Genomic DNA, 67,856 nt, shown 5'->3' with positions numbered 1-67,856 from the left:
GACCCAAATGTAACTTGGTAAAAGCAAACGTTGGCTAAAAATCACATGGCATATTAAAAACACTGTGCATTAAGTTGATTCCCCCCCCCCCCCCCCCTTTCACTACAGTTGTTATTACAAAGTACATTTCCATAATTATATATCTATGTGATGTATATTCTGGATATTGATCAAGCAAGAAATGTGATGATTACGAAAAATCACTAGTTTCCCGCACTGAAGGCTAATGATCATTGATTTGCATCTTGTGGTTTATCTGATGCAGTCTTCTCAGCGGATCTACCGCTAGAAGCACAAAACATTTTTACAATCATCTGTTTTTTTGGTGCATTGTAAGAAAGGAACAGAATTTGTGCAACTGTATAATACCTTTTTTTTTTTCTTCTTTTTTACTTTGTTTGATGATGAATTTGAGTTCCATCGAAGTTACGACAGGGTTTTCTTTTGTTTGTCACGACAAAATCATCAGTACACCTGCTATGTAGTAGGGATTATGCGAGTGATTATTGTAGAGCGCCAGCTTGGAGGTCACACTTGAGAAACATTTGGGAGCAGTCGACTAGTCGCCTTTCGTTTTCGTTTGCGGGATACCGCACGGGTGATTGGACAAATTCCTATCACATGACACAGCACCTTGCACGGGAACATGGCGGCGCCGTGAGGGGCTGAGTGATCGGAGGCTCTATCATCACCGGCGAACGAACGATTTTTGAATTTGATTTCTGACATATGCGTGATTAACTGGAATATACGCCATCAAGATGACAGGCTGGGTTCCGACTCAAGAAGCCAAATATGCTGTTGGTAAGGGGATTATGCTCTATTTGATATGGACGTCTGACGTTAAATCGCGGTACTCTTCACTAAACTTAGGGGGTCTGTAAAAATTATTACTGCTCCAGCTCTCCGCTGTACATGGATCTTTGTTGTTCCAGACAGCCGGGACTGTCGGCTGCCGCGCGCCTCAGTGCTTGTCGAAGTCAACATTCATTATTAGGAATAGGGCCTATTCGTACTGCTGCTGCGAGGTGCGATGGACGGTGACGACTTTTTGTCAAACTGTAAATTACAGTAATGTGAGACCTATAGCGAGCCGATGAGATTTCTCTTCCTTCCCCATGACTCTGATGCACGATTGGCTTCCGCACGATTTCTGGATACTAGATAGTGATACTGGGCTACTTGACGATGAATATTGAGAAACTTTCAGGGAACATCACACCTCCCACCCATAGACCCAGTGATTAATAATGCCATGTCAACTCGCCTCAATGCCCATTCAATATTTTCAATGCGCATTAGTTCACTTCCACTTGTACATTTACGGTAGACCTCTAACTGTTACAAGTTGTAGAATACTAACGTTTAACAACTAGCAATAAATGGCACTGTGTTGCTTGAAGGTTAGGTAGGACTTGCTAACAATGATTAGAATGGCAATGGCAATGCATAGAATTCTAGGGGTAAATTACAGAATACCGGCAGCCAATCACGGAGAGCGCAAATCGCTCTGAAAAGAGCGTAATTACGCTTGCCGATAGCAACCATCTGAAATATTAATCCGGTCTGCGATACGGTCCGTGATTCGGCTGTCGACGATTGCATTTGTTTGGAAACGTGTGTTTTCTTTGATCTGTGCGGTGAGAAGTGTGGTATCTTACGTTGTTCTCAGGGGTTTCGGGGGTGTCCCCCGAATAATGTAGTTCTAGATCCTGACGATGCTAGTCTAGACTAGCCGTTAAAATTTACCCGAATTTACGATGAATACTCACGTTTTTAGGAGTTGAGGATAGTCCGTATCCTAGAAATCGATAGCAATTTAGGTGAGACTAGAAAACAATCACTTATCTAATTGCTGGTGCTAGCTTACACAGTTACAGTAGAGCTTACGCACTGTGTGGGTGCTCTTGACAGCCCACCATGTTGACTCTATGCAGTCGTACAACAGTACCTACACACAACAGCTTATGATGCGTATGTGTGCAGTGGTAGCGCGTATTGAGTCTGCAGAACGCGCGCATGTTTACTAGTACAGTGTACAATACGTATAGCAGTTGAGTGCGCACATGTCTCTTGACAATACGCGTATACGCGCTGCCTTGCCAAACTAGTGTGTAGTGTGATTGATCGTGAATGACTTGTGCGATTGTGTCGAAGAGTGAAAGGAAGAAGAGCTGCTAGCTGTGATGACGTCATCACCTTTAAAATAGTTCCGTCAAAATCGGCTCGATTTTCGTTATCGACGATTTACTCGAGTTATCTTGATTTAGAGCAGTTTTCCTCTGAAACCACTCAATTTTCATAAAAATTGTGTGGTCAAACTACTTTTTGACGGCCGTTCCGTTCCCGGGCTTTTTGGGGGCCCAAGACGACGGGAAAGACGAATTTCTGCCCTCCGGGCTGAAATTCATCTCTAAGGGAGAGCCGCCGGAGGCGGGGCCGAAGGCCCCGCCTCTGGCGGCTCTTATACGCACCAATATGCTAATTTATATGACGCAAAACCGGTATTCTGTAATTTCCCCAATTCTAGAGTACTAGACCCTCAGGGATGCCAAGTTCAAAAAATTTTTATGAGTGAGATTTTCATGACTCGGCATCTCGGCGAGCGAATGTGCGCGCGAGCGAGGGTGTGGGAGGGGTTTTTCCCCCTGTGGCCTCCCACGGTAGGGAGCTTTTTCAATTCTTAGCTCTTAATGGTGCGATCAGGTGCATACTTAAGTGACTATTGTTTACTTATTTTGAAAGACAAAAGGAAAATATACCTTCAATTGCAACTATCACTCTAATCCTTTGAGATATGCTCCCTATTATAGGCCCAAGTTGCAGACTTCGCCCGATGCGTGAGAAAAATGGGTGCCATGCGTGAGATCGTGAGACGGCCCCTAAATGCTTGAGTCTCATGCAGAATGCGTGAGACTTGGTAGCTCTGGACCCTATGATTGTCACTACAGACACTTAGTATTATATCAGTGAGTCGAAATTGTATTGTGGTTGGTGCTGTATTATTCTTTGTCACACCTTCCTTACGATTCTTCACTTAATAGGTAGACGTCTATAAACGTTAATCTTAGAATCTTCTTTATTTAGTTTGTGCAGTATTGAAAGGCACACTACTCCCACTGTACCAGGAAGCTGCTATTGTGAGTATTTATTATTAATATCCCACCATACCAATTACCATAACGTGAAACACAATACCTCTTTCATATTGGCAAAAAACATGGCACGTCCTCCGGAGGACGTGCTGTGTTCATGCCAGACCACTGTCAATATGAAAGCTCGACTGGGCGTGAACACAGCATGAACAGTGGATGAACACGGCGTGAAGTTCGTGCTAGACTGTCTAGCACAAACACGGCACGTCCTCCAGAGGACGTGCCGTGTTTGTGCTAGATGCTGCCAAAATGAATGGACACGGCATACAACCGGAACCGGAAATCTCAGATTTAAACACAACTGCGAGCGCGCGCTAGGATTTATACAGTTACACGTGTGCTTTGTCAACATACAATGATCGTTTATTTATCGTATATTATATGCCATGGCAAATTGTTTGCTGACTTACAGAGATATCAAATTTGTAAGAACAACAAATGATTGAATAATGCCAAAAAAAATACAAAAAATAATATTACCAAAATAATACCATAATAATATCAAAAAACTACAAAATAATATATTTATGTTTTATTAAATGTCTAAACAATTTTTACACTCATTTCATGTGTAAAATTGCAAAGTGATTAGGTGCGCCTGCTTAGAATTGAGTCAGTCTGCGCTAGTAATTGACATGATTACTGACAACTGCCATCAATGGCTATACATACACTGTACTGATTGCTGTCAGCTGTAAAATGTGTATTCAATGCATTTGGAAAAATTTGTGGATTCGGCATTATAGTGGACTGCCAGACTGTCGCTTTCATGAAAAAAGGTGCGGGAAGCTGGCCGCAAGTAATCACGGAACCGTGTCCCCAGCAGGTTGCTATGGAAACGTGTGCCGAGTTCGTGCCGTGTTCGAGATCAATATGAAAGGGTACCACGGGCTGTACCTCGTGTTTACATAAGGATTTGGGAGGCCAGTCACGCCGTGTTCATCCCAGACTCAAGTCTGGCGTGACATCCGAGGATGCCAGTATGAAAAGGGTATTAGACTTGGATCGATACACCCTCCTTCAATGCCAAAAAGCACACTTCAATAGCTTTCTCCCAAGAACTATGAAAGACTGGAATGGCCTACCCCCAAAACCAAAAACATAACCACTTCTCTAGCTTTCAAAATACAACTAAAAAAAGACCGTAAGTTCAATGCATAATAGAATTGCATGTTGCACATCAATGCATAAACTCTGGATGATAAAAGACAAGTACTATGACCAGCGATGTCCGGATTTCATTCATTCAGAGATCCCTTCATTTCTTCAGAGAAGAAAGAGTTAGAATCTATATATCTACATGAATGTGACCATTGTACTGATGGCATCCATGCCCCCCCCCCCCCCCCCAAAAAAAAAAAGAACAAAGAACAAAAGAAAGGAAGAAAATAAGAATATAGATTATTTTCAGCACAAATCATGAGTAGTATGGACGATGGGAATTTTGAGTCAGATTACTCAAGCCAGGAATTCACTAGGGATTAAGTACTAGTAAGTTACCCTAGTGTCTAACTGTAGTAGAGTGTTCTATCTGTAAAACTTGTTTGGGACAAGTTTAGTGAAAAGGAATGGGACTGCTCCTGATAGTTGTGTTTGAATATTATTCTACATTGACGGTGCCATCATAAACTGCCAGAGATCTCGGCATTCAACGACTTGATGGGTTTGAGGGAGCACATTTGTAAGATGTGCAGGGCTGCTGCTTCTGGTGTATATAATTTAGATAAAAGGATGGGAAAATACGGAAATACCTTGACCAGAGCTCCACTGAACAACCTCTTAATCCTCTGGTAATGTCTCGGTGCGATTATTGCAATATTTTGATCATCACTTTGCTTGCATGTCATCTGGCTCTGCTTCAGCACATACAGAACCCTGATGCCTGTCTCATCACTTCTGTGATCACATCACTTCTGTCATCTGCACTCTACACTGGCTGTTAATCCCCCAAATGAATTAGATTTAAGATCCGTCTCCTCACCTACAGCTATAACTGTGTTATATCATACTTTAAAATTGGACTCTTTTTGGATACTGAAAGTATGACATATACTTATAGTGTAGAGAAAGAAGCCAGATTGTGCACCAAAATATTTCTTATGAAAACATATCATTTTAAGATTTTAGGTCTGCAAATACTGTATGTACTTTGCAATAGACATTAAATTAGAAATTAGTGACTATTCAGGCGTCCACAGGAATGCATGTTACAGCTGAATTCTTCATTATCAATTCAACCTTTAGTAGTTTTTACTGCATCCTGAAATTTAGCTTTTAAAATCAACTTATGAAGGCACAATGTACATTGTAGATCTATATCCAAAACATGCAGAGTAAGACATCAAAATTGAAATTCTGGAGATACTGCATGGCAACTTTTGGTTTGATGTCTAAACCCCAGGCTTTGTACAACAGACACATGTTTTATAGTGATGTAACAGACATTGAATGCATGCTGAATAAAGATTACTGTTTATTTTTAGTCTGAATTGTCCAAACCTTCAGAGGCAATCTCATCCGGCCATACAGAGCTTCCAAAAAGAGCTTGGAAATATTATTGTTTTCATAGCAAATTAATATTTCAGAAATATACAGTTCCATTCACCGTGACTGTAAAAGTACACATTTTGATGTTTAAAACATGATGCAGCACACAGCTCTGGAAATACACTTAAGCAGAGAGACAAAGGAAATTCATGGGCAGGAAAAACAGTTCAGCTAAATTCATGAAATTGTAATTCTATCGGATGTCTTCACTTAGAGAATTCATGTGAGAATTTCATGGCCATTCATTACCCCCAAATGTTCAATCCTCTACGTCTAGAAAAACTTTTAAAGTTTGATGTAACACATAATACATCAAATATCATTTCACAAACTGTAGACTGTCGTAAGTTATTGCCTTTATTTGCTTGCAGGTGTCAACTTGTTTGCACCTCGTGGTCTGCTTCCATGTAATACTATCCATGATGTAATGTCTGAGATACACATGAGTACTTTAGTATCGGGGAGGTGGGACTTCCCACCTCCCTGGTAGTATGCTGTGATATATACCAGTATTCAAGTCACCTACAATGTATGGTAGCACTGAACCCACAACACCCAAATTGAATATTATTTTTGGATATTGTTGTGCTATTGATAACTTAAATCTTGCTAATTTTTTAGAGAATACTGTATACACCATATATTTAGCGAGTCTAAATTTTCGCAAATCGGGACTTCCCGACGATTTCACAAGTGGTTAAATTCGCAATCGTGGAGTATACGGCACTGTCCAGAGAAATGCATATGTGTGCATCACATTCATATCGGGATCAGAGTCATTATTTTTGCGTGTCTTTAAAGGGGATGGCTAGTAACTGATCAGTGGGAATCAGTGGGAATGCCGGGGGATGATTGTTCCAATCCTTGTGGGATTCATTTAAGAGTACATTATATATCTATTGTTGTGTGAAAATTGTTTGCTTCAGAATGGTTTCATATTCAAGTAATATGAGACCATTCTGAAGCAAACAATTTTCACTCAACAATAGATATATAATGTACTCTTAAATGAATCTCACAAGGATTGGAACGATCATCCCCCAGCATTCCCCCTGATTCCCACTGATCAGTTACTAGCTATCCCCTTTAATGAGTTATTAAGAGGCTTGTTCAGGAACCCTAGTTTAAAGTCAACAAGATATCTTTTTCTAGGATAATGACTCTCTTCTATTACTGTGTGTCTTTGGTGTTGAGAAAATGACATGCCTCAGAGTGTATTGTTTTCATGCAAAAGAAGAATTGTTTTCAGAGGAAAATGTATTATATAAAACTTGACTGCCACTTTCAGTTTCTAGACAGTAGTGATGATACATCAGGTGTTAACGACTGATGCAGCTACATTGTATCCTAGATTAAAAGTATGATACGTGACATTTGAAAATGAAGATCTAGCCAACTATTCACTTCCAACCGCCAAAATATACTTGAAATGACACTTTGTTCTAACAATACATGACAAAATCTTACTTTGTTGAGTCAAAGCTGATTCAAATGTGCTGGTCTACTTCAAAGATGAGAAATTCCATCTCGGCTTCTCCCCATTTCCTTTAAAATTGCAAAGGAGGGAGAAGTACTGTTATGACAAATTTAGGATTACAAGCAGAAATATGAAGACAAACAAAGAAGAATTTTGTGATTTTGCCCACTGAGAGTAAAGCCAAAGCATCTGTCATCTGTCATACATTGTAGCTCCTTGGTACTATTAACACCTTTTGGAAATTGATAGCAGGAACCATTCATTAAGCACTCACTGAACTTTGGTAGGTGCGACAAATGCGCCATATCCGCTGTCTGTCAGCACGCTGGGCAGAGGGGGACTACTTGGCAAGAGTTCTGCTCAGAGTACTCTAGTAACCTTTTACCTTGATAGACGATTTGCTGAAGATGTTTATAATGTAGGAGAGTACCAGAGATTCAAAATAGCAGTGAGTGGTGATCGGCCAAGTTCCTGTGCTTGGATATTGTTTATGCCATGGTTGCCATAGCAACGGATGCTCTGTTCCTGATCGTTCCCTAGATTTGGGGATGATTCATATCTACACGGCAGATGCTCTGCCCTGCCCTGGAGCCAGTCAAGCAGAGAAGCAATGTAATTGGCAAAATTGACATCATTAATGATCTTAATCTTGAATAGTGTCATTTCTTTTCATGCGAAGAAACCCCCCCCCCCTTTTTTTTTCTTCCTTTTTACCATGTACACATCACATGGAGTACAGTGTGGAATAGAGTATTACAAATGTACAATGAATAAGCAGAAATTAACATGAAGGGAAATTGAATATATTGGTGTTACACATCATTGCTAGATTTTCTTGCATTCTTTGTGAATAGCAGTATATGTCACTGGTTGCAAAATTGATCATGGTGCATTTCAGTATGTACACTGTAATGTATAAACCACATCAAAAGATGTAGACACCATTTCCCTACATGTAGTTATGGTACAAAACTGCCATTCTTAAAGGGAACACAAACCCAAAGAGCAATATGGATTGAGTGAAAGCAGCAACATTAGTAGAACACATCAGTAAAAGTTTGAGGAAAATCGGACAAACGATGCAAAAGTTATGCATTTTTTAAAGGACAAGTTCGCCTTCATAGACATGCGGTTTGAGTGAATATGCCACAGCAATATTAGTAGAGCACATTATTGAGAGTTTGAGGAAAATTGGACAATCCGATCAAAAGTTATAATTTTTGAAGTTTCTGCTCACTCCAGGCTGGATGAGAAGACTACTATAGCTTGTGATGTCACATAAGTACAACAATATAAAGAAAGAATAAAGAAAATTCAACATATTTTCACTTTTCTCGCATAACAAAAGAACACTTGACTTCTCTCTTTCAGAAGGCAGGGGGAATAATATTACCCTTAACATATGTCAGTAACAAGTCGAAGAAATATGCACTTTATTCAAAAAGTAAAGTTTTGTAAAATTCTCTTATTATTTTCTTTATATGGTTGTACGCATACATGTAGGACATCATACACTGTAGTAATCTTCTCATCCAGCAGTGACTACACAGATACTTTAAAAATTCATAACTTTTGAACGGATTGTCCGATTTCCCCCAAACTTTCACTGATGTGTTCTACTAATATTGCTGCATTCACTCAATCCACATGTATAAAAAAAGGTGGACTTGTCCTTTAAAGGGTGTGTACAGTTCTGGTCGAGGTGAGGATTTAGATTTTAACGTTTTGTGAGAATATTCAGAAACCACTCTATGAGATGCCAAAGAGCATGCGATTCCAAGGGGTATCAAAAGTTTATTCAATGAAAATCGGTTTTGAAATGGCTGAGATATCAAAAACAATGTGAAACAAAGAGATCCTAATAAAGTTGTGGCATGTCGCCTTTTATTATACCCCCGCCAAATGAAGTTTGAAGGGGGTATATAGGAATCAGCGGACGGTCGGGCGGTCGGTCGGGCGGGCGGTCGGTCGGGCGGTCGGTCGGGCGGGCGGTCGGGCGGTCGGTCCGTTGCAAATCTTGCGTCGCGAACTACTTCCTCAGTTTTCAACCGATTCCCATAAAACTTGGCACAGATGTGTGCCTTGGGTTGTAGATGTGCAAGACATATTTTTTGACAGTACCCAAAAGTACGTTGCCATGGTAACGGCATATTATGGGCAAAAATGGGTACAAATCTTGCGTCGCGAACTCCTCCCACAGTTTTTGATCAATTTTTATGAAATTAGGTACAGATGTTCATCTGAATATGTTAATGTGCAAGACACATATTTCCACAGTGGCAAAAAGTGCGTTGCCATGGTAACGGCATGTTATTGGTAAAATATAGGGCACAATGCTTCATGGCAAAACTGCTTCATCAGTGTTCTTCCAATTCTCATGGAATTCATATTGAATGTTTGTCTTAGGATATAGGTCAGCATGACACATTTCTTGACAGTGACAAAAAGTATGTTGCCATGGTATCAGCTCACATATTATGAGCCAAAATGATGGAAAATTTTGTGTTGCAAACTACTTCCTCAGTTTTTGCCCAATTTCCATGAAACCTGGTACAGATGTGTGCCTTTGGTTGTAGATGTGCAAGACGCATTTTTTGACAGTACCCGAAAGTACGTTGCCATGGTAACGGCATATTAATGGCAGAAGATCAAGGAAAGATCTTGCGGATTTAACTACTTCCTCAGTTTTTTGACCAAAGCTTATGAAATGTGGCACACACCTTGATCTTGGTGGGAAGATGTGGAAGACATATTTTTCGGACGTGTCGGAAGCTGCGTTGCCATGGTAACGGCATATAAATGGCAGAAGATCAAGGAAAGATCTTGCGGATTGAACTACTTCCTCTGTATTCGACTAAAGCTCATGAAATGTGGCACATAACATTGGTCTTGGTGGGAAGATGTGCAAGACATATTTTTTGGACGTGTCGGAAGCTGCGTTGCCATGGTAACGGCATATTAATGGCGGAAGATCAAGGAAAGATCATGTGGATTGAACTACCTCCTCAGTTTTTGACAAAAGCTTATGAAATGTGGCACACACAATAGTCTTGGTGGGAAGATGTGCAAGACATATTTTTCGGACGTGTCGGAAGCTGCGTTGCCATGGTAACGGCATTTAAATGGCAGAAGATCAAGGAAAGATCATTCCTTGGGTAAGACTGTCGTCACGGGGCGGGGGTATTAATCACCTTAAGTGATATTTCTAGTTATTATCACTTTTTTGGATATCTCAGCCATTTGAAAACCAATTTTCATCACATAAACGTTGAATCCTTCTTAAAATTACATGCTCTTTCATATTTCATAAGAGGTTTCTCATTATATCACTTCAGAATGTTCAAAACATGAATCCCCACCTCAACCAGTACTGTACAGTCCCTTTAAGTTTTGGTGTTGGAACCGCTGGATGAGGAGACTACTAGTGGTTATGATGAATGAGTGGACAACAATACAAAGAAAATATAAAGAAAATTCAACAAAAAATCACTTTTCTGGCATTATGAAAGAGCACTTGACTAACTGCTTTCAGAAAGCAGGGGGAATAATTGCTACCTTTCATGTCAGTATCAAGTTGATGGAATTTGTAATTTTCATGAAAAATGAATTTTTGTGGAATTTTCTTTATATTTTCTTTATATTGTTGTCCACTCATAGGTCATAACCTCAAGTGGTCTCCTCATCCAGTGGTTCCAACACCAAAACTTTAAAAATTCATAACTTTTGCATCGTTTGTCCGGTTTTCTTCAAACTTTCACTGATGTGTTCTACTAATGTTGCTTCTTTCACTCAATCCACATTCCTCTTTTGATTTGCATTCCCTTGTTTAGAGTATTACACCACTAGGCCAAGTAGAAAAAGAAAGTAGTTTCTCATCTTCACAAGCATCCAATCTGGGCTCTGCATCAATTTTGTTTACTAATTAATATTTGTCAAAAGGGCAATGAAAAAAAAAAACAAACTTGTGTTCCCTGTCCTTGTCCACATTGTATCATCCAGCATTGGGGTGAAGCAGCAGATAACAGAGTGAGCCACTCTGGACAGGTTTCCTGTAATATTTGCTGCCATGATGTTGTATTCCATAAAAGGCCTGTTTGTTTGTTTGTTTGTTTTTTCCTGAATTGTATTTTAATCAGTGCGATAGGACCTACAATTGTACAAAGTAGTAATGAGCACCTTCACTTGATTACAGTGTATGCACTGGAGTCCTTGGAATCAGTTTTTATGCATTAGCTGTGATGAGATCAGGCAAATCTGAGGCAAGTTTCTGGTTGATAAGATCAGTTTAAAGGTACACTTATATGCACAAAGTTTGACACGTTTTGTATAAGGTCAGCCTGCTGAGAGGCAAATTCAGCTCTTCAACACAAAAGCTTTGGCTGCAGAATGTGCTCAGGAATGTGCTGATACAATACTATGAATGAATAGGCCCTAGTTTTTTGTTTGTTACATTCCATAGTGAATCTGAACAGAATAAGCTTGCACACTCTATGCTTTGCATAGTGATAAAATGTCTTTCAGGATTCATTTATAACCCCCCCCCCCCCACCCCGTGACCTGTTTAGTGTGTATTGTAAGGTTGCAAGAGCATGAGTCATAGCGCTGACTGCAAAGAGATGACTAACTACAATAGTAATTTATGAGCATTGTAACCGGGGAAGGCAGCAAACAGAATTCACAACATTTTTCAAGCTCTGCCTGGGATGCATCTCTTTTGCAACCCACTCACTCCCAAGAGAACAAAAATAAAAGGGAAGAGAGAAAAAGGACAACATAACACCAAAAGTCTTCCTATTCTATAGACCAAATATAGAGAGTAGTGGCAAGAATTTGTGTTATGCTGCATGGTGATATGTACAGTAGCAAACTGGAAGGTCGGCATTAAAAGTCACAGCTATTATTCATATTCATTCAGATTCATCTTTATTGATCTATGATAGGAGTGAAGGACATAAAAGTTTTGCTTCCATGGACATTTGTACAATGATACAAACACGATTCACATCACAGTTACTCGTTTCCATGACGGTTACAGTGAACATTAAATGAATCAACTTAAGATGTCCCTACATGTATGACTGATATGCCTCCTGTGCATTGCATTATTCTCCTAACAAATTTACAGTACATGTACATCCTAACAACAACAACAATAACAGCAACAAACAAAACAAACGTATCTCTTCAATAAGGATTATATTTTCTTCATACTTGTGTAAGTCTATTGTGTAGCAAATGGCAGTACAATGTATATTGTGTATTTTGAAGTACAAGGTGAAACATGTACATGCACTTTCATGAATGGCTTCTAAAACCTTGTATTTATTAGTGCTCAGTCGAGTCAGGGAGGTGGGAAGAGAGTCTGGGTATACTAAACAGGATGGCATTTGTTTACACTGGATAGCTGAGATTGCTGGAGAAATGATTAGCATGTCAACACTTGATACCTTAGAGAATGTTCTTAGCCCAAGACCTACATGTACATGTACAATGTATGCCTTGCAGCTAGTGTGGTGCCTTGGGTAAGATTCTGCATACTTTTCACACTTTGATGCAAAAAAAAAGAAGAAAATTGATAATAATGATAATGATAATAATAACAATAATAATAATAATAATAATAAGAAGAAGACGAAGACGACGATGATGACGACGACTACTACTACTACTACTACTACTACTACTACTACTACTTATAATAATAATAATAATTTAATAATAGTAAGAAGAAGAAGAAGAATACAAAATTTGCCGTCTGACTTCATATTGGTATGCTCTGTGAATTGATGCATTATGGAATGTGTTTTAAAATGCAATTCATTGTTATTGTATTAAACACAGAGCTCTCAGAATGAATCTGTGACTCTCATCTCCTGAGGGATGTCTGGTGTACTGGTGTACATGTACATTTAGTTATCAGGTCATACTGTACCTGCCCAGAACCCATATTCATACATTGTAGGCTCATCATGTCCTGTTTGGTTGTGCACCCTGCTATTACCCTGAAAGCGTTCAGCGCTCTGTTTTAAACATACTGTATCCATGCATTGCAAATTGGATCCCATCTGAAAAAGAAGATCAGGAAGTGTCTTTCCTGCCACGCTGCCAGGGTGTTCCCATCTGGAATGTGATGTAATTTACCAGCGGAGGAAGTGGCTGGTGTACATGTATATCAAGTGCTGCAGCAGAGCCCAAGACTCTTCAGTCTTGTCTGCTTCCATATCAGTGCAAGTGTATGTCCATTCAACACAGACATGACCTTGCCCAATTTTCTGATTCCATGACAAGATTCCCCCTCATCAGATGCAAGTCAGTGATTGCAAACAGTCTCACATACAGGCCACAGATATTTACAGCATTGTTGATATGTAGGGTGTACATGCACACAGTCTGTAAATGTAAACAATTGCTATAAGATGTAAAATACAGGAGCTACAGTAGGTCTAGGTGCATCATACATTCAAATGAATGCTCATAACTCACTTATTCAATTAATCTTTACATGTATGTTTTTTCTCTCTTTTGCTATATTCTCAGTACATAAAATAATGTTTGTGTAGTATTCTGTATTTTTATTAAACTTTTCTGTTCTGTGTCATTGAACTTAGAAATGCTCATGTTAAGAACTATTTGAATGTTGTTGTTATAATCATAATGATGATGATAATAATGATAATAATAATGATAATAGAAATAGTATAATTATTGTTGTTATTATTTTTAGTATCAATGCCATGGGAAATTACCATATCTGGGATACAATTTTTGTGTGATAGCAGCTAAAAACAAATCAATTGGGCAAGTACTGTAATCATAGTGGTACCTACATTTGACAGTGTAAGATTATTTGTGCAGTCATAACTGTATCTGACGAGATAAAGAAATTGCATGATACAAATGGTACCTGTGTCAAGTTTGCAAGTTCTCTTAGTCTATTACCTGAGCACTAATATTGACACTTCTATTGTGCTGAGAGTAAAAAAATAAAAAATAAAAAATAAAAAAAATCTAAAGACATACAATGTACATTGTATAAAGACCCTCAGATGTGTACATGTATACCCATTGCATTTTCATCAAAGTAATTTAATAACCCCATGCAGAGAAAAATACTATGTATGTATCATTTCTGACAGTATGCATCTTTCAGTTAGAGCAAGTTGTGTGGACTTATGTATTTTGTACAGCTCATATGAATTTGTGAGTACACCATATGCCTGTCAGTTAAAATGCAATAAGCATGATGAAAGTCATGATGGGATTAAAGGTGGCAGAAAATTATAAACGGCACTAATAGTATCCTCTGCTTGCAGAGATTCTGAGGGATAAATATCAGCTGTCATACCTCTACAAACAATGAAAAATGGTACTTTGGTAACCCTGCCAGAGAATTCATGCATGCATGCATTTTTTTTTTTCATTTTAAAAGGTTTGCAAATCAAAACAACATTCATGTTGTATAAAACTTAAAAGGTACAGGTGTATGCCTGCAACTTGTATGACTCAGTCTCATGTCCGAAGTTTGATTACCGATATTAAATTAAATCTAATTTCATGCAATGGAAGTGGTTTATACAGATCATGTGGGCCATGCTTAAAATATTCATCCAGCGCTACCTCTCTGGGGTTTATAGTTGTGTTTGTAATGCTTTGAAAATGCTGTATACAGAGAAAGTCTTAGAGCAGATGCCCCCAGCGAAATAGTTGCTGGTACCTATTATGTGATCTTGTTTCACTTCTACCAAATGTGAAACTTGAAGAGAGTAACGATATTACTGAACCACTAAAATGCACAATTTTGTATTCACACACTGCTCACTGTGGGCTGTACTGCATATCTCCGGATCTTTGTTGGGACAATGAAAATTTGTCTGAATTGCTTGATTGTTATCATCTTTTTGTGTATGGAGAGTTGATTGTTTCTGGTTTTGGTTTCCTTGATAGCATCATGGCTTTAGTCACAAACAACGGTATGATTTTAATAAAGCATGTCACAAAGGGAAGAGTCTGCAAAGTCGTCCCTCACGCCTGACAACCCACAGTGTAGAAAAAGTGTTACGGTTTTCTGTATGTCTGAAACATATTACATTGGCAGGAACAAACCTCATCACAAATAAGTCCTGTCACATACTTATGAAATGAAAAGTTTTTGAAATTTATAGATTTTTGCCACTAATTCTTGTGTGTGGATATTGTGTGTGGATACGCAAGTGTACAATTTTTAACCCTCATGATAAGCATCGTGACATGAAAATAAGTCGAATTTGATTTGTGTAAAGCTCAAGATTATTGCCCTGTGTGGCGTGTGTGAACAGCATACTGCATAAAAGTCCATTGATTTTTTTTTTTTTAATGCATTTTATATTACAACTCAACACACTATCTTGTAGATCTACATACTCAGGTGCCCAGGAACACTCTCCAGTCTTTGTTAAGGCATGTGGTGTTTGAAGATTTAAAGCACTCATTTGCAGCCAAGTGATGGTGGAAAATACGGCTGTTTTCATGCAGATCGAGAAACATAATTGCAATGTTGAATTATGATTACAATTACGATTCAAATTATTGTCTGTATATACAATGGAGGAAGGCTTCCAAGATTCTGCAGTTGTGAATTTCAGAACGAGGAGGGAAGGCGTGGCTTCTTTACTGGGTTCCTAGCAATCACGCTTGAGAAATTGCACATGTTTTAGAGCATGCTTTGACTGCAGTGCGAGCATTTGAGGAGCATGGTTTTCTGTGGAAATAGTTGAAAGGTCTCATAAGGTCTGCTCCGCCAAAACACAAGTTTGAGGTCAATCCATACACTTGACTGTTGTTTTTTCCCATAATTCTGGAGAATTGTGTGGTGTAGATGTTCCTACACCTCTGTGTTTGTGTTGAAATGGCGATATTTTAATCATGGCTGTTTGGTGGAGGTCTGGTCTCTGAGATGGCTCCTCTAAAAATATACCTAAATGATGTGACAGTGGGTGACACAACATTTGCTCTTGTGACAGTTGCTATGGTCATATTTTCTCCAAGGATTAGGGTTAGGGTTAAAGGTCCTGTTTACCTTTGGGAGCAGTGATTTTAAAAATGTTCAAGATATCACATTTGATGCATATGTGTAGGTCTGTTGTATCACAAAACATCCTATCATATAAAATTTTTGCAATAAAGCCTGAAATATAAGGAGATATCAGTATTTTTCTCAATAAACCATAACTGTAGACGGTTTAGTCTGGAAACATTTCTAAATAACTATTGTTCACATTTTGTGTATTTAACAATACTTAACATCAATACGAATACAAGCAGGTTGTTTCTATCTCTAACTCACATTTTATAACTATTTTAAAGATAATATAAAGTTTTGGTACCTCAAAAGTTTCCCTGAATTTCCTTGTCTTAGTTGGTGTTTCAGGTTAAAGTACCTTTCATATAACTACACGTAACACTGTGAGACTTACTCGCCCCAAAGTGCTCTCATGTCTTAGTAATCATGCAATAATGGTTTTGTACCAGAGCCGCCGACGTTCGACGGCGAGGTAGTACACGTATTGTACGAAACCATTATTGCATGACAACTGCGACCAGCAGCGTGCAGCCCCATACAAAACACGTGTACGCATAGCTAACTGCGACCAGCAGCCCCATACGCATAGCGTAATGGGACTTCGCATTGTAGCATCCAGGATCATGACAGATGTAGTATCGCGGGTAAATATCAACCTAAAATCCAAAAATTTCTTCAATTTGAAGACTTACCAATTAAGTTGAAGTATTGAGAACAGGCTTCGGGCAACGTTTGGTTCTGCCAATAGTCCCTTTCTGTTCAAATTGATGACTGAATGTGACTCGGTCGAGAGGACCTTGGGAGAGCTACATACACTGAATACTACGGCCAGCGCATGGGCACACATCACATGCACACAAATTTCAAATCCATGAACGGATAAGATGTTTGTGTGCGCATGCGCTGGCCGTAGTATTAAGTGTATGTAGCTCTCCCAAGGTCCTCTCAGTCATCAATTCGAACAGAAAGGGACTATTGGCAGAACCAAACATTGCCCGAAGCCTGTTTTCAATACTTCAACTTAATTGGTAAGTCTTCAAATTGAAGAAATTTTTGGATTTTAAGTTGATATTTACCCGCGATACTAAATCTGTCATGATCCTGAATGCTACAATGCGAAGCTCCATTACGCTGTGCGTATGGGGCTGCTGGTCGCAGTTAATTGCATGATTACTGAGACATGAGAGCACTTTGGGGCGAGTAAGTCTCACAGTGTCAGTTATATGAAAGGTACTTTAACCTGAAACACAAAAATTCAGGGAAACTTTTGCGGTACCAAAACTTTATATTATCTTTAAAGCAGTAATGCTGGGTTTGTGTTTCATCTGTAAATGGCAAATTATGCCTTTAAGGTGGTGATAAGGTTTTCAGAGACTCCAACCCCAAGCACCTTCTGATCTGGAGATTCTCCCGCCTGAAACCCCTAGCAAACGGGAGACCCAAGTTTATGTGTGCGAAGCGCGAAGTTCCTAGGGTTATACTGTAGGTGCTCTCTGGTGCTATCTAAGGCTTATTTTTGCAATATACGATAGCAATAAGTAAGAAATCCTTTCCAACGGGAGACATTGAGCCAGGGCGGGAGAAATTAAATCTCAAACGGGAGAACGGGAGATTTTGCAAAAGTGGGTTTTCGGCGGGAGATCTCCCGTCGAAAACGGGAGAGTTGGAGTCTCTGGGTTTTAGGGTTAGTTTGATGCGAAGATTAGGATTAGGGTAAGGGTTATATTTGAGGGTAACATTTATGTTTGACTTTGATAGTGTGTAGATATTTCATGGGAGCAGTTGTCGGAGAAGTAAATGTCATGGAACTGTTACAGTGAGAGCATTTTTAAAAGTCAGTGTGCAGAGAATGGTATGGGTTGGATTGACCCTGTGCCATGGCCTTCTAGGCAGCATCAAAATCTTTCATTCATTGGTATAGGCCTACTATATTTTAGGAGGACATGATATCATGTTTGTTAGTACATCAAGGACTGCAGGAGCCATGGTAGAGCACAGGATACTTTACAGTGCTACACCCATGCATCATTTTGTCGTCAAATATAGAGCGAGTAATGTTTGATGTGCCTCGCCAAATTAAGGTCATTCTTGACAGTGTGTGTCCGTGTAAACCTGGTGCGCTTCACGCATGAGTCTGTATCATAAAAAGATTCATCCCTGCAAAACCCTGCCAGACAGCCTGTGGAAATTATGCAAAGAGCATGATGTTAAAGGACCCCCAGATGGTACATGTAGTACTCCACAATACTGTTGTGAAATGTACACTTTGATTATGATACAATTGTTTCTCAGTGTGATATGAACTGCCTAGATTATGGCTGTGATTCAAGACAAAATACAGCTGTACCTACAATTGTAGGTCACTTTATCAACTTCACCCCTTAGAATGAGGTAGGAAGATTCAAAGTATACATTGTAAATTTACCTCATTTCACCTTTCTATCATTCAGACAATTTTTTTCTTTCTTTTTTAGGGGGAAGGGGGTTTGAACTAAAGAACATGTGCATGTCGCCACTTTCTTCATGTAGTTGTCATACCATAGTGCTTAGGATTTTCATGAATGTTTTGCTGTCTGCTACTTCATGCAGTACGTGCATATTAAGATACGGAAGAATAGCATGTTACTATCAAGTATTTGTGTTGTTGGCTGTACATAGTGTTCTTTCTGTTATTGGTAGATGCTTCAAGAATATTGTCCTGGGATCAGATCAGGAAGTTTACTTGCAATGCCAGAGTTTTTATCAAATTTTTCAAAGATGTACATGTAACAATGAAATTTCATGATGGTGCTTTTCAACTTGGTTATTGTAACTGTAACAATAATCAGACTTGTACAACATTTGGTGGTGAATTCAGCAATACATGTTATTGATGACATAAGAAGCTAGCTACAGTGTAAAAATTACTTATCAATCTTTTATAGCAAAATGGTTGATTGCAAGTTACTACTGACACTCTGTACTGTTTATACTGACGCTCCTTGCTATGAACAATTGACCATACTTTTCCAGTTCCTGTGATAATAATGATACGCTTTACTTGGCTATATCTGAAGGATACAGTATCTCTTGTTGGGCAGGTAGTTCTGTTGACTTTTGCAATATCAGTTCCAGGCGATATCATGGGGTACTTACTCGGCCTTCAATGTCAAAGTTTCCCCACTTGATTGCACGGAAATAAAGACTTACCTCTCAAACTCCACGCTTGGTCACTTTTGGAACCGATCTCCTGCTGCTGTGTATTTGTGCACAGAGTGAAGCCTTCCAAACCATTGGGGAAACCAATGAGAAGTAGGTGATCCATTTAACAGATCCACCACATATACTGTACCAGTATATCAGCTTAATTCATATCATGGACCTACAGTAGGTCCATGTTTATATGAAGGACAGAAACGTAAAATAGTAGGCAACATCCATTTCTTACCAGTACAAGGAACCCTTTGTGTGTACATGTAGTGTTATTAACCCATTGAAGACGAGTCCGGAGTATACTCGGGCAGGTGTCTATGGAAAACGCGTGTTGTAGCAAAATCCGTCCTTCCTCAACGGGTTAATTTCTAGGTTGTTGTTTGTTTGTTTTTTTTTGGGGGGGGGAGCACTTGGTAGTGAGACGAGGAGGAAAAGGGGGGAGTATGTTGAACTTCCGATTTTGAAGGCTGTCTATTATGCACTTCTCTGCATTGTTTGCCCAGACAATGCCATTGTAATGCATTTATGAATTAAGTCTTTGCTCTAGTGTACAATGTACATAAAGTGCTGCCATGCTATGATCAACTGTATGCAAGATGTACATGTGTATGATTTACAAACTGTCTGATACATGTAAGTCTGATTTGTGGGCAACAGGATTGATACTATACAGTGTACAGTTTTATGACATTCGGTATGCAGCATCTCTGGCTTTCTCTCTGTAGAGGAATGCTAGTTTGTTATCCAGACAATAATAGACTGCTGGCCAAGACACCCTGAATTTCAGTTGTATGGTATGCCATATTAAAGTGATACATTATTGTATGTACAGTATGTCCTACAATGGACCACACTGAAGTTACATGTACACTGTATAATTATCAGTCTAGCTTGCAGGTAGGTAATACTCACAGAAATTTATTCATGGGCAGGTCAATTTAAAGCAGAATCATACAACTTTTTTACTGATCAAAAGTGTCATTTTTGTTTTATAGGCTTGTTGTACTAACTGAACTTGTAGGACTAACAAAAATGATTACCGGTATCTTTTGATTGTTCAAAAAGACAGGGCAATTAATTTGACCGACACATTTTTGGTAGACTGTGGTATCGATTCTTAAATAGGAGTATCTTCCATCATTGCATACATGTACAGGCTGGCCTGTATTAAGTGTATTACAGACAAGCAGTTGTTCAAAAAAGGGAAAGGTTGAATTTATGCTAGTGATGCTTTCCCCTTCTATCCTGTAACTTTGCTCTGTACTGAGGGAGACAAAACACATGGCTGCCATGATAAGGCCTATATGATGAGTGTACAGACGTCGTTGTGTGGAGTGACCATGCCATTGACTCCAAGCATACAAAGCTCTCTTTATACGTTCAGCAGTACAATTTGAGTTCACTAGAGTGGATGCACGTTGCACATTATATCAATCATTGTACACTATACACAGTTGTAGCACTCTGTCTATTCTACACAGTACTGCGCATACATTGTATGTTGCACATGGCAAGGAGAAGTGCATTTCCGATTATATTCACAACTGTATATTCAATCAATCTCGGCACAGGGCACATCCACTTAGGGTTTTTACGGCACTGTGCATATTTGCTACAAAATCCGCCAAGGATTCAGTACATACATTGTATGCAGTTTTGAACTGTACAGATAGGCCCTACTTCTTTTTTTTTATTCATATTGTCTGTGTGTTCTTTCCTGCTGGCCTAAACACTTTTCACTGATGACATGCTGTGAACAAAATTAATGTTTTGTAACTATGCATGTGTTTTTGTCTTATTTAATAGCTGTAGTCTATGTGCTAGAGAGAGAGAGAGAGTTGCATAGTAGCAATGTTATTTGAGTATGGGACTTGTAATGGTTAAAACCAAACCATGAAAGCTCCTGGTAATGGTGTAATACATCCTTCTAGTAAATAAAAGTAGATCTACAATGCAGTAGATATCCACTGTAGACACAAAATTCACACACTGTAGTGAAAAGATAAACTAAAACTAACCTGGAATTTTACGCCACTGAGCGTGAAGATGAAAGGTTTCAAGGAATGTCTTTTGAGGGATTTAATGTGGATGCCTGTACCTCCTTCATTTGACTGATTGTTCACCGTACCCCAATGTACATGTATGTAGGCTTACATACTGTAACAAAACAACTCTCATTGTGAAACGTATGTTTACAATTGAAGTCTTCATATTATATTTGAGTCTAGTGGGATAGAGATGAGCGGGAGGGCACAGGTGATGAGCTTGCTCTGCACTAGAGATCTAGGTATACATTGTAGGCAGTTAGAATCCAGAAACCATGGAGATGGGACGTACCGTTGTGTAGGTCAGACTGGGCGGGTTGCTCCACAGACGCTTTGTTTTTACCTTTTGTAGTTGGTACACAGAGTTTTTATAATCTACTTGTATACACAGTATCTTCATAGTCTGCACATCGGAGAGAAAAAGGGGGATTGATGAGTGAGTTCTTCCATGATAAAGTTTACATCACTGTGAAGTATGATTTGTTTGCGTCTTGATGCACAGTGCATGTGATCACAAGTACCGGTAATGAGTACAGGGTGTGTCCATAATCAATGATATAAAATATCTCAGACAAAATGAGGATTGGGGCATAGAGTCGAATGCTATAATTTTGTCAAGTGAAAAAAGTCAGGCTTAAACCCAGTGTGCGTTACGATTGTTTGCAAACTTGTCACACTTTGGAATCTAGTATGTTGCTAGGTATTTCTATATAAAATGACATGGTAGGTATGTATGACCTCAAAGGAAGAGGAAAATTCAGGGGAAATGTATTGCTTTGCTCAGTAGTCATTCTCAACTGTGTTGGCTTCTAAAGTTTCTCCAGTTTATTTTTTTTCTGCGTATTACTTTTCGGTTCACAATATATGTGACCCGTTACAACAAAAGGATCCTAAAGTCGCTGGCAGGTGAGCCGAGAAAATCGAGTTTGAAGTCAGATCATCAAAATCCTGCAAAACGTTCGGATTTCAGGTTTTGACATAATTTTGTAGTCTGATGTTTCTTCTATCCTCTGCTGAGATTTTGAAGCTAAATGATCAATGGAAAGGCAAGAAAAAAGCGTTTTTCTGGGCCATGATTTTCCGACTTTCAACGGAACAGAAACGTGTCCGAAGATTTGGATTTTTAATAGCGCCACAGCTAGACTCCGCCCCTAGCAACGAGGAAGTGATCTCATTGGTCAGTGCAGGGCATCCTGTTCACTGATTGGTCGTGCGTAGACCGTTGGCGCTATAAGCTTGAATGAACATCGCGGAGGTTGCTAGAAGCGTACCTTCTATTGCCAAACGACAAAAACTGTCTTGCTTCCCCTTGATCATGATAGCGTCGGAAGGTAAACTTTAAAGGCGTTTTTCTCGAAACGCTGATTTCCTAAACCGCTCGACATGCGCTAATAAAAATCATCGATATCTTTGCAACCGAGTACTTTTATGAGTCACGATTAAAGTGAAAGAGTAAGGGAATAATCTCATGTCATTTTTGAGAAAATTGTCCTTCCCCGACTGTCGGATCCTTTTGTTGCAGCGGGTCACATATGTTTATCACTTTTCCAAGTGAATTTTAGATTAGCAAGTACATGTGTCACTTTTGTGCTGCCTTGTACAATATATTACATTGCCTTGCTTGCTTTTGTAGGCTTATTGTGAATTGTGATGAGTGTCATTACGTGTACAATGGTGTAGTTGTGAACGAGTTTTAGCTGTGGGTTCAAATAAAAAGACAGGCATGTGCAATTTTGATAGATAAATTGTACCGGTACTAGCCCTTTGTCTTGTTTTTAGTCAGTGCCTACATGTGCCTGTTAGGTCCTGTGCAAAGTGTATGATGATTCCAGGATATCACAGAGAAAGGGTTTACAGTCATTATACTCCTTCATTGCAGTTTCATCTCTGTCTATTGACCTCAGAGACTTTACTTAGACAGCTGTACTGACCAGTGATTGTTGAGCAGTGACCACCAAGGCAAAATATATGTGTGCGATTAGCTAATGTCTATTGTCGTCCCCTTGTATCATCAAATGATAGGGACTTCACTGCCCTACCACAGAGAGATAATTCAGTCATGGGTGTTTACTCAGTGAAGCCACAGCCCTATCCAAAAGCCTATAATGGTTTACTCTGCTGTTATGTAATCTAGCAATATCCAGGGTTGAGTAGAGGGGCTTCTGTTCTATTTGCAGATTAGGCACAGATACATAATACGTACTGTGTCCATTTGTACTGTACCTGTCCGCATTTATTGTGCTGCCGGTCACATGCTTGTCCTGTGCAACACATACATGCTGGTACACTGTACAAATATTACCACTGACCACCATGCTGCATTTATGAGATACATGTATCAATGGTATTTCATGAAACCAAGAGGGTTAATGATATGAAAAACTTGAACTATTATAGATAACAATTAATTGCACTCTTACTCGGTGAATGCGTCAATACCAGAGATGATATAGGGCACTCATATTTGAAGTAGTGCAGGATTTATTGCACTGTGGCATGAGAGTAAATACATTTTCATGAGAGAGCTTACTCACGCCTGCCTCTACCTCTTTTAATATAAATGTATTCTTTCTTATGTGTAAATAGAGTCAGGAACATTGTACATTGTACATTGTAGAGTTGAAACGCCAGACATTCGTGATTCCCTGTCGATCCCCTCACTCTTTTCCATTTAAAGTGCATTAGTGTGGCCAGGCCAAGATGTCTAAAATGGTTGCATGGAAAGACCAATAGACACTTGCATTTCATCTTTAGAGTTTCCATCACGTGAATGTGAATTGTGATGTCAGCTGGAAAAAAAAAAAGTTATCAGTTGATGGAGGATATGATTTGTTTTTATGTGGTCAAGCTGGCAGAAGGTGTCTTGCTGCCCACTCCTTACCTCACCCTATTTCCCTTGAATTCCGGTAGAATTGTTGTAACAGATGTTACGAAGATTATGATCACTACAAGGATCACTATCAGTGCTGCTGTTATTGCCATTACTGAAACTACCTTGATTATTACTCTCACCATTGTGATTATAATCAAGTAATCATAATTATACCCCCGCCAAACGAAGTTTGAAGGGGGTATATAGGAATCAGCGGACGGTCGGTCGGGCGGTCGGGCGGTCGGTCCGTTTCAAATCTTGCGTCGCGAACTACTTCCTCAGTTTTCAACCGATTCCCATAAAACTTGGCACAGATGTGTGCCTTGGGTTGTAGATGTGCAAGACGTATTTTTTGACAGTACCCAAAAGTATGTTGCCATGGTAACGGCATATTATGGGCAAAAATTTGTACAAATCTTGCGTCGCGAACTCCTCCCACAGTTTTTGATCAATTTTTATGAAATTAGGTACAGATGTTCATCTGAATATGTTAATGTGCAAGACACATATTTCCGCAGTGGCAAAAAGTGCGTTGCCATGGTAATGGCATGTTATTGGTAAAATATAGGGCAAAATGCTTCATGGCAAAACTGCTTCATCAGTGTTCTTCCAATTCTCATGGAATTCATATTGAATGTTTGTCTTAGGATATAGGTCAGCATGACACATTTCTTGACAGTGACAAAAAGTATGTTGCCATGGTAACAGCTCACATATTATGAGCCAAAATGATGGAAAATTTTGTGTTGCAAACTACTTCCTCAGTTTTTGCCCGATTTCCATGAAATTTGGTACAGATGTGTGCCTTTGGTTGTAGATGTGCAAGACGCATTTTTTGACAGTACCCGAAAGTACGTTGCCATGGTAACGGCATATTAATGGCAGAAGATCAAGGAAAGATCTTGCGGATTTACAACTGTAACTACTTTCTCAGTTTTTTGACCAAAGCTTATGAAATGTTGTTTGGCGGGGGTATAACCAGTCGCTCTAGCGACATTTCTAGTTTTAGTTGATAGTGTTTTTGAATAGTGTTTAGATTTTGTTGACAAGAGTAATGAGAATCATCTGTAGCTGATGTAGAAATTTGGTATGACCTTGTTGTTACATAAAATAATGAATCATCTGAAGTGTAAAATATTCACATGAGATGCATCATAGACTGATAATATTGTTATTTTGATATTGGTGTTCCCTTCTCTTTCCAGCAATCTACAACTTTCCTGGGACTGGTACACATGAACTGGTCCTCAGTGTCGGCGATGCTGTGCAGATCACTGAAGAGTGTGCAGGTAATAAGACAAATGAGTATATAACGAAGCATTTGAAAAACTAGGACAAGCTTTGAAACCAGACGTAAGCAACCCCAAAAACAATTGGTGCCTTCATGGTTTCAGTGAAATACTGCAGCATTTTGTGCAATAATTTGTAATGTGAATGAAAATGCACCATGAAAGACGGGGCAAAACACACCACAAATGACATGATATTTAGGATGGTACTTCAAACTTTACACAAAGTACAATGCAAGATTTGAGTGTGAATTATGTCATGAAATATCGATAATCATACAGCGATGTATTTTTCATGTCACCTGCTACATTTCCAGTCTTTTCTCTGTAGAAAAGATGATGCACATACAGTAGGCCTACCCAGTGCTTATTATGGAGAGGTGTTTATTTGGACCAGAAATACCACTTTGTGCCTATATAAAAAGAACAGACAATGTTGTGTGGATTTTCTCAAAAGAGCTGCTGTGTTTAGAACTATGCATGTAGGGGCCTACAAGGTGATACTGTAAATTTTAAAATGTATGTGGTTTCATCAGGCCAGACAGAAGTCAAAGTTCATATTCATGACCAAAAAGGCAATCAAGCCCATTGTAAATGAAATAACAGGGCTTGGAATTTAACCCTTACCCCTCCCCCCCCCCCCCACAAAAAGAAAGAAAGTCTGTAAAGTGTGCCATTTATGTGCTTTCTACCATAACAGAGATTTTGTGAGTAAAGTCTGCTTTGTACTGATATGCTGCCAACATTCCAGAAATTCTTTGGCTGTCATTTTTTTTTTTTTTTTTGGTAGTTGTTTTGATCATGCTTGAATTATTATTCCAAGAGGAATTGCTGTGTGGGAGTGTGGTTATGAGTTGTGAGATTTGGAAGCAAAGAGAGTGTCTGACTACAGCTGCATGATTTTACATCATGAAGCTCAAAGCATGCACTGTGCACTGATGATTGAATGTCCAAGAAGCAGTCAAAATGCTAAAATTCTTCACAAAGCCATGCTAAAATATTTCCCATGCATTTAGTATGAAATTATGTGTTTAGTGTGTGTATGTGTGTGTTTTAGAAAAAAATAAACAACTTACGTTCAATGACATACATTGTAGCTGTAACCAATAGTACCATTCTCAATGCATTCAGGATAACACGTTCAGGATCATGACTCTAATTTCAACATTTTTATAGCGAGAACGGAAATATTGTATTATTTCACGAGATTTGAGTCTTGATCCATATTGCAATACTTTGTGCAATTTTTCGCAAAGAGACACAAAGTTGTGCTGTGTTAACAGTGACAGCAAAAATTTTTGAAAATTTCATATCCCAAAATGCACTGTGTGTGCCACTCTGTGCGATTTTTATCATCTGTGGCACACTGCATTACATTGAATTGGCCTTGTGACGTAGTAAGCGTACCATTCATATAGGCCTACATCCGCAGGTCAGCACTTTGTGAATATAAATTGTGACCCAAAAAGTTTTGAAATTGTTTACTGTGAGAACGCTGAATCAAAAAGACGTGACCCTGATCGCAACCCAAGTTTCAATTTTTGTCATGAGAATGCACCTAAAATGAGTTATGTTGGAGTTATGTTGATGGTACAATTGTACATGTATCTCCAGCATGTCCCCAATCTAAATCCTGTGATGCAACTCGCTGCATTAGGCTCGTGGTCACACTCAGTCATTGCATAGGAATGCACGGTTCGTAGATTTAAAGTGCTTCTCTTGTAATTTGGAAAAAAAAATCAGTCCATGTTGATTTTTCTGGGAAACCTTCTCAATCAGTTGCCTATGTAGCGCAATATGTTGCATGCCCCCAAATCAATCTCTTTTATCTCATAATGCAACTTGCTGTACTAGGCCCAGGCTGAGCAAAAATATCTGTGTGCTGTCAATTTTTGCACAAGTTTCTGGTAATGCGAAATGGCATGAAAATTTCCACTTTTACAATAGGCCTACAAACGTATTTGGTAACTAACTGATGACACAAGTTAAAAATTTGTACATTCTTACTATTCCTGTATGCTTTGTAAAGATTTCACTGACGGGTCACATTTGTTGCTTTTGGTTGAAATGATATTCAACCTGCTTGTCAGTAGGCGTACATATCCTCTCTTCCATTTGCGGTCGCTATTAAAATCAAGACAGCTTTACCATCACAAGCACTCAATGTTCATGTGGAGTGCACATGCACTCTCCCAAGTGTTTTCATTCCCCTATAATTTCTGTGAAATGTAATTTCTTTAAAGGGAAGGATGTGGCTTGTTTAGTGGTGTCTCTGTAAAGAGAAGTGTAGCGTCAAAATGCAATTTTGCCAGACGACATTCTCCCCTTATCTGCAGACCATTATTATAATTCCTGTTGAAAGGGGAAGTATACTAGTAATGTCGCATTTCACTTTTTCATGGACATATGCTGTAAATCCACTCAGACAGGAGAAGTGGGATTTCATTTCCTCCTTCTCCTTTGGTTGTGCAGCGCATCGCAGATCTAGAGTATTCAGGATCAGTGGTGGGTGAGAAATATTCAAGAAGTTGATGGAGATTTTTTTCCCCTGCAGATTTTGTGGTACAATCTTGATTCGTAACCAACAAGAATTTAAAGAATTTGAAGAGGGACTGCTTTTGAGTGAAATTTACTGACCATCCTCATCAGCAGTGAAAGTGTTTTTAAGAGAAACATAAATACTTTCTATCATTCTACCACCTGGTGTGCCTCTTGGTAATAAATATGAAACTGAAATTCACTACTCTTCTTTTCCCTGGACCAGCCATTTTATGCTCCCCTCCCCCCCCCCCCCCCCCCCCAAAGAATGCAGTCAGAATCTCCATGTGCCTCCTTAAAGGTAGGGAATCCCATTTGCACGCCTTAAATGAAGAGTTGTATTAATACAGTGGTATGTTGAAGAGAATATCATTTTCGAAACTCCCATAAAGTATTGAAAGTGGAAGGTAACATTTAGTACATTTTTTTGACGGTTAGATTTTGAATTGAATTGTTTTCGGGGCTCACCGTAAATTCCAGTACATTACTAGGCTACCTTTGCAGACCCATGTACTGCATGTGTGTCCATCATGTATATTTTGTGAAGAAAGTTCGTCAACACTTACAAACATTTCTATATACATTCTTACCACACACTCTATTAATTACTACATCAACTCTAGTACTTTTAGATTTGTGTTTATAGATCACAAATACAGAAGAATGCAACAAAAAGGCTTAAGTGTGGCTGACACACAGAACTACTGAGTAGTTGAGTTTTGTGCATTATTCAAATTTTAGATAACGGTTGACTTCTAAATTTCGAAGCAGTGGCCTAAGCAAGTCCCCTGAGGTTCATATTTAATGTTTTGCTGCATTTTGGGAGGTCTGTAAAAGGTATCCCCTACCTTTAAAGGGATAATCCACTCCTTGTTCAGGCTGGCTTTGAATTCAAAAGAGAAAACTCAAGTAAACAGAACAATGAAGGTCCCATTGAATCTTACCAGGACAGTAAAGTGCAATGGTCTGTCTAACTTTTCATTTTTTGTCAAGATTATTATTTTTTAGGGATTCTTTATTTACATTGGGAGAAGGGGTTGAGATTGCTGACGTACAAATGTAGCCTACATGTACAGACCAAGAAATTTTCATATGGTTTTTGTGTCAAGAGGCATCATTGACTCATCTGACATGCCATTAAATAAATGTGGTTGCTATATAATTACCACTGTTAGGTTAAAAAATGTGAAACCCCCTTTGGAATTTCATGAGGTATGACTTTCCTATTTTTCATGTACGTCCAGTTTGTTCAACTTATAATATCAATTTTTGGTTTGATTTTCAAATCCAACCGTAACATGAAGTGGAATGACGCTTCATATTCTTTGTTTCCCCCTTTGTAGGCCAACTTATGAGAGTTCAGTGAAGGAGTGTGTGTTTCTGGATAGTATAGCATGGTTCCTCTAGAGCTTCTTTTTTTTTTTTAAGCCACTCTGTATCTCCAGTGCTTTCTTTTATCACTTCTCCATGATAGCAGCAAGATTTGTTGTTGTTGTTGTTGTTGTATTAATTGATGTTGCAGGATGCTGTGCCAAAATAGATCTTCCCGAAGTCATGATCACAATTGGTTTTATATTGTCTGATTTCAGCTTGATTTCTACCAGACTCTTGCTTTGATGTGTCTGTTTTAGGTCACAATGACTCTTTTTTAGATTTTTTGTTTTCTTTTAGATTCAGTTCTTCCCATAACCAAAAATGGAAATTATTAAATGATTGAATTGAATGGATATCAGGTGTATGACATGTCCTCTCTGTAAATCGAAGCTTCAATGCATGAATTACAACTGGAATTACAATAAGAACTGAAGCATGCTTCTTACATCTCGCCAAGAAGTGGTACTGAGTGCTTGTAGGGTCATTGCGAGGTGTCGACAGCAACCGCCTGTCATCGTTTATTTCACGTTATGCATTTTCGCTCTTGTTTGTTCGTTTGTCCTCACAGGATGGTACAGAGGAAGCCAGACCAGGAACAGGCAGCAAAAGGTAAAGACTGACAACTTGAGTTCTTTTTTTTTTCTTTTTTTGGCACCAGGAAAATCATTACTATCACAGTACATTGAATCCTTACCTGCCATTTCTGTCTTTCTCCTTCCCCTTCAAGGGAAACACCATTCAATACTCAGAGTTGACTATTAAAAGATAAAGATGTAAAATTATGCAAAATGAGCACTGGACTAAATCCTACACCAAGAAAGTTATAGAATCTATGTTTACAGAAAGGAGTGATATTGGTTTTCACCATAATGCATATTAAATTTGGCGATGAGGTCACAGACTCACATCATTTCCTTTGGTTTCTATACTAGGTATTGAAAGAGAATATAAAGGGAGTCATCATAGATTTCAATGATTTAGTGACTGCAACATCTTCCCCTTTGAACATTTTTACTTTGTTATGGTTGCTGCTCTATATCAAAATGACAGAAGTTTTTTACATTAATTTCAAGAAAAAGGAATATCAGTAAAGATATGCTGGTATTCTTAAGTCATCTGGAGATTTGTGAGGCCTTGACATCATGTTTTCATTAAAAAGGAAACTAAAACCCAAATTTAAACATGGGTTATTAAAGTGAAAGCAGCAATATTAGTAGAACACATCAGTGAAAGTTTGGGGGAAAATCAGACAATCAATTCAAAGTTATTCATTTTTAAAGTTTTGGTGCCATCATCGCTGGATAAGAAGGCTACATGTACTACTATTTACAGTTCATGACTTCATGTATGGACAATGATATAAAGGAAATTTCACATATTTTCACTTTTCTAGCATTTAATGAAAGAGCACTTGCCTTGCCTCTTTCAGAAAGCAGGGGGAATGATATAACCCCTTGCATATATGCCAGTAACAACTTTATGAACTATATACTTTTTCACACACACAAAAAAGAAAAGAATGAAATTTTTGTAGAATTCTCCTTATGTTTTATTTACCGGTATATTGTTGTCTGTACATGACATCATGAACTGGAGTAATGTTCTTATGCAGCGATGATGGCACCAAAATTTTAAAAATTCATGTATTATAACTTTTGAATTGATTGTCTGATTCTCTTCAAACTTTCATTAATGTGTTCTACTGATATTGCTGCTTTCACTCAGTCCACATTATAACTTTGGTTTTACTTTCACTTTTAAATGTTATGTCAGATACCATGGGCGCACCATTACTCACAAAGATTTCAAATTTGTATGTTTTGTATTCAAACTTTCTTTAGCGTTAGTCTGATTCCTTTAAAAACTTACTCTGTTTTAAGTATTTGATACTTTTCAAATTAATAAAAAAAGGCATGAACTTGAACTGAAAGTAGCTTTAATGATATACGTGTAAAGGCATCAGAGTTTACATGACAGCATGGTATGTGCCACTCTACATTGCTGCCTACTCATGGAGTCCAAATATGGATATTACTGTGGTTATAATGTGGTTTTTCCAGTGTTTTTGTTCTGCTTGGCTTCAGCATCTACATGTACCTGTAGGCCTACATATTATGTACAAAAATTGTAGTTAGAAATTAGTCACTTGTCTCTGCTGGTGATGTAAAACAGAATTGCTCATAAAAAAACAGTGCTGTCTACTCCACTTCCTAGATATTGTCTTTGGCTCTTCGAGGGCAGAAGAATTTGCCATAAAGATATTGCTGTTAATGCTAGGGACATACAGCCCTACACGGCATGGCTGAACTACTGTATGTGTACTTGTACACGAAAAAAGCTGTAGTCGTGTTTCATACAGAGGGTAATGTGACCCAACATGCACAATGGGGAAGCAATTGTAGTGCATTAGTAAAAGTTTGAGGAATACTGGATGAGCACTCATATTTTCACCGATATCTGAATTTATATACTGTAGATCAGAGATTACAAATATGTAGGTTTTTATGTGGTTGCCAATAAGCCATGGTGTCTTATTTTCATGCCTGATTTGAGTAATCTTGTATGGAGCAATACTATTCACATTTGATGCACGCGATGTCACCAATATCAATTTTCTCACTATGTGTTTTCAAGGATACAGTATGCCCACAGTGTTTATTAATTGCATATTGTGCAAAATGGAGGAAGGAGACTCCTCCACATGAAGTCCCGGATGCCTTGTTTTTGGTCCTTTGTAATCCACACAAAACTGGAATTTTTGTTAAATGAGCAATGTCACAGTTAAGTGTCCTAAATAGTGAAAACTTTCATGGATGTCATAGGATATTATGTTGTTATGACTTGCTGACATTCAGTTGTACCTTTCAAAAGAAATGCATGATGTTGCTCATTTCTTTTCTGATGTTTCATTTGAATTCTGCTAATTCCCTTTACAAAAACAAAGTGTAAAAATCACTGCTATTTGAAATGTGTAAATTTTTCTTCAAACAATATCTAGTATTACACCTGATTACTCGATAGTTCTTATGTCACAGATGATCTAGAAACATTTTCATGCAGGGCATCTTCTGTAACCCTGTACAAGTACATTGTAGGATGGTCTTCCTATTTTTGAACTCTTGACAAACCTATTGACTTTTTGCTTAGCTGACTTTTGTAAGGAAAGGCAATTGTGGTCTCATATGAGAGAGAGAAAAAAAAAGAAAAATTCAAACAGCAGCAGCTCTGTTTTCAGCTAGGCTGAGATGACCTACTTTATGGCAAGAAGGTCACAGGTCAAAGTGAAACGTGGTGTGAATGGTATTTAGCTTGTGGAAAGTACAAGTGTAATGCTGTCTTTCACTTGGATTTGAAATTTGGAAAGTCAAGTGGGTATTGTGTAAATGAAGTTTAAGATCAGCCCCAAACTGTTACAAAAGACAAATTTGTCATACTGTCAAAAGGATAAGGAAATTACTCTGTACAGTACACTGTAGGCTATGTGAATTATTCAGAAAGATTATCAACTTTGAATTCATGAGGACATTTATAGTGCATTGAAAGACATTATGTAGAAAATTCATGTTAGAAGGAATGTTTCCTCCTTGTCATGTAGGCATCCACCATGCAAATTGAATCATGTTGTTGCATTGTGATGCTGTGTGCTCCTGATTAGTGCCATGCACGATGATGAGAAAACCCAACATTTAATTTGCAGTTCACCCAACCTAAATTAGAAATACCCATGGCACAGCGTGCACTTTGCTCATCTCCTGGCGTCATTAAGTGTCAATTAGCGTTGCCGATAAGACATCTGGCTTCTGTCTGGGCTCTAAGATGGAGTCTCACAAAGTCTTCATAATGTTGCATTTCGCCTGGCACTGCAGTGAGTGTAGGCCTACACATTATTCGTGTGTGAGAGTACACTTTAAGCAGTCTACCATCGAGGCTTTGCAATTTGGCCATTTACACTATTAAAGGTTTGCAAGTCTTGTGACAGACACTGCAATGATTGAAACTGATACAATTTGTATAGGGCTATAAAGATTGAAAAGAATATGAATGGGGGTTATGTTTTGTTCATGACACAGTCTATCTAAACGAGGCAAATGCAGTTACAAATAAGACATTATGCCATATGAAAGAAAAAACAACAGTAACAACAACAACAACAATAACAAAAGACCCTAACACAATATGCAGCACCACCTTATAATTCATTTTAAAGCGGCATGTGGCATTAAGAACTCTGTATTAAAGAGGATTGCGATGATGATATGTCTTTGTATTTTGCAGTCTAGTGGTGATATACACCATGGTAGATTGCAGGCATGTATTAAACAAATGTGGCACACGTAGGGGTACAGGGTACGGGTTCCTTGTGTATACTGTCCATGAGCTATTCCAAGTTCTTCTCTGAAAGGCAGGAACACAATTTTGAATGCACAGGCATACTCTGCATTGTTTTGGTCTTCAAAATTTTGCCTACCATGCAACTAAACTTGTAATTCAAATTTGCCTTCGGACTTGCAACAAAAATAAAAATAACAAAAATAACCAGATTAGCATGATTTTTTTTTTCTCAAAAGCAAGTGTAAAGACAAGTTCTTTTTCCAATCTGAACAGGTGCATAGATTCTTGAGATACCTTCACACATTTGCCTACATGTATTGTATTTGTACATGTATGTGCGTAGGTGCTTGTCAGTGAAAATGATATCCATGTATAGATACACTATACATGTAAATGTTGATGAGATGGTATTGTATGTGGGAGCAACTCAGTGAGCATATCTATTTTGTGCTTCTTCTGAGTGTAGACATTCTACATAAAGTTCTTGTGGTGTGTGTTCATCCAGCTGTTTATCCATTTAATCCACAGATCCATCCATCCAACCTCTAATTTGTGTGTTATTTCCTTTCCATGCTGTAACATGAGAATAATCAGCTACTTACAGTAGTATACATTTGTATGACCATTTAAAAAGATGAAGTGGTTTGTGTCCTTGAGTTGACTGTACACCGTCAAGGTCGCAAATGATAACGCAAATGATAAAATCCAATCAACTGTGATGAAGTTTACGACAATATACAATGTAATTATCATAAGGATATATTCACATTACCAACTGATTTTGGTAAAAGTACAGTACAGTACATGTAGATCATACAGACATTAGTCAATACCAAATCTTTATTTTTTTAGTCATTAAATGGTTGACCAATGCTACAATGTATGTTAGCTCAGATTCAAGCAAATTGTGTTCAATTATGAATTAAATGGCAGAGTAAAATTTACTGTTGGTAATTGAAAACCACCAAGTCTAAAGTTGATGGTAGAATCAGTTCTTAAAACTTAATTTATGTAATACTGCTGACAACATCTGACAGAATTCATTCATACTACATAAAGCGTGGCGAAGTAGGTCTATGACTCAGTCTCATACTGTAATATTTTTCAGCTTAAAGGTCTGTGTCAAATTCTAAGATTCCATCATTTATGTTCATAAATCCAGATCATGGATTTTGATGAGACATGTTGAGAGAGAATACCAGGTGACAGATGAAAAGCAGTCTGTGGTTTTAGAAATGGCAGATCAGTTGGTGTATGATATTAACTTTAGTCTTCTTTTTATTTTGGGGGTCCTGCAGAAAATGAATTTCCATGATATGGAGGCCAATAAGTCATTCTCATGACTTAAAAGTGTTACACTGTGTCACTAGTTTACATGATGACCCATTGATCTGAAGAAAAGAAATGAATTGTGAAGTGCTGCAATTCAGATTTTGATTGCTTACAAATGCTGATGTACACTTTGTATGCTGCTGATATTGTTATGTTAATTCACAATATGTGTCTTTGCCAGAGGAAATGTCTTCACTTCACCATTCATAGTAAAACTTGTGGACTCCCAGATGCCATTTGTAGAATTTTGTTCAGCAATGCAGTAACTGTCTACAATTCATTTAATCTGCAATGCATCAATTTGTACATGTTCATTAACCTCATGTTTATGATACACCACTTTCTTTTCTTACCCCTTCCTTACTCTTTCTCCAGGGAATATTTCCCAAGAGTTATGTACATATCAAGGAGGTGGAGAGTATTGGGTGAGTATGAAGCACAAGTTTTCATTCCCTCTCAAAACATTCTTAATGTTGCAAGTCTTAGGTATGATTTTGTATACCAGAGCTCCCCCCCCCCCTCCCTGCCCTCATTAAAGACATTTTTTTTTCAAAGCAACATTATAAGCAAAATTCACAGTTTGATTCATCATCTGCTGCACTTGTAAAGAAGTTTTGAAAAGCAGGCAATTAGCACCAGGGTGTGACGGTTTTGGTCAATGTGGGTACTGTTCAAGTGTGAAATCAGCTAGGGCAGAAAGAAAGGGGAAAATGAATGCAAAACGAAAGAAAAAGATTATGGATTTGAAAAGTTGATTTATTGCAAGGTACGCAGCTGATTTTTGTTTGATTTAGGAATGAACAGAATCTGACATGGTCTAGAATGTGCAATTGGCATCAATCCGTTGTTGTTCCTTCAAGCGTAGGGAGATACATGTATTGCACCAAGCTGATCATGCAGGAGTGATTGTGGAAGAAGTCTCAGTACTCCTTATGTGTTTGACTTGTTCCATAAATGTGACTGTTCTGCATTTTGCCCTCATACTGTACAGAATTGGAGCATGTGTCATAATGGTTCCTAATGGTACAACTTGTGATAAGGCTGCATTCACATTGAAGTATTCGGTATTCGCTATTCGCTATTCGCTATTCGGGCACCGAGTACACCATCACCCGCACCGTCAACTCACCATCCCATGCAGTGAGGATTTCTTCCTCCTACATCCCAGCAAATCTTATTAACAATTTCTAAACTACATCAGAATGTCAGTCTACATGCTTATTTTTGCTAAAGGGCAAATCCAGACCAAAATTGTCATTATTTCATAAACGAGAGACGGTATACGCTGCAAGAAAATCGAACAAGCTTGATTCCCACTTTGCTATACTATTCGCAGCTATTCAGTACTTTCGAATAGTGCCCTCCTATGTGAAGCGGTGTGAGGAAATCCTATTGTTCGATTCAAGCTATTCGCGTGCCCTCGAAAACGAGCCCCGAATACCCAAATAGTATACTTCTATGTGAATGCAGCCTTAGGGATGACATAGGGAGGTTTGTTTTTTTTTTTTTGGGGGGGGGGGGGGGAGGGTGGGGGGAGAAGGGGCAGAGGAGGGTTATCTAGGCTGATTTCAGAATCAATTACTGTTACAGATGGGTGAACATGCAATTGTAATCTACACCATGAAGGTGAAGAAACAAAACAAAGCAATGGTTTAATTGAAAATTTCAGTCTACAATATTGTCATTTCCACGACTTAATGCCACACCCTTTGAGAGGGGTTTACACATAGTTTTATAGCTCTAAGATATGACTAATGCTCTGTGGTCATAAAGCCCCATAACTCTGTTTGCTGAGCATCATCTTCAAAATACCACTGATATTTGCCCAAATATTCAGTAAAAGAGGTCACCAATGGTAATCACTGAACATTGTGAGGAAAGTAAACAACATGAGTGGGGATTGGAATGAGCTCAAAGGCATTGTCTATAACAGTGTGCCCAGTTTGAAATATCTCAGCTGAATGGTCCTCAGTGCTGCCGGAGACTCTGATACTGTGTGAATACAAAGCTATTTTGTCTACAGTGTAACAATTAAAAACAAATGAATGCATCAAAAATAGTGAAAAATCTGTAAGCAGGTTTACCAGTATGACACTGTATATTTAATATTTTCCCGTAGACAGTAGGGTTAGAATAAACCATGTAATGAATGGTTTATTAACATGACATTTTTTCATAGATCTCCTGATAGTGATATTTTGTATCCTGGATGGTTTTGTTTCATTTGTTTGTTTGTTTTGTTTTGTTTCATGCATTTCATGCATTTGCATGTCATCACACAGCTCAGTCAGCAAAGTTCAACAATTACTGACATTGAGCTACAACAATGTACCACAATATCAGAGACTTTAAAAATATAGGGCCTTGTTGGTTGGTAAATTACCGCACTGTTCCAGATATGTGACAGTATACTTCCTATTCAATCCAACAACACTGCCGGAAATGGGTTTTACTTTTTGTTTGTCTACCAGTACAGTAGGTCCAAATCCTAGTTATAGTGTTTAAATCTAAGAGAAACATTTTGTAGACTCACAAATATATCAAAAGTGTGTGAGGAGTTTGTTTTGGTCTTGGGTGTACAATTACTGCTGATGACAGCTCTATTGCTGGCAGATTGAAAAATGTGAGTGAAATTCAACAGACTTTATGATCAGTGCAATCATTCAGATGCCATCTGTAATAGTAATGAGCATAATCTCCTGTTAGCACCTCGAAATAGCAACAGTCATCAGAAGATGTCAACCCGAACATTTATCATCCTGTATTCTTCACGTAAAATGTTAACCGATGTCACACTTATTCTTTTCATATGAAACAATTTTTCTATGATTCTTCTGAAGAACTTGTCTAACACCAAACTTGTCAAAATCGTTACACAGGAGACATTAACATTCCAGTGACAAATATTACATAGTGTTTAGAATGTCAATATAACATTTAGTATGAATATTGCAATTATTGGTCATTTACGAGATTTGCTCAAATATGTTGTTTCATCACAATGCTGATCACGAAAACATAATTTTCTCTACAGTGAATTTTCATTGTAACCCGTTGAGGATGAGTCCCGAGTATACTCGGGCAAGTGTCTTGGATATGGGAAATGCGTGTTGTAGCAAAATCAGACCGGCCTCAACGGGTTAATGTCAGTAGAGCATGTTGGCATTGTCCTATAATTGATATAGACCCTACCAAGTTTGTGAGTGCTGGTACTTGTATAGTTTGAATAATTCATATTGCATAGTACTGTGCATATTATGTGCATAGTGCATCAGCAGATTAACTTAATATACTTGCCCTGCATGTGCATGATGTACTTTATTTGCCAATAATCATGCACATAAAATCAGTGCGTGCCTGCTCAATATCTACGCTAACAGTCAGCCTCACTTTATTTGTGGTGATATTGATTTCCAAGACCGAGGGGAATAGGGGATGGGGTTTGTTTAAGGGGGATGAAATTATGGATTCTCTCCATGGTAGCGCTCTGTTTGTAGCTTATTTTTCTGTAGTCCCTTCTATCCATTGACTCGCATAGTACATGTAACTAAAAGACAAGAACATTTATGAAATATTTGCTAGCAAGTCACTCATTTTTTTTTTCCTGGATGGCCAGATCTACAGTATAGTATTTTCATGTCAAAAGCAAAATCAATTCTTGAATTTTCAGTACCATACTTTGTTTTATTTAAAGTCTTTGATATTTCTAGTTCATTTTGAATATATCCACATTCAAGATTTTCGGATCTTTGAGATGAGTGGAATGTGGATTGCAGGGCATCCATACTTCTCAAAGGGCTTTCTCATACCTTGCTGCTACACAGCTGCTGTAGAAAGAGAAGCAATAATGACTGTACAACAGTATAGCCAATCAATGCTACAATTGTACAAGGTGACATTGTATACAGGGTTTTTTTTTCCATCATCCTTATTTTATTTCAATTCCCTTTTATGATACCTAAACAGCAAAGGTACTGAAATATCTTCAATCAATCTTCATACCAGTGAAACATTCCATAAGTGTCTAGATCTGTGCAAACAACTAGCAACATTGGAATGTCATGAGTAGAACTGCCTTTTCATGAAGCATTTCTTAAGAAAAGAAATCCATCATTGATAATTTTGTTGTTGTCTGTGGGTTTATAAAGTGAAGTGAATTGTAAGAGGGAGTTAGTGAATCCAAGCATTCCATCAGACACACTCATGAAAACAGAATAGTTACTGCTGTCTTTGTCCAACATGACGCTGCTTGATTCATACAGTGTTGATTTGCTTGTCTTGTTGCCAAGTTTGTCTGTGAAGAGAAGGAGGACATTTGACAAGCAATAAAGACCCAGAAAAGTCTCCTACTATGCTATCAACAGGTGGTCTGATGGGTATTCCTAGGGCATGACATACAGATTTACTACATGAACTCTTTTTTGAGCAGGGCAATTTGCCAGCACTCCCCTCAGCTATAATAATCAATGCTGATTCCCGTGGTGACCTCTTGTGTACAACTGACTGCAGGGCTCTTGATAAACAATCTGGTATTTTGATGCCTTCCATGGCACAGTCACCTTAGCTGGATTTTACAGAAAAAACAACAACAAGTAAATGTAGATGAATGGAAGGAAAAAGGTTTCATTAAAATCAGACCTAAGATAAGAAAGTTGATGTGAAAAATTCCAATATTTTCATGAGACAGGAACAACTACATGTATCGTACAACTTGGAAGAGATTGATGACGTCACCACAACTCAAATCTCCCAGGGATCAGTATATCAGGATCAGTATATCAATCTTCACTTAAATTTGCTTGTATTTGCATGAAATTAGAAACATTGGAAGAGTAAATTGCATCCTTCACATTAACTTCTGTATTTGTAATCTTGTAAAAACCCATCAATAATGGCATTTAGAAGGAAAGGGTACATAGCTGCTTAATCAGCATCAACAACATGATTTTTGTAATATATACACTGTAGATTGTATTTGTGTGCAAACCAAGTGGAGAGTGGTGAGTTAATGAAATTGCCCCTTTGAGGTAGGATGTGTTGTTGTAACCAATATCAGAGATTGGTGAAAAAGTAGCTGCCTCATTTCTTGTCAAAAGTTGAAGACATAACTGTCTTATTTCTTGTCAAATGTTGAAGAAATTATTACTATTGTCTTTGTGGTGTGGAATTGCACTTTGAGATAGCTGCCCTCAGCATAAGGCGTCACTGATGGTCTAGAAAATATGTATTTATGGGGCGTCATTTTGAATTCCTCAACCCATAAATTATTAACTCAAAACTATGTAAAAGTGAGTAGGCAAGACTGGTGATTTTTTCTTTCTTTCTTTACTGGGCCAATTTCAGTAAACTTTGCATACAATGTTTAAAGTTTGGGGGATGAGAGTACTTTTGTACAAAATTTAACATCTGGACAAATATTTAGGTGTGTTATAATTTTTGTGACAGTTTTTAGTGGAGCCAGAAATTTCAGCAATATTCAACACAGTGAAATATTCCTTATGTCTGGTAAATCTTTGAATGCCATTTTGTTTGTCATGTGTGCCTTCTGTAGCATCTCAGAATCGAAGTCGGAAAGAGTAAAACCAAAGGAGACGCCCATCATCCAGGAGCTGACAGCTGTGTTAAGAGAATGGTGCGTCCTGTGGAAGCAGCTCTACGTGGTGAGATACTGGCATGTCTTCTATTCTTTATGTCCACTTATGTACTGTAAACGGGGAAATTTTCGCGGTGTTGAAATTTCTTCGCATTTCGCGGAACCACAAACTAGCATAATGATAAAAGCATGCAAATATTTTTGTTTGGCATATGTTTTTCTAGTTGATTTCCAATGTATGTCTTGATTCCATGCAATAAAAAACATGCAAATCCCATTTTACCCGGCCGAGCGTGAAAAATTACTCACGCAAAGATATCTACTTTTACAATATGTGTCAGCTTTATTCACAGACATCGAAGGTCTGTAGACTGCAACAACTTCTCAGGCATAACAGCATTTCTGACATTCTGTTAGAATCATGTTTAGAATTACACACTGTATAGACACTGAAATGACTCTCCTCACTGGTAACAGCAAACAATTCTCTGCATACCTTCATGTGAGAGTTCATACTTTTATTGGGAAGATCCTATTGCAAAGGCTCAGCACTAATGTTGATGTAGGGAGTGGAAATGAGGGTGTGTAAGACCAATATCTCAAAAAGTTCACTGTTTCCCCCATCTTTATACATGGTATGCTCTTGCAAGCGTGCTATTGGATGCTGAAAGCTTATTAGTTTATCATGCCATGTTCAGAGAAATCCAATTATGATGGAGGCCAGGGAGATCATGGTTAATTCAATTTAAAGGTGTACAGCCTGATAATGCCAGTCAATATTGGTAGTGAATCGATGCATACACATAGCAGTTGATTCCGTCACAGCATTTTGATAGCATACATGTATGTATACTATTGTAGCTTTGGTTGATTGCCAATATCAAATAACTTAAATGGAATGACCTTGTGAGCCAAAAATATTTCTGCTGCATTAATAAGTGCTCTATTCAGGGGAAATTAGGATGATGTCTTTGCAATGTAAAAGAGATTTGCAGGTCCTATGGATGATTTCCGTCTGTAATACACACATTTTGCAAGGGATGCAAGCTGAGTCCCATGGCAGACTTGATACCCTAGCCGCAGTAGCAATGACAGAATTGAAAGTGCTTCCGTTGTGTGCCCTGAAAGGACAGATTTCATGGTTGCCTTCACCAGTGTTGCTGTTAGAGGGAGGAAATCTGTTCTTTCCTCTCATTCTCTTTCCTTCCCCAGTTTGCTTTCTAGTGGTTTTGATTGAAGACATCAAAGGAGATTTGACTTTAAGAGGGTCTTAGTGCTTGGCAGTAGTTCAGTTTCAAAGGGTTGGTCAAAGTCTGTGATGACAGGATCTTTTAAAACTGGGTCAAGTTTATGAAAAACAAAACAAAAAAAAAAAGGGGGGGGGGGAGAAGTACAGTAGAGCAGCTACAGATTACCATCATTGACTTCTGGATTTTCTAAGAATGGAAAGTAGGGGATTCCAAGGGATTTGTATAGGCCTATTTGAAAAGAGCCTTTGAGATTGCCATGATTGTTTTGAAGTGGGAGATAGCAAAACGGTGAGGTAAATGAAATAAGATGAAGGAGGCAGTAGGAATTAGTTTTGTTTTGTTTTTTCTGCGTGGTAGTTTTGAAGGTGTCTCAGACAGTCCTTATGTTTGTTACATTCTGTGTGATGGTGTTGCACCAAATCAAATTGAATGCCCAAATTGGTTTCATTTTCAACCTCACCTTGTGTGTCCATGATTCATGTCACATAATTCAACATAAATGACATTTCAGCTGTGAAAATGAAAGGTCAAAGGAAAGAAGATGATGTTACCTTGTCATTTTAAAGGTTTACCTGATGTGTAATAAAGATACATGTTAACTGTGCATAACTCTGCGTTATGCCAGTGATTTTTTATTTCCCAAAGAATTGAGCTTAGAATCTAACTGGACATATATTGTATGTCCCATTGAGTGAATAGAATAGTGCTCTTCCTTCACCAAATCATTGCAATTTTCCTTCATAATTTCATGAGGTTTCCACCTTTCCAGTTCGTTGATGAATCTGTACATTTGTATATGTACAGTGTATGCTACTTGACATTTACAGCCTAATTCTCATTGAAGTTATTCCAGGAAACTACCAAACAAAAGGAAACTACCAAACAAAAGGATTATGTAGATCATAGAGAAAGTCCTGTAAGCTGGTTTGCATGTGTAATACTTTTCTCAACAAAATAAACTACAAATGACGATAAATGAAAAGTTTTTGAATGGGGCATCATCAGTCCATACCAGTACACATTATGTGTGACATTGTTTATTTATCTTTCAGCCTATGATATGTATGTTTTTCTCCTGGGATATGATTACTGTGTGTTTATTTATGTTTGGTTGAAAGGCATTGCAGTTTTGATGACAGCAATTATTCCTTTGCCTCCTTGTTTGATATCTTCTGCATCCTTTCTGTCATTTCCCTCCTCCTGCTGGTTTGTTGTCATAGAAACGGGACTTGGAGAAGTACAATCTGGTGCACAAAATGCTGGTTGAGCTCATCGACTACCGGAGGCAGATGATTTCAGGCACACTACCAGTGGATGAGATCAAGGAGATGAAGCAGCATGTGACGGCCAAGATTGACTTCACCAACAGGCAAGTCTGCCTTCTTGTTTTGGGGTGTGGTTCTGTAAGCATTCTAGAGGATAATACACTGTACATCCCTCACCATATTTAACTATAGATCTTTTATTCCCTTTTTCTTCTTTTCTTTCTAACTCTCCTATTATACTGCTATTACTGTTTCTACTACTTCTACCCTTACTACTACTACTACTACTACTTCTATGACTACAACAACAACAACAACTACTACTTCTACTACTACTACTACTACTACTACTACATCTACTACTACTACGACGACAACGACTATGACCAGACTACGACCATGACTACTGTTACTACTACAACTACTACACCAATATTACTGCATTTTTTCCAACAGGACCCTGGATGATAGAAATGGCCAAATACTAGTCACCCAAAAACTAGGCAGTATCATTCGTTTTTCTTAAAATGGGAATATGTTAAATTGAAAAACACAAAGACACAGAAGCTCTGCATTTTGTAACATAGGTTGCATGTTTCACAACTCTGATTTAAGTATCACAACTTATTTCAACTTGATGAATGAGATACTTGTCCTGTGAAGGCAGCTCACAAACAACAACAAATACAAGCACAAGCTAGTACATGTAGTACTCACAACAAGTAAAGGTGCAGACAGGGATTGCCTTCATTGTTCATTGTCAAACATGAAAGTCTGTAAAGCCAAATGTTTGATATATATACCTAGTCATACACCCAAGTTCTATCTCGTATGAGGCATTTTTACTGAGATTGAGAAGGTACACTGACAAGGACTTTCACTATTAAAAGAGAAGCACTGGGTGGGACATCCCCATCTGACATTCCAGCCCTGTGAATATCACTGCTCCCAGATGGTTCCCGCCCCTGGGTGATGGGCAGGGGTCATGACCCCCACCTCCCAGTGGACTTCCGATAATACCTGGATGCCCCATCCTTCCATATCAATTTCTGTCAAAGTCAAGGGCCAATGTTTACAGTGGCACTTTGGCATCCTTGCCTGTATATCATGCTCACTCAAGATTGTATCCCCACGTACCACACTGAGAGAGTGCCTAGCCCAACACATTGATTTGCATGTGCATGTATGTGTAATATCCATGTACTTACAAGAAGAAAAGTCCAGGTCTCCTTACAAAAATAGAAATCGTGGAATACGAACAGCTTGTTAAAAGCATATCTGATCAGTTGTGTGTAGTCTGTGGTATACTTCATCTTGCTGCACAGTTTTTGTACTGTTATCTCATGATCATAAAATAACTTCCATCAATTGTGTAGCAGTTACAGACTAGAATAGATTCATTGCAACTATTTTTCAAGATGTATAGGTAGTAAGGATGTTTTGGTGATGCTTTTGTTTTGGAGATGGTCTTCAGTGCTATTATATGCCACCAGGGGACAGTTCCACTGTAAATGTGGTCCTCTTATTAACAAGTGGGACAGTCAGTTGAGTAGAATGGTATGGTAATTCTGCGTAGGCTTGAGTGAACTGACTTCAGGCTCCGATACCTTGTTGATAGGTATGGAACCTCTCATGTGTGACCATAATCCAAGGTACCCTGTCAAATGGCCAAACGTACACCTTCCCGTGAACACGCAGGGAATCACATACACACACTGAAACGCACACACACACACACACACACACACACACACACACACAATAAACAGATTACAAGGGATTAGTGACAAGGATAGCATCTTGTGTACTTTGAAGGTTACTAATACTCTCTAGCTACAATGTAGATACTGGAAAAACTCAACAAAACAACAGACAAAGAAATAAAGAAGAAATCAAACCTCTTTTCTTCAGTAGAAATCCTCTATATCAAAATGTCTTGAACATAGTCTCAGTCTGAAAGCCAACATTTCACATCTGACAGTATAAAGCTGATAACAGGCACAAGTCAAAGCTGCTTTTGAATTACACAATAGGCATTGGATTTGTTTAGTGGACTGTTGTACTCAAAGAAAGGAGCACTTTGGCAGAAAAAGAAGCACCCCAAACCTTGAGTATTATGCAGCTGAAGCCTCAAAAACTGTCAACAGAATTGAGGGCAAGTAGCTGGAAGCATAGTTATTGTTTGTCGCGGAGAAATGAAAACATGTAATTCTGGAAGTCATGTGGCTTCCCTCAACAACCTGTCCAACTTCAGTTTTGGGCAATTCTCGTGAAATTTACTCTTGTGAAATCAGAAGGAAAGTACAATGTTGTACTTGATGAACTGAAGTAATGAGTCTGATTAGCAGCAACCCGACAGACTATGCTGAGGATTGATTCAGGAAATTTGAAGAACTTGTCTTTCAGTGTGTCAATTACAATCTAACCAAAAAGGGGAAAAAAAATAATAAAGAAGTATGCAAACTGAAGGCATTGACCTGATAGAGCACATTCTGCTTACATGTGATGTCAATACAAGTTTCATCCTGATGTCACCAGTTTTGAAGTGCTGATGAGATGTCATAATGAGATTAAGCAGTCATGTAATTAGATTTTTACACTCTACTTATTGTATTTCGTGTGCCAGTAGTATGGTGGATTAATGTGTATGGCCATGGAATTCCAAAGTGTAGTCCATGTATGAAGACAAAAGAGTTCTCCTAAATAGATGAGGTCGTGCTTTGTATCTACCAATACAACTGGTCTCTGTCCTCAAGACTTACATAGCAGGTTCTCAGAATACCCACTGGTGTGTCCTTGATAGCATTTTCTGCTGGTACTGAATGACTATTTTGATCCAGATTTCACTGCACGACTGATCACATAGTATGTACCCTTGTGTTGCTCTACAGGAAGTTGGGATTGGACCTGGTGATCAGAGATGAAGAGGGTAGCGTTCAGAATCCCACCCAGCTCAGCTCTGTGTCGCTACACAGGATGCATGAAGTGGCCACACAGCGGATCATTGGGCAGCAGGAGACTTCGGTATATGCACTTCCTATTTTTTTAAATTAAACCAAAAGAAACCATACAGCAAGCTCAGAAAATCAGGAAAAAAGCAACATGTATTCATGACATCACAAGAAACAAGAAAAGTATCTGAAGAGCATGAATTATGGAAAATAATGGCTGTCTTTGCCAGTGCAACAAGAAGATTTGTACTGAAATACAAAAAAAAAAAATATTGTACAAAAACATTAGAACAAACTGCTTCATGTCAGTGTATGTGATATAAATTGTGAAACATTTGCTGACAATTGATGAATGTTGAAATGTGTTTGACATTTTCTACATATTTAGAAAGAGAGAGAGGAAAGATTTAATGATAAAACAGTGATGGTGAATTCTCATACATTTCCTGTATATTCTTTCAGAACTCTTATCTATGGGTATGGGTACTTGAGTAGAATCTCTAATTGTGTAGGAGTAAGTGGATATTAGATTAGTAAAGGATGCCTTGTAAAGAACAGTTTGCTTTGTACCACGTAGGCATAGATGTACAGTTAAAATCATTCCCTTTTAATTGGTTTGGATGGTGGATTGGATGTCTTATTTCAATTTTTGTTCCCCAATTTGTTCAATTCCCAGTTTGATTGGATGTCTTATTTCAATTTTTGTTCCCCAATTTGTTCAATTCCCAGTTTCTACTGAGGACCAAAAAACAGAGTACTGTGTACTCCTACAACCTGTACGTCATGGTGAAGAACGTGGTGTGTAAGATTGGGGAGAATGCCGACGTGCTCATGAGCCTCTACGATGGCAAACTCTTCCAGCATATCAGGTCAGTTTATACCTGGGCAAAACTTGACAGAACTCTGCATGTTTAACCAAATAACCAGCCTTCTTCCACTTGCACTGTAGAAGCCAGTACTTGAGGAATATACACCCAGTGCATTTGATGGCATAAAAGAATGATCCTCAGATCATTAGAGTGTATGATAAAATATGTTAATATGTTAAGGATAGCTCACATAGAGCAGAATTGTATAATGCCATATCAATCAAAAGGTCAAGTCACAAAGAAGCAAGAATGTAGTATCCGTAAGTGAAAATCAGTATGCTCTCAGGAATGAACTGCTTATTAAAGACCATGCACAACATTTAAAGCATCAATGAGTCAAGGGAAGGCAAGTTTATGATCAATAATCGTAACCTTTGCCAGGTTGAGATTTGAAGCTGTGAAAGAAAAAAATAACAGAGACTTCCTGATTTCAGATTCATTCAGGGGGTAAATGTTGGTCATCATTATCACATTTATAGCTACGACTAAGTGACTATCTTGAATTTTAAAATGTGCAATGTGAAAGCACAGTACAAATTGTAGCTCAGAGGGAGCCAATGCTTTCTTTCTTCCGCTCTCATGAAGTCGAAATACAATCTTCTGTGTTGCATTAAAGCCAGTCGTAATCATTACTGCTGATATGGGCTGTTGAGACATCTGAAATTCTAAGGCAAGCAGTAATACATGCTATTAAAGCACATCCTTGGTTTCATGCTGGCCATAAACAGAGAATAATCATGTGTCCTGTGGCAATGATTTGTAACTTTAATCTTTATTCACCAAAGACTCTAAAGAGGTACAAGGTTATGCCTCTGAAAATACAATTATAAGATGTTATAGACAATGCAAGCAGTGACATAAAATACTGGAATCACAAAAGTTCTACCATGTTTTTGTGTTCTGGGAAAAATCACTTTGAAAAGCCTTGTGAAATGTTATCTCCTCTAGCAATGTTGTTAACCCATTGAAGGCGAGTCCTGAGTATACTCCGGCAGGTGTCTATGGGAAATGCGTGTTGTAGCAAAATCAAACCATCGTCAATGGGTTAGTATCATGTTGAACAACCAAGCAAGGAAGTGAATGAGATAATCCATAGAAAAGAGAATTCTACAGACAAACAGCAGAAAGTCATGATTCTCTGACATGTCTCTTTCACAGCGAGGCGTATGTAGTCAAATGGAGTAGCAAGGGAACACCAACCGACCTCAGCTTGCTGCACAACCTGAAAACCATCTTCACAGTAAGCATATGCTAGTCTTCCACACATGTTTATCAAGGTTCTCCCTATACCACCTAAATCAGTAAATAAAGCTCCAAAAGTGCTCATTTTTGGTCTAATTATTCTTTGTGGCATTCTTAGCAAATGTACTTGAAGAAAAATTTGGTATAAAAATCGATTTCTTATTTATTTTATTATTTTATGAATTTCTTATGTATTTCTTTGTTTTTTCGACCTCTTGTTTTTGTTGGTTTTTTTTTACAAAATTTGTGGCAGACACTTTTTGAAGCATAATACTCCTAAAACAAATTAATTTTAGCCATCGAGAGTAAAAATAAGCATATTTATATGAACCATGTGAAAAAACTCAATTTGCATTGACTTTGTACACAAAATCACATTTTTGAGCCATTTTCGGCCTCACGTGCACGTACAAAAAGTTATGTAACTTCAGAACCGTACCCCCGGGCGTCACAAATTTGGTGTCAAAATGTGCGGGAAACTCGAAAGAAAAAAGTCATAGAGCATCGCGGTGAGAGCATTGCGTGTTGCAGAGTAATCGCGAAATGTCGGGGGGGGGGGGGCCTTGTAGGCCCTCCCCCAGTCTTTTTAGGGTTAAGGTACCAGCCCTTCTCACATACAGTGCTTCTTTAGATTCATGTATTGGATACTAGTACTCATAGTACCAGAGACTCCAACTCTCCCGTTTTCGACGGGAGTCTCCCGCCGAAAGCCCATTTTTGCACAATCTCCCGTTCTCCCGTTTGAGATTTGATTTCTCCCGCCCTGGCTCTGTGTCTCCCGGTGGAAAGGATTTCTTACTTATTTCTATCGTATGTTGAAAAAATAGCCTTAGATAGCATCAGAGAACATCTAGAATCCTAGGAACTTCGCGCTTCGCACACATCAACTTGGAGTCTCCCGTTTGCTAGGGGTTTCGGGCGGGAGAATCTCCCGATCAGAAGGTGCTTGGGGTTGGAGTCTCTGTAGTACCATAACAAAATTTATTGATTTATGGCTGGTTGTGGTAAACACATTGGATTTCTCAGTGCCCATTTTTCAAATATCAGTGTCCAGTAGGAGTGGACTATATCTGATAACCAGCTGAATGAAGTGAAGTATGTTATTGCATGACTATGTGCATGGTGTATTCTACAAATTTTGCTGACACTGTTTCCCAAAATGTTGATAACTTGTTTTGTTTTGTTTTGTTCTCTATAAGTTTCACAAAGCAATAATAGACTTTGTAAAGGGAAGGTATCCCTTAGGAAAGAATACGATTCTGACATGATGAATTGGTCCACTTGCAGTTACTACTGAGAGGACTGTAAAAACTACATTCTAATGAACTTTTCTTTACTTTATATTGTTGACATAAATGTACATAAACAACAGACATGTTTCTGTCTCTTCTGTCAGGAAGACAAGTCTGAGGGCTTGAAATTTTTTTTTTTTTTTCTTGGCTGGAGAGGCAAAACTTCCGAGTAGCATCAACTCATATGGAAGTTTTTGTTCTTTTTTTAGAACTGTTAATACCAGTAAATCCTGAAATGTTGGTTATTATAGAGTATAATGAATTTCTCTCTTTTTCTCTCCATTTTAGGATCTTGGTGCTAAAGATCTCCAAAGGGACAAGATATTTCTTGTGTGTCAAATCATCAGGATTGGTGAGTGCCTCCATCTCAGTCAAAACATTCCCTCCCCAAACTTGCTGTATGCCCTGTATTTTGAAACATTTTGACATGGTTTCATTAAGAAAACAGTAAATATAACATTCATTTTTTAATTGATCACATATCTTTAATCCTCCTTTGTTTGTCTGCACATCAGAGTTAGTTTTCTCTTTCCATGAGGCTTGAACATTTCTAAAAACTATGACATCAAATCAGCATTATGTCATGAGAAGGGAATAATCATACATTCAAAAAATAATTCACAGAGGCCAATTGAATAGCTCCCAGTGAATATAATTCATAAAGTCAAATTGAAAGGCTCCCTTTCCTCAGAATTTTTTCCTCCACTACAGATACTCTGACAGACCTCCCAACCATTCTGAATTTGGAGGAAAGAATCTGAATTTTGACCATTGTCAGCTCTTATTTCAATGGAAGTTTCCTATTTTTCTTGAAAATTTTACTACACACTCCAATGGGACTTGCTCTTTCTTTCCTTCTTGTGAGCCAAATCATTCCTATTTTTCAGTCAGAAAGGTTGGGAGCTCTGCTCTGATAGCAAAATCGTATAGGGGAAGGAAAAGTCAACAGTTTTTGAGCATTACAGGATGAAGAAGTTTGCACTGAATTCGTTGTTGCGTGTGCATGTTTTTGTGTTACAGGGCGCATGGAACTGAAGGAAGGTGACCACAGCAAGAAGTATACCACTGGACTAAGGAGACCGTGGGGTGTAGCTGCCATGGAGATTACAGATATTGTGTCAGGGAAGATGGACACAGATGATGACAAACAGTACTTTATTCCATTCCAACCGTGAGTATTACTTGGCACACACACTCAAGCTTTGATCAAACATTTTTTCATGGATTGTGAACACTTCAAGAGATTATTTTTCTTTCTGTGCATTTAGTTGTAGTTTTGTGTTGATATTTTCATGCCTCTGCCCTGAAGGGTGTTTGAGGCATTGATGATATTTGTGTGTCATCCTTAACATTTACAGAATTATCAAGTCTGCCGTGGTAGTTAGTACCTTGTTTCAGATGAGGCAGTGATTTAAAGGTGAGGTGCTCATTAGGAGATAAAACTTAACCCTAAAAAGACTGGGGGGGGGGGGCCTAAAAGGCCCCCCCCCTCGACATTTCGCGCGATTACTCAGCAACACGCAATGCTCTCGCCGCGATGCTCTATGACTTTTTTCTTTTGAGTTTCCCGCACATTTTGACACCAAATTTGTGATGCCCGGGGGTACGGTTTTGGAAGTTACATAACTTTTTGTACATGCACGTGAGACCGAAAATGGCTCAAAAATTTGATTTTGTGTACAAAGTCAATACAAATTGAGTTTTATCACATGGTTCATATAAATATGCTTATTTTTACTCTCAATGGCTAAAATCAATTTGTTTTAGTAGTATTTTGCTTCAAAAAGGGTCTGCCACAAATTTTACTGAAAAAAACAACAAAAACAAAAGGTCGAAAAAACAGAGAAATACATAAGAAATTCATAAAACAATAAAATAAATAAGAAATTAATTTTGATACCGAATTTTTTTTCAAGTACATTTGCTAAGAGAATGATACAAAGAATATCCAGACCAAAAATGAGCACTTTTGGAGCTTTATTTACTGATTTAGATAAAAAAGTCTGATTTCTCGCATAAATTAGCATAATTAATCAAAATAAAATGAAAGAAGACTATTTTGGAAAATTTAAATATACAATCTTGTAGATTACATCGCACACTACCATTGTGCAAATTTCCGCGGCGATTGCGCGATCCACGGCCGAGATCTTAAGGGGGGGCCCTTTAGGCCCCCCCAGTCTTTCGAGCTACCAAAAAAGCCCAGTCTTTTTAGGGTTAAGGGGGCTTTCCCAGTGTGAGAGAAGAGAAGCAATGGAAACAGTTTAGAATAATGGATGTACCCTCGGCAGTACGTCATATTCTTATGAGCGGGATGTAATGTTGAGGCACTCAGATATCGCTTTTGAAGAGTTTATTCCCAGGAGTACCTATAATGGGTCTTGAAGTTGAAACCGAGAGTGGAGCCCTCAAATTGATGTGAATGTTTATTTTGTGATCGTCTCATTTCTCATGCTTGAGTTCCTGTGGTGGCCTGGCTGCCATAGAACGTGTGCTGTTTAGCTGGAGTGTATTTTTGTCTGGTTGTGTCAGTCATTGTGTTGTTGGTATGGCTGGGAGTTTACATTTAGATTGCTCTATCTTTTGCCAGTAGTGTCAATGCCCTGTCACCTAATACTCTATAAATGATCTATCGTAATCTCTTTCTCCTTTTGTCATATTATTTTTTTTTCTCTCACACTCTCTCTCTCTCTGCCTTCATTTCTCTTCCTCTTCCCCCTTCTCTATCAGTCTCTCTCCTCTGATTGTGTCCTTAAGACTTGTGTGGATGGGCAAACATAATAATCATTTCATACTCCTCCACTTTATGCCCTCAATTACTGTAAATAGGTTTAAAAGTATTGGATCTTGAGAAATAGATGAATCGACCATAAGTTTGTGGTGTGTAGCAATCTATTCATCCCCAAACAAAATATGCAAGTAGAAAAGACAGACATTAAATTGTAATGCATTCTGTGGGAAAGTATGTATGAAAGGATCAGTCACAATCTACAGTAACTACAGCTTTTGTTATCAAATGTACATTTTTAAAAAAAGAAGAAGAAAAACTGGAATATATCACAGAGCTGCCAAGTCACACCGATTCTACAAGAATCTTCCTGAAAAATTCAATATCTCTCTGTGTATGTATTAACAAGAGAATAAAAAAGCCATTCTAAAAAGGGGATCAGTTTCGCCTGTGAAGATGCATGCAACATGCAAGCACATGTCTCTTTATTGCTCTTTGGAACCTCCATTATTTTGTTATATGAATGTCAGCAGCCTCAGTATCAGTGTATCAGTTGTAGGCATTAAGGAAAATCAGTAAAGTTCAAGTATATCTAGATACCTCATTAGACATCATAACCCAAGTATGATACTGGTAGAGAACCCTACTCCTGCAGTATATTTCTTCACATAATGCAGAAAATGTGTGATTTATTACTCTCAACTGACATGGCCTGAACTAGGCTTATAAAGTGAAACTCTTTTGTTAGTTAAATTCCATTCCCAGGCAGGCCATAAAAGAATATAGTAAAATATTCTGCTGAAACTACTCACAAAGATGTAAAGCATGTAAATAAAGACAGCAAATTTGTTTCAGGGGACTGAACCTCTGCTTATTTAGAGTACAGACTCAGTTGTAAGTATTCCCAAGGAGAACATAACTATTAGGTAGCAGGGAGAGAATTTTTTTTTTAGTTCAATTTCAAATTCAGTCTTTTTTTATTTTTCATATTTCTTGGTTAAAAAAGATACATCAAATATTACAAAATGAAATAATACATGATATCCAGCTAGGAAGCATAATGGAATATTGCAAACATATAGAACAAAGTGGCCAATCTATGAAAGATAGAATCTGAGAATAAATGCTAAAGAAATATGATGGACCCTACTTACAACCAAGCTTGTTGAGCGTAGGTCCCAGTATTCAAATCGAGTGTAAAGATTAAGATTTAGTTCAGAGCAGCAAAACCCTGGAAAAATTACTCCTGCCCGTCCAGAAATGCAGAGAAAGTGACTACCTCATTTTACACCTGTCAAGCATGGTCTTTGTGGTATTGTTTTCACTGACATGCTTTGTACCCCATTTCATGGCCAAGTACAGCAATTTCTGTTCTTATCTTACCAATGTGCAATGATAGATACATATGTAGTCGTGTGTGGTCCAAAGAGCAAGTGAAAACAGGAACAGGGCTGTGCCTTACTGTGAGAAAACAAGAGGGCTGAAAAGTGAGAGAAGACACTCTTCATGTGGTTTTTACTTCAAGTAAAGGTTTGCAGTGCAAACTTATCAGCTGTTAGATTTAAGATTTCTTTCAATGGGATGAACATCATACCTAACTATTAATTGACATGCTATCTTTCTACAAAAGAAGAATACACTGGGCTTTGTTGAGGCAGCTGAATGCTACCTTGACATGTTGAAGAACATGAACCGTAAAGCAGGAAGGAACTGCTACATTTCCGTGCCAAACCACATGGTTGCTGTCAGCCAAGTCCAGGACATGCATGGTGTCCCTGGATGATTAGGAGAATTGTAATCCTTGCACAATAGAACCAGCTGTGGGGAAAGTCTGCAAAAAGTTTCAGACGGATGTTTTATCTTTTGCAATAATGGTTTGAACTCGCACACAGCATCTTGAATGGCATTCAAAGAAAGGAAAAGCAATTCTCCACACAAAGCAAAAGATGGAAGAAAGGCAATGTGTTGTTGGTCTTTGTTTATAGTTGTTTTTGGTGGGGCTACAAAGTTTTACAGTGGGGGAATAGCAAGACTGACAATATTTGGAGAAAGTTGCAAGGAGTGTACCTTTGCTGTGTGTATAGGTGTACTGGTCAATGGTCACATGCATATTACCAGTGTGCCATCATTTTGTACTGTAAACATCGATATTTTCTTGTGATTAATTTTTCATGTTTAGTGGCTCAAAAACATATTCGCTGGTTGTTGAATTTGCACTGTGCAACTGTCAACCCATTTACAATGTGCAGAGAAAATTGTCAAGATATTTTCACGGGTTTTAGAATTCTTGCTAGCCAGAAGTGGCATGAAGTACACGAAAATTAATGAACTGTGAAAATTTCTGCGTTTACAGTAGGCAGAAAAAGTGGGTGTGTCCTCCACCACTGGTATTGGAGCTGGACTGCCACAATGTGGCGTATGTACATTGTAAGTGGTTGCAACTAGCAGCAACATGGTTCCAGCAGGCACATAATATACTGCCACTTGTGCCATCATCTGCAACTGCTGTTTTTGACTGTATCAAGCGCTATATTTGATGATACGAAATTCAAGTCTGGTTTCCACAAGTGCAGCCACAAGCATTCAAGTTTCATCATCCAAGTGCATGCACAAGCAGTCGTGCGTTTCATCCACACTTCACCTACATGCTGTCTAGTCATAATTGCATGCACCTGTTGTAATCTTAGTATGACTTTGGCCTTTGAGACATTTCTTTGTGTGAGTGCATGATCACATACCCATTTGGAGAGCAGAGGAATGTAAAAAGTGCACTGCCTTTTTATTTCCCTGAAGCACTTTGTGTCAATGATGTGCAACATGAATCAGAACCTGTAAGGATGCTGTGGTAAAAATCAGCTCTTGTGTGGTTAACCCTGGCCTAACTACAAGGAATTAGATAAAAACCTCTGACAAATCCGCATTTTAATGGACTCATTGTCCTTGGAGTTCGTTTCCTCAGAGGTGAAAATAACCTCATATATCTCATAGACCCATATCAGATGACACAATAAAGGTACTTATTTCTGAAAGCCCCAATGAAAGAGTTTCCCAAATTACCAATTTTAACAGCTGATAGAGTCATCGTGTTGATGTCACCAATCTTTTCTAGTTTTGGGCCATTAATGCCATCTTGTTCCACCATAGATTGCTCATAATGAATAAGTTTTCCTGTTACATCCTTGACCCATGTTTAAGTGGATTGTTGTTTTTATTTGACTGGAAGGAGGACAAAGATTTCAGCTCTCTTTTGTGAAGATCAACTTACTTGTAGAATTATGGTATGCCATTACTTTCCTTTTTCAGTTTTACATAGTGTATTCAGAATCCACTTCGAATTGTTATCAAAATGTACAGACATATTCGTTTGTCACTTTCTTTTGTATATCAGTGGCTGCATGAAAAAGTCACAATTTTTATTTTCATTAAGAAGTTCCAAGAAACTGTTTGAAGACACATACAGCATACCATAATTTTAAGTTTCTTTTGACTTTGAATGTCTATTTGACTTCTTTGTAAAACAACCCCAGAAAACTTTGTTCATTAATAAAGCCAGATCTTGGAATGAGATGTGAGGTCAGTGTGTTACAAATGAGATAAGTCCAATGCATGATAAGGCATCAAACTGAGATTGCAGTTCAACTCCAGTTCCAAATTTACTTCAATAAATAGAATAAAATCATACAGGCAGGAATGGTAGAAATTCCTTCAACATCTGACATGTCAAAAAGAGAAAATTCTCAAGATCTTCATATTATGGCACATGTTTTCTTTGAAATCAGTGCAAGTTAGATATTGAAGGTGGTATTCTCACAAGTCTCCCTCTGACTCGCACACAAATCTTTACTTCATTTCCTTTGTTACAAAGAAATCATGAAGAACACTTGCTTGTTCTATTTGACTTTATTGTTGTAAAACAAAAAATCAAGCAATGATGATTTGTAGAGATGAAGAAGTTGTAGTTGCTATAAGGGGTTCAACCAAAAACTTCATAATTGCAGTATTTATGTATAGAAACCACTTTATAGAGAATCAAGGGGTGCTGACATCATTGAATCATTTAATATTCATTTGTTTTAAAAACCAGTGGCACTGTTTTAATAGTGAAACATGTGAAACTTGAAGATTTCCACCACTTTCCTGGAATTTTACAACTATGTCAGTTTTTACTACTCTGTTTTATTGGTTTTACTCCTCAAACAAGGAGTGGCTTTGCACTTTAAGCTCTTCATGGTTTTATTTGTGTGGGAAATGCTGAATCATTTCTTGATCTGTGTGTAGCAAGGCAGCCACCGAACTAGTGGCAATGCTGAGATGGAATAACATGGACATTGCCAATGGTAGCTTACATAGAAACCTGATGCACCCCAGTCAAACGTTTTCGTTAGAGTCTCTGCCAATATTCAGGTATCCAATATCCTCCACACTCTTACAAGCCCTGCAGACTCCTTGCGATGGTACTACAAGAATATCATATCCCTTTATTCAAGTAAAGTAGTATTCTCATCTGTAGTGAAGATGAGCATCAGGAGGATACAGTATGTAATTTTAGTAAAAGCCGTGCCAAGTTTCAGGGTATTCTAGCTGGCGTGGATCATGCTTTTTGTTTGGTTAGCAGACCAATTTCATGGTTGATAGGGAGTTCATTTTACATCTGGGAGTTTGTGGACATGTTAGCACTGGACATTAATGGAATGATAGAAGAAGAGGAAGAAGAAGAAGAAGAAGAAGAAGAAGAAGATAATAGGTTACAAGCATCCAGTGTTATGATTATTGTCAATATTACTCTCTATATAGTGTGATGTACATATGATTTTTCTGTGAACAAGGCACAAATTCCATGTCCATGATTGCTGCTCTGTTTCAGATAATATAGTTGGGTTTTGGGGTTTTTTTTGGACTGTTTTTCTCTTCTCTATGGCAGTGTTGTATAGGAAGACATTCAGTTGTACTGCATCGCAAAGTTCTGTTGTATATTATGATAACCAATGAATGTGGGAATGATGTTCATGAGTGCAAAAGTGAAAACAAGGTTTGTTTATACTGCATGTAAGTGTTATCAGAACCTACGTAACCTTTCTCCAGTTTTAGATCATGTTCACCCCCCCCCCCCCCAAAAAAAAATGTATTCTTTTTATTGACTATTTCTTCTTTATTATTTTGGCTCAGGCTTTTTTTAAAACCATTAACCCTGCATAAAACAGATATTATTTGATTATGAACATTTTGTTAATACTGTGTAAGACCCAAATTTAGAAGTAGGTTTGTTTACATGTGTTTTTATTGCCAGCAAACTACGTGATCGTTTTGCAGTTACAGTTCATGTGCACTGTCCTTTCTACCACGCTGTGTAGCTTTGGCTCAGACTTCTCTTTGGCGCAGGTTTCCATTCACCATGCAGTAAAGAGAGATGGATATACATGTACATACTGTACATATGTGTGGAAACATTTTTTGGTGGAAATATAAAGCAATATTTTCACATTTCATGACTTGTGAGTTACAGCTGATCATATTTAATGTAATTTTTTATTTCAATGTAATATTTCATCTTTTTCTGACATATCGGTGGAAACCTCTGAAAGTTATCTTCATATTTATATTGAGTAAAGTCTGAAATATGTTGTTATCCAAATTACAGATCACACTTTAGCCAGAGTAACAACAACAGGATTATCAACACCACTGTAGAATACCCCCCCCCCCCATAACGCCATATTATGTTAACAGATATTCATTTTGATTGAAAGATTATTATTGAATCGTGATTAAAGCAGCCACAAGTTCACAGGGCAAAGAGAGCGTGATGGTGACTAACACCAACACTATGCAGCATCATTAATATCCTCAATAATAATTTCATTATTATTATTGTTAATAGCACGCTTACCACAATCTGTTGAGTCACTGCTATTCTTAATGCCATAACTATAAAAGCTGTTTGTCAGTTTGAATTGAAGCTGTTAGCCACACAACTGCTATTAATGGCATTCCAATCTACCAATGGCATTCCATCTATTCATTTGATGTGAACCCAGCGGTGAACTAATGATCCATGGAGTGGGTCTTAATCACATTAAGGGTGTTTATTAAAAGTGATGTGGGATATAAAGTAATGTGGGATATAATGCTTGAGGGATATGATATCAGTTGTGAGGTATCCAAGCAGTGTATGACTGTAGTCATTGTGCATTCTACCTTGGAAGTACTGTTTTGAGAAAACATACCTCAAGTTACATACAGATGTTCATGGGTACTGTTTTGGTATTTATCACCACCAGAATCATTGATAGGTTGTGTTACAGCTGTGTCAGTATGTTTGTTCGAATATGTTTTAATGCCTGCACTTCTGTTGCAACTGAGTTCTTGATTGTTCTCTGTTGTCTGAGCAGTTGGAAGAGTCTAGAGATAAAATATATATGTGTATATGTATATATATATATATATATATATGTATATATATATATATAGAGAGAGAGAGAGAGAGAGAAACAGACACATTTTCATGTGACAGGATGATATGGTCTACATATACAGGAATGGCCTTTGCTTGGATGACATATTATGTGCTCCCTTTGAAAATTGATCATTCAATCTATAAATCAGTATCTTCTAACTGGATTGGACTGTAGAAATGGTTGATGGTGACTGTCTCATATGTACGCATACGACATTTTCAGCTCCATTGGACAGCATCTACAGTGTAGGTTAAGTCAGAGCAGTGCATCACACTTTTAGCATAGGATATTTTGCATACGCTGTCATAAAGATGAGAAATGATAGAGACCAAAAAAATTAAATCACTGTAGCTCCACTACCCCATTCATAATGGTATCACACTTTAGTACCATTGAAATTACAAGAGAGTTTTAAGAGAGTTACAAGAGAGTTTTAAGAGAGTAGATCTAGAATGCTTTACTTCATGGCATACTTCAGTTATGGCATCAATTTCTACCCTAAAGCACTGCAGTGCAGCACTGCTAAAAGTCATGGCCGTTTCCTCAATCAGCACTGCTAGGTCCTCTTTCTCCGATGTGAAACTCTTTCTTCCATCCTAAATTAAAGTGTGTACATATGTATGCAAGTGGTCGAAAGGTAAATGTACAAAAGAAAATCAAACAAACAAACACAAACCTGTATTTACAAGAATGAATGCCATGGTGTAGTTACAAACAGTAACACAGCCGATCCTCTGAAGTTGTGCTCTTTATTATGCATCCATGGGTAATTGTAGACACATGCAGGTAGGCACTGACAATACTTCCATTCAAGTTATGATCGTGGTTTTAATGGTTCACAAACAGCGGGAGATGCAGGCTTTTGTTGATAACTTTCAGTTGACATTGTGCTTCATGAAATCATTCTTTATGAGAGGTAAATAAAAAAAAAATCATGTGAAATATGATATAGCTTATGATTTTAAAGGCAGAGTAACATTTACTCAATCAAATCAGGTTTGATATAGCTTATATTTTCCAAAATGATGAAATGAAATAAAAAATGGGTCCCATTCTTTGGTATATTTAAAGGACCTTCATATAGCTCTCTCTACTGTTTGAGTCCCATTTGGCATTTGGTGTTTTTAACTATATGTTTTACACATATACTCTTGCTGTGCAGGGATCTTGGAAAGTTGCACAACACAGTTGTTTTGTTTGTGTGTTTGTATGTAAATGACCTTCACGGTGGACGTTGTTATTTTTATTACCAATACTCTAATGGCATGCATTACAAGATTGGCAAGGGACAGAAGACCATTCACTAAAAAAGAATTATCAGTTTTTGGATTGCTACGCAAAAGTTGATTTTATTTTTGATGCCATTTACACATGGCCAAGAAAATCACTTGCGCAGCAAGTTGGATGATAGAACTGAAATTATCGATATAGGTTTGTTTGTTTGTTTGTTTGTTTGTTTGTTTGTTTGACAACAGGCTTGGAGGAGAAAACAACACATGACTGGATATGTAGTGTAGAAAGATGAGAGAAAATGAGCAAACAAAAAGAGTAAAAACAAAGAAGGAAACCATGAGTAATATTATGCTTACTCGACTTGACTTTACCTCTGTCATAGCATCTTCATCTGAATCTTCCTTGTCAGTTTTGGAGCAAACAAATACTTCATTGATTATCATCATGCCTCCCTAACAGCCACAAAAGTATTACATGAAGTAGTACACTAAACCTGTGTGTTGGTGATTGTGGTATAATGTGGAATGTTGTTTTGATGAAAGTATTGATAAGGCATCTGACCATTTGTTATGCAGCAGAATATTTGTCTCAGTTTTGATGGCATATTCAGCTTAAGTGCTCTGACACTGAAATTATAAACATAATCTGGGGATTGCTCCCTTAAAGTGGATATTTAAGGTCTTTGCATGAGAATGAAAATGATTATGCCTTGTTACAAATTAATCGTATGATGTCTTGTCATACAGCAATGCCCACTTTGCATATAAAGTATTATGTGCAATTCTTCAGAGTCATTTGTCAACTTTACAGGGAATTCTTTCATTCAATATGACTACAGATGTGAAGACAACTATTAATCAGATTTAGGACAGATGACAAAGTTATTGATTTAGTCAGATTTGATATTCACCTTTTCTACAATAACTGGCAATATGTATTGCGATAATTTCATCAGCATGGCATTTTCATGTAGGATTTGGTCCTGTTTTGTTTGAAATCTTGTTTTATCAAAGTATTTTAATAACAATGATATCTGAATTGCTTTTTTTTTTCTTTTGTGTCTCTCTCTTCTACAGTTGCCCCAGTGATGACAGTCTGGACAGTGTTATCAGGCGGTTTGTCCAAGCCAAAGAGGTCAACCACAAAGGTCAAGGCATCTGGGTGACCCTCAAAATGCTGCATGGAGAGGTCAAACAGGTGGGCAAGGACCTTCCAAGTCCCAAAGTGCTCTTGAAATACTAATGACACTAGATGTACTGTGCTGATACTGTGGCTCTGACAATGATATACCACTTACGAAGCTCTACAGAGCTCGTATTGTTTTGGTTTGCTTTGCTTTGCTCTTTTTTTTAAGACCATGAAGGAGAGCATGATTTAATCTCTAGAACTAGAGACTGAATCTTATACCTGGATGAGGGTTGGACTAACATGTGAAGTGTTGAAATGTTCTAGGCTACTGTGTTTGGTAGAATCAGTCACTCAATCTTTTCTCTCATTTTCTGTTTATCCATCTGTATCTCTTTCTGTGCTCTTCTGCTTTAAAGGAGAGCAAAACCCAAATATATATGGGATTGAGTGATAGCAAGCAAAATACGTAGAACACATCAGCAAAGTTTGAGGAAAATCAGACAATTCATTCATAAGTTGTGAATTTTTAAAATTTTCGTGCAGGCATCGCTGGATGAGAAGACTACAACACTTCGTGATGCCACATATGGACAATGATATGAAGGAAATATAAAGGAAATTCAACATATAGCACTTGACTTACCTCTTTTAGCAAGTGGGGGGGGGGGAATAATATCAACCTTAACATACATCAGTAACAAGTCAAGGAAATGTGCACTTTTCATTAAAAATACGAAATTTTGTGGAATTCTCTTTACATTTTCTGTATATCTTTATTATTGTACATCCAATGGAACATTTGTGACATCATGGCTATCTTAGTCTTCTCATCAAGGTGTAGCAGAAATTTAAGTATTAATAACTTTTCTATGGATTTTTGGGATTTTTCTCAAACTTTTGCTGGTGTGTTCTAATGCTGTTGCATTACCTCAATTCACATACAACTGTACATGTAAATATTTTGGTTTCATTCTCCTTTAGGGCATTAAGTCTGTCATCATTTTTCAGACATGTCTGTCGGACAGACAGAACCAAAATGTTCTCTGACCAAGCAGCATGAATTGAGCTATTTCCTATGTTGACTTCAAAACAACAAACAGAAGGACAAAAATCAATAAACAGCTTGCATTTTGTTTGCATGTAACATTTTTACACATCCAATTCCTTTCCATGGTGTCTGTTTGCATTCCAAGCTGGTTATTCTCCTAAGAATCTGAAGAAGCTGGTCATCCTGGACAATGTGTTTACTTGTTGTTTGAAACCAGCTCTCTATAGCCTTGCCACTATTTCAACAAAAGGCTGTCTCATAGAATTATGATTGATGCAACCATTACACTTGTCAGACCTTCGCTGTCGAGTGCCTTCATAAAATGAATTTAGATTTGTCCAGATACTCTGTCATGCATAGTCAACAATCCTTGTTCAATTAAACCTTGTTGTTGATCAGGTCATTCTCTAGTTTGAAAACAGGAAAGTGCTTGGAGAGCACACAATTCCACCAAGGCAGCTTACTGTAAAAGTGGATATTTTCGCGCGACTAATTTTTCGCGCTTGGCCGGATAAGAAGAGTTTCGTGGGTTTTTAAATCCGCGGAATCAAGACATCACGCACAGGACCGTATGGCAAGCAAAAATATTCGCGTGCTTTTATTTTCGCGCTAGTTTCTGGTTGCGCGAAATGCGCAAAAATTTCAACACTGTGAAAATTTCCACTTTTACAGTATAGTAGATAGCCTGCACTCTTTTCTTTCCATAACCTGTACCATTTTCTTTACAATAAGAGACATTTTTGTTGTCTTGCGCTTCATAGATATGTTGTATTATAACATTGCTGAACTTGTGATGAATAATATGTTTACCACTCTTGTCAAGACTTCTTCTTGTTATGATGTTAGACAGCTTTTGAAAATTTATGGCCTTGTGAAAGTAACTTGAATGTGATAAAATGCCTTACCATAGCATGGCAATTTGAGGAGTGGAGAGCTGTACAGTCTCTCTCACACACACAACTTCCTTCTTTTTTTTCGTTGCAGGTCTATAAAGAGTATCCACACCTGCTGGATAGCAAGACAGCTGTTTCAAGGAAGATGGGTTTCCCTGAAGTCATTATGCCTGGTATGATAGAAACATATTTCATACTCATCATGGTTTTAAAGGGATGGTCTGGTTTTGGTTGAGAGGGGGATTCAGATTTTAATTTTTTTTTTCAGGGGGGAGGATGGGAGTTAATTAGAAACCTCTTATATGCAATATCTAAGAGCATACAATTCTATTGTAGGAATCAAAAGTTTGTTTGATGAAAATCGGTTTTGAAATGGCTGCATTACATGATATATGAAGGAAAAGTTTTGAAGGGAACTCTGCTTTAAAACAAACCACAATGTATAAAGTTCTGATTGTTAATCCTCTCAGGCTGTATTCGCTATTTTGTTACGCAAAAAAAAAAAAAATAATAAAAATGCAGTCATTAGTTTGTACATAAAATTCTGTGTCCATTTTGACACTTAGTATGCAAAGTCTCAGTCAAATTTCTTTGAATGAATTTTATTGAACATTTTGTTAGTTTGTATAATGAAATAAAATGGTAAATTGATATAGTCAGTGTCACGGAATGCAACATAATAGTTCTCCCACTATTGTATCTCTCCTGACCCCCCCCCCCCCCCCCATGAAAAAACAATTACAAACAAACAAGATCATGCTTTCAGTAATGCACTCGTGTTTTAAAGGTACAAGTCATAATCTGCTCAAAGTGAAAGCAACAAGCAAAAAAAAAAAATGATATATGCATACAGTGAGAAGTTAAGATACAGAATGTTTTGCTCTTTTATTACTACTGTGTTACATATACCCAGTTACATACAGTGCATTGTATGATGCCATTTGCTTCAAATGCAGGTCTATTGCTGTTCAAACAAAAACAAAAAAGTGCAGTGCAATTGGTATGACCAATGTGGACGGTGTGTTGAGAAGTTGATGCCCTCTTATTCTTCATATTCTTTAGCTGATAAGGGTCATCAAATTTAATGGCTACATTGTTGAGTGTAAACCAATCAATATGAAGACACACTCATTGTGAAATTTGCATTTTCTTTACATGTGACATGTGATAACCATTTAAAGCATCATTAATCCCAAAGTGCATCTGCCTGTGGACTTTCCTTGTGCTGGTGTGAATATGATATGAATTGGCTTACTTCAAAAAAAAAAAAAAAAAGACTACTTGGTGTGATAAGAGCTCATAAACTGAGATACTTTAAAAAATACACAGCTCTGTTAGAGTTGTTCATGAGGTGTAGTGATATCCTGGGTAGTTGTGTTTCCTGTCTTTAATAGTATAAAAGACTCCAAGACAATCAATTTGTACCAAACATAAAGTGCCACTATTTCACTTACTCTATGATTTTCCATTTCCATTACCATTTTTTGTTATTGGGTTTGTTTGTTTTGGAGTTTTTTTGTGAGTTTTTTTGTGAAACAGTGATAGCCCAGATTTACTAAAGTCCATCCAAAATAAATTTCCCTTTTCGTTTCCTATCTACAGGTGATGTGAGGAATGATGTGTACATCACCCTCCTACAAGGTGACTTTGACAGGGGGACGAGACCAAAGGCTCGCAACGTGGAGGTCAACGTCTCCGTCTGCACAGAAGAAGGCAAAGTCTTGCAGGTAGGCCACACTGACTTTGTACGTCCTCAATATCAAAGGTTAATGGAGCTTATGGACCAAGAGTGCTAGTTGCAAACTTCAGACATCAATTGCCTGGAAGGTTCTTATATGTTGCATATTTGAAATGGCTAATTACCTACATGTGAAAGAGCAGATACTTAAAGGTGGGTGAAATGTGCAAGATAAATTTCACTTGTGCATGCTGTCAAATCTATTTGTATCATATGAAAACAAACAAAAAGACTTGTTATCATATCAAGTAATTACTTGCGTGAAAGCACATAAGTGTATGAATCTTTTAAGAATTACACGTGAATGAGTGCACGTCACCCTCTGTGATGGACAGGATCTAAATCTGGTAAAGTGGTCAGCGCCATGCATTCACTGGAGGAAGGTGTCTGATATCATAGCTAAACCCTGGCAGCCAGCCATAGTGTACAAGCAGTAACACTCCGTCTTATAGTCGCAAACAAAGAAGTAAGATTTAATTTTGTGTCGTCTGACCCAAGGGTGAAACTTGGCAAGAGTAGTAGTTCCTATTTGTGTTTAGTATCTCATCTTATCACATCTACATTGGAGATATGGATGAGAAACTGTTTGATGAAAAACTATATAGATTATTAAGGACATAAATCATTTGTGCACCTGTTATGTGCAGTGATGTTTTACAGCTTTAACAGTGATTGATTTGTTCCAAATGCATTGTGCAGTATATAATGGTTGAAGTACCCCTCACATATACAATGTATACGTATGTATAACCAGATGTACATGTAAGATGTATGTATAATTATGTGTATTCTAGTTGTCACTATTGTTATTGTTATTGATAGAGTTGTTAGCTTCATTGTTATGAGTACTATAACTACTACTGCTATCATGTGATATAAATTGATTTAATGTGCTTTTGCTTGTCAGAATGCCATTTGTACAGCATCTGGTGAGCCACCGGCCAGCACCTACAGATCTGTGGTCTACTACCAAGTCAAGAACCCCAAGTACCATGAAATATTCAAGGTATCTGTGAAGCAGCAACAACTACCAGCTCTTAGAAACCATTACGTTTATTTGTTTTTGGAAGGTTATTTCACATGACAATTGTACTCACAGTTCAATCTGTCGAACTGTTTTGATATATCATCATTCTTTTGAATTGATCTGCACACATTTGTGTGTCACATTTGTGCTTTCAAATGTAGTGAAGCTTTCAGCAATTATTTATCCTAATAGGTACCTCATCACCTCAAACTGCATTTATCAAGTTGTGAAACACTCAGCAACACATTTGTATAATTGCGTGTGCCATTTGTCTTACGCACACGATATAAATGATCATATGCAGTCACTGCTGTGAATCTATGATGCAGTGCTTAAAGGGGATGGCTAGTAACTGATCAGTGGGAATCAGTGGGAATGCTGGAGGATGATTGTTGCGATCCTTGTGGGATTCATTTAAGAGTACATTATATATCTATTGTTGTGTGAAAATTGTTTGCTTCAGAATGGTCTCATATTCAAGTAATGTGCAGTTCAATGTTTCCAGGTTAGCGTGCCTGGTCAGTGACGGGGCATTCATCTGCACATTACTTGAATATGAGACCGTTCTGAAGCAAATCATTTTTCACACAACAATAGATATATAATGTACTCTTTAAATGAATCCCACAAGGATTGGAACAATCAATCCCTCAGCATTCCCACTGATTCCCACTGATCGGTTACTACCCAACCCCTTTAAGTCATGCAACTTGTCTCAATTCGAGCTGCTTTATTTCGCTTAGCATACATACACACACTCTCTCTCTCCCTCCCTCTGTTGATATCTATGTAACTATCTCTTTGTCTTTCTATTTCATTATTATATTCATTTGTCTGTATATTGTATCTATCTCTCAATCCATCTATCTGTGCTGTCAATCTATCAGTCTATCCATATGTCTATTTGTGGACACACTCAAAACATCTGCATGCATAGAAATCACTCAAATATTGCAAAATAGGTATTTCATAAGCTCCTATGTGTTTCATAATTGCATTTATTTATGCTAGATGAGCTCCCATGTGGAGACATTTTTTTCCCCTTCTCTTATGAGTTCCACTTTGGAGTCATTTGTTATTATGAGCTTCCTCGTGGAGACATTTTTTATCAGCATAGGTTTGAATAATAACATTTGATCTGCTTGTGAAAATCATTTGATTTGCATATCAGTATTGCTTCGAACTAATTATTTTTTCAATAGAGCCTCATTTGTTAATCTATTCATTTTAATTGTTTTTCCATAACAGCAACAACAACAACAACATAGATATCAACTTTCAACTTTGTTCTATTTATCAAAGTGACCAACAAGTCTAATTATTATTTCATCCCTATCTGTGGTGTCCAGGTGGCTATTCCTATTGACCGAGTTCTGTCAGCCCAATACCCACGTCCGCTTTACGTTCAGGCATAGATCGGCCACAGAAGGTATGTATGCTCGGGCTTCATATTAATTGATAGTGTAGATCGAACCAACAATTAATAGTGCAAAATCAAGCAAGTTAAATGCAAGGAGTTTTATGAAAATCAAATATCAAGAAAGGATAGTTGCTTTAGTGAGAATGACATGTGTTTCACAAAACAGCCTGTGTAATTCATAACTATGCATGCAACTGAAAAAAGGTTTTGGTGTCTTTGCCTCAGAACTGTGCTGTTAATATGACTTTACTGCTTTGTGGAATGATTATCATAGTAATGTGTATCTTGTTCAGACTAACCTTTGTTAAATTATGACATTCCCTCTTTACCCATCAAACTGTATATATGTGTGTGTGTGGTATGTATGTGTGTATGTATGTATGTATGTATTTAGTATTATTAAAGGATCAGTGTTTTATTGTAAAGGTTCATTGATCTTTCTTGTTGACCTTCATTCTTTGTAAACTTATGCCATATTTTTTCATTCTGTTCATGCATCTTTCCCTATATCTG

General features: G+C 37.8%; 2 protein-coding genes and 1 long non-coding RNA gene across 3 annotated transcripts; all 3 read left to right on the top strand.

The window, feature by feature from the left end:
• The first annotated feature begins 636 nt into the window (after window positions 1-636).
• LOC139741238 (uncharacterized) lies at window positions 637-30,160 on the top strand. Its single transcript, XR_011711610.1, has 3 exons — window positions 637-804; window positions 25,552-25,635; window positions 30,116-30,160. It is a non-coding gene; the product is annotated as an uncharacterized lncRNA (long non-coding RNA).
• A 4,578-nt stretch (window positions 30,161-34,738) lies between these two features.
• Window positions 34,739-50,099, top strand: LOC139741239 (dedicator of cytokinesis protein 1-like). Its single transcript, XM_071651837.1, has 8 exons — window positions 34,739-34,759; window positions 35,587-35,636; window positions 40,763-40,871; window positions 43,275-43,423; window positions 46,211-46,343; window positions 47,000-47,139; window positions 48,298-48,379; window positions 49,962-50,099. The coding sequence occupies exons 1-8, from the start codon at window positions 34,739-34,741 to the stop codon at window positions 50,097-50,099; spliced, it is 822 nt and encodes a 273-aa protein (XP_071507938.1).
• A 582-nt stretch (window positions 50,100-50,681) lies between these two features.
• On the top strand, window positions 50,682-65,902 carry LOC139741237 (dedicator of cytokinesis protein 1-like; the record flags this gene model as incomplete). The annotated part of the gene is made up of 5 exons (XM_071651836.1): window positions 50,682-50,844; window positions 61,166-61,286; window positions 63,250-63,331; window positions 64,761-64,885; window positions 65,804-65,902. Coding segments are annotated over exons 1-5 (573 nt in total), but the record flags the coding sequence as incomplete, so codon positions are not given.
• Window positions 65,903-67,856: the final 1,954 nt, after the last annotated feature.

Source organism: Diadema antillarum, unplaced genomic scaffold (assembly GCF_040938485.1).
Source record: "Diadema antillarum isolate AM-2024a unplaced genomic scaffold, OU_Dant_1.0 seq00000911_RagTag, whole genome shotgun sequence".
Taxonomy (NCBI): domain Eukaryota; kingdom Metazoa; phylum Echinodermata; class Echinoidea; order Diadematoida; family Diadematidae; genus Diadema; species Diadema antillarum.
Note: the sequence above shows the minus strand (reverse complement) of the source record. Positions and strands in the feature narration are given on the sequence as shown.

What these genes read in the sequence shown, in the direction of transcription:
- LOC139741239 (XM_071651837.1), top strand. Translation starts at nt 34,739, where the DNA reads ATGGTTGACCAATGCTACAAT. An exon ending in TGTGGAAGCAGCTCTACGTG is followed by an intron (nt 40,872 to 43,274) that starts GTGAGATACTGG and finishes TTGTTGTCATAG; the next exon opens with AAACGGGACTTGGAGAAGTA. An exon ending in AAGATTGACTTCACCAACAG is followed by an intron (nt 43,424 to 46,210) that starts GCAAGTCTGCCT and finishes GTTGCTCTACAG; the next exon opens with GAAGTTGGGATTGGACCTGG.